Source organism: Eschrichtius robustus, chromosome X (assembly GCF_028021215.1).
Source record: "Eschrichtius robustus isolate mEscRob2 chromosome X, mEscRob2.pri, whole genome shotgun sequence".
In the NCBI taxonomy this organism is placed as follows: domain Eukaryota; kingdom Metazoa; phylum Chordata; class Mammalia; order Artiodactyla; family Eschrichtiidae; genus Eschrichtius; species Eschrichtius robustus.
This window is the reverse complement of record NC_090845.1, coordinates 59217784-59289872: the sequence shown is the minus strand read 5'-3', so window position 1 is coordinate 59289872 and position 72089 is coordinate 59217784.

Genomic DNA, 72089 nt, shown 5'->3' with positions numbered 1-72089 from the left:
GAATGTAAATTGGTTCAGCCACTACAGAAAACAGTATGAAGGTTCTTCAAATAAAAATACAAGTACCATATCACGCAGCAATCCCAATTCTTAGCATATATCCAAAGGAAAAAAAAACAGATATTAAAAGTATATCTGCACTCGAATGTTTATTGCACCTTTAGTCACAATAGCCAAGATATGGAAAAAACCTGTTTCCATCAATGGATGAATGGATAAAGAAGATGTGGTATTTATTTATACAATGAAATATTATTCATCTATGAGAAAGAAGGGATTCCTGCCATTTTGATGACATTTATGGAACTAAAGGGGATTATGTAAGTGAGATAAGTCAGAGAAAGACAAATACTGTGTAATATCACTTATATGTGGAATCTAAAAAAAAAAAAAAAAACCTTGTAAAGACAGAGAGTAAAATAATGCTTACCAAGGGCTGGAGAGTGAGCCAATTGGGTGGGAGATGTTACAAACTTACATTTAGAAGATGAATAAGTTCTGAAGATCTAATGCACAGCATAGTGTTTATAATCAACAATACTGTATTGTATACTTCAAAGTTGCTAAAAAACAACATCTTAAATGTTGTGACCACAAAAAAAGAAGATAATTATGTGATGTAATAGAGGTGTTAACTAATGCTACAGTGGTAATCATACTGCAATATATGAATGTATCAAATCAAAATATTGTATACCTAAACTTACACAATTATCAAATAAATAAATAAATAAATAAATAAACCTCCCAAACTCTAGCCTAGACCTACTGCCACTTGTATTTTTAAAACAGTTCTATTGAGCTATTATTGATATTTTAAAAACTGGACATTTTTAATATATACAACGTGACAAATTTGGAGATATGTATACTCCATGAAACCATCATCACAAAGCAATAAATATATCCTTAACCTCCAAAAATGTAAGAAATCAATTCAGTAAGAAATGCGAAAACTATAGAGAAAATCAGTGAAACAAAAAGGTGCTTCTCTGAAAAGATCAATAAAATTGACAAACATCTAGTGAAACTGACAAAGAAAAAAAGAAAGAAGACACAAGTTATGAATATCAAGAATGAAACAAGGCATATAACTACATATTGCTCTCATTAAAGTGAAAAAAAGGGAATACGAGAAAAACTCTATGCATATAAATTCAACAACTTAGATGAATGGGCCAATTTCTCATAATCCACAAGTTACCAATACTCATCCAATATGAAAGAGATAAGCTGAATAGTCCCCCTGAATTTGATTCCAAAATTTAAAAGAATGTGAAAAAAGTAGTCTTCAGGTTCAAATGGTTTCATTATATCAAACATTTAGAGAGGCATTTGTACCAATTCTACATGGAATGTGGAAGGCATTGTTTTTGCCTTCTTGGATTTTAGAGCAAATCATGGAAAATAAATAATAAACAAATAATTATAAGTATAATGAGTATTAGGAATTCTCTATACACTCCCATAATACCTTGTACTTCTAAATACTCATCCATAAGAAGGATCAAACCTTTTCTGGGTAGGTATGGGAGCATCATGGGACTAGGGAGTAAGTATAGGGAAGGTGTTCCTAAGGAATGACATGTAAATTGGTTTCTTAAGGATGAGTAGGAGTTAATCAGGTAAAAAACAATGATAGAATATTCAGATGATAAATAATGTCACATTTACAGCTGTGAGACAGAAGAGGGCATGGTATGTTCAGGGAATTGAGAGAGGTCTAATGTGGCTGGAATTGAAACAGGGAGAATGCAAGTAGATATAGATAAAGCTGGGAAGCTAAATTTGACCTTGTGGTCCAGTTAAGGATTTGGGGACATTAGCCAAGGTGCACTTGGAAGCCATTGAAGCAGGGAAGAGAAACAATCAAATGTTCATTTTAAAAAGATCACTTTACTAACGTGTGGAGAAGGATTACAGGGGCATGAGAACACTTATAAGGAGATTGGCTAAAAGATTATTTCATTAGGCCAGACTAGAGGTGATAATGGACTGGCCTAGATTCATAACTGAATGTATGGAGGGAGGAAGATGGAATAAAAATATTTTGGAGATAGAATAAGAGGATTTCCTGATAGACTTTCTGTAGAGGGTGATGGAGAAGGAGGAAGACAGGAAGACTTCTACATTCCTCTCTTTGCCTGAGAGGGTGGTGTTGCTATCAACTAGAACATTCCCAGTATATGTAAAATGCCTGACACAGCACCTGATATGTAGGAGGTGCTCTGGAAATGTGAGTTCCCTTATCCTTTAGTAATAACATAAACAAAACCAAACCTAAACCCTAGCTCTCTCATTCATTGGACAGCAATTGCTTCACTGAAGGGAACCTTGGGAGACAATCAGCCTCTGAGGCTTTCTCTTCATCCTACTTAATTTCCACTGGTCTTATGAGAACTACCCCTGAGTATACTGAATACTTGATCTGGGATGAGATCTGGGAGAGCCTTTCCATAGGAAGAGGGTTGTCCTGAAGCAGGTGGTAAGTTAACAACCATGCTATGATGAGACCTTTAGGGACTTATGGAATACTCTGACATTTGCATAACTTTAGACTTAGGTCAAAGGAAGAGGCCCCAGGACACAGTCTTGATTGTCCCTATGATCTCATCAGCAAGAAGGTCCCTATGCTTGGTGAGAGATATTTTGCCAGAGGCTTACTCTAAACTAGGGTAAACCACCATCCCTTTCCTCTTGGACTGCTGCCCCCACGCAGAGAGAGAAATGACTTGGAAGGGATCCAGAGTAGAGAAAGCTGAGGGAGGAATGCATGAAGAATGGCTGCCTGGAAAGAAAGATGAAATCAGGGAACACAGTGGCCTGCCCGAGAGGCAGAGAAGGAAGCTGGGTAACAGAATAAACAGACTTCAAGGAGAACAAGAGCGAGAGTAAACACAGATGGGGAAGAAAAATAACTTATCTCTAGAGATCATTATTGCCTGGTCTAAGTTGGAACCCTGAGAGGCAAAGCCAAAAGGGAGCTATGAATCCTACGGACAAGCATTTTCTTTTGTGTGAGAGATATATTCGTTATCTGCGTGACCTTGGAAACATTCCTTCCCCTCTCTAGACTTCAGGTTGCCCAACAATAACATGACAGATTGGAACTAGAATACTTCTGAACTGTGGAAGCATATGATGTTAGATAAAGAATCAAGTGGGCCATATAGGATAAATGAAGTGACTTAGTTATTAGAGAGTTGTCTCTGGCAGTGGAGAGAGTGAAGGGTAGATGGGTGCAGAAGACTGAGACTCCTTTCAAAGATACCATGCATAAAGCACATGCCAAATTCTGGCAAGTAAATGTAAGGCTTACTTGGGCACCCACCAGTAGATGCCTTGATTTCCTGAGTACAACCCAAGCCTGGAGTTTGACTCTGGCCATAGAGAGCCTGTCCTGATGCCTTGTAACACATTTATCATCTCTGTCTGGTTTGGAAGCTTTGTTTACTTAAATGATGGCTAATGTCCTCATTAGAAAGATACACACAAAAAAGATAATTTTGTAATTCTATGTATAAATTCTAGACAAACAAAATGGAAAACATAAGTCTAATACATCGCTTTAATGACTTTAATAACATCACTTAATTAGGAGAGGTACAGGATCTGTGGGTGGGAGCTTGATAAAATAGATTTGAGTTTAATATAAGAGAGAACAGTGTAGCTGCCTCTGGGTGAGGATGGGGACCATCACCACAGGTGACCACAGAATATTTTGGAAGGTAAACTTATACCTTTCATAGTACTTATTCTCTGTTCATGTTATATATATTAGGCAGTTTTAAGTTGTAATGAAAATGAGTACCTGGATTGGCTTAGGTCAGATCTTGTTATGTAGAGGTGCCTTGGGGGGATATGGAGGTCATGGTGAGATAGAAATGTGTGACCTCAGGGAGAATGAGAATACTGACACCATCATTCAAAATATAACCACAGTTCCAATGACTCAGATAACTGATCCCTCTAAAGAATATCACCATTTCTCCTTAGGGTCTTCTCTTTGTTAGACTTCCATCTTTAGACTTCCAAAGTGAGGAAGAGGCTCTGATTGGCTTGATTTGTCATCGGGAATCACATAGGATTTATCATATAGGTTTCTGAGTTCGTCAAACTGCATTTTTTTTGTTTGTTTTTTATTTTTATTGGAATATAGTTGATTTACAATGTTGTGTTAGTTTCAGGTGTACAGCAAAGCGAATCTGTTATATATATACATATACCCACTCTTTTTAAGATTCTTTTCCCATATAGGCCATTACAGAGCATTGAGTAGAGTTCCCTGTGCTATACAGTGGGTCCTTATTAGTTACCTATTTTATATATAGTAGTGTGTATATGTCAATCCCAATCTTCCAATTTATCCCTCCCCTCCCCCTTACCCCCTGGTAACCATAAGTTTGTTTTCTACATCCATGACTCTATTTCTGTTTTGTAGATAATTTCATCTGTACCTTTTTTTATTTAAAGATTCCACATATAAGCGATATCATATGGTATTTGTCTTTCTCTTTCTGACTTACTTCATACTCAGTATGACAATCTGTAGGTCCATCCATATTGCTGCAAATGGCATTATTTCATTCTTTTTTATGGCTGAGTAATATTCCATTGTATACATGTACCACTTCTTTATCCATTCCTCTGTTGATGGACATTTACGTTGCTTCCATGTCCTGGCATAAATAGTGCTGCAATGAATATTGGGGTGCATGTATCTTTTCAAATTATGGTTTTCTCTGGTTATATGTCCAGGAGTGAGATTGCTGGATCATATAGTAGCTCTATTTTTAGTTTTTTAAGGAATCTCCATACTGTTCTCCATGGTAGCTGTACCTAGTTACATTCCCACCAAGAGTGTAAGAGGGTTCCCTTTTCTCCACACCCTCTCCAGCATTTATTGTTTGTAGATTTTTTGATGATGGCCACTCTGACCCGTGTGAGGTGATACCTCCCTGTAGTTTTGATTTGCATTTGTCTAATAATTAGTGATGTTGAGCATCTTTTCATGTACTTTTTAACCATCTGTATGTCTTTTTTGGAGAAATGCCTATTTAAGTCTTCCACCCATTTTTTGATTGGGTTTTTGTTTTTTTGATATTGAGCTGCATGAGCTATTTGTATATTTTGGAGATTAATCCCTTGTCAGTTGTTTCATTTGCAAATATTTTCTCTAATTCTGAAGATTGTCTTTTCATTTTGTTTATGGTTTCCTTTACTGTACAAAAGCTTTTAAGTTTTTTAGGTCCCATTTGTTTATTTTTGTTTTAATTTTCATTATTCTAGGAGGTGGATCAAAAAAAGATCTTGCTGCGATTTACATCAAAGAACGTTTTGCCTATGTTTTTCTCTAAGAGTTTTATAGTATCCATTCTTACATTTAGGTCTTTAATCCATTTTGAGTTTATTTTTGTGTATGGTGTTAGGGAGTGTTCTAATTTCATTCTTTTACATGTAGCTGTCCAGTTTTCCCAGCACCACTTATGAAGAGACTGTCTTTTCTCCATTGTATATTCTTGCCTACTTTGTCATAGATTAGGTGACCATAGGTGTGTGGTTTTATATCTGGACTTTCTACCCTGTTCCATTGATCTATATTTTTGTTTTTGTATCAGTGTACGTCATACAGCATTTGGATCAGAGGGATATTGAGGCTCAAGGGTATCTCCAGGAGATCCACAGACTCCCTAAAATATTTGGTAAAGAATAATCAATGTGCAGTTTTCTCAGGAGGAAAGAATTTCATTATCCCCAATTGGTCAAGAAACCCTCTTTAAGATTTTTTTTGGATTTTGCATAGATCCCTGATTCAATTACTTGTGGCCATGATATCAGCATCCCATATCACATGGCATGACAGTTTTATACAGAAACAACTGCCTAAGGCTGCTTGTCCAGAAGGGGTCAGTGTAAGAAGCAAGCATGTAGAGCTTCCTATATTATACATCTGCTAAACAGGTTACTGTCGAATCTTCAAATTCTAAACTTATAAATCTTCATCATCATCATCATCATCATCAACAATAACAACAATATAACATCTTTATTGCTATTTATTGAGTATTTACTATGGAACAAAAACGCTGACACCTTCTGAAACAAGTGTTATTGATTTTCATTGTATGTGTAAGGAAACAGGCTTGAAGAAGTTAAATAAATTACTCAAGGTCACATAGCTAAGGCATTAGTAGAGCTAATTTTTGAATGTATGCAGTTTCTGACTTCAGAGCTAGGTCTGTTAACTGCTAAATTGTAAATGTCTACAATACATGATCGTTTATAGACATAACAGCTTCTGTTGAAAACAACACTATCAATCAAAATAACAGCTCATTAAATTGAAACGAGGTCTGCCCAAGAACCTGAGGTGAAATACTGGCCACCTTCTAACACCCAGGACAGCTCCCTGATGAAAGATAATCCAGTGGGTTCATTGTCTGGGAAAATACACCATTTTTATGAAGATCTTAAAATGTGTGCAACATTTGTTCAGCAAATATATTTCTAGGAATATTTTTAGGCAAGTATTAAGGATGGCCACAAGACTTGGCTGTGGTGGCCCTTCCTAAATTTATATTTTAAATTATTATTTTAAAAAAATTTGATACATTAAAATTTACTTTTTTGGTGTGTAGATCTATGAAACTTTGCAATCACTTGCACAATTGGGATGTTAAAGTTCTTTGAAAAAATTATTTTGCGTTGCAACTTTGTAGTTCAGCCTTCTGTTCGCCTCCAACCCAAGAAAACCATATCTACAGTTTTGCCTTTTCCAGAATGTTATATAAATGGAATTATACAATATGTAGTCTTTTGTGTATGACTCCTTTTGTTTAGCATAATTCATTTCAGATTAATCAACATTTTGAATGTTTTATTGCTGAGTATTGCCACATTTTATGAAATTACCAGTTTGTTTATCCATCATCACCAGGTAAATTGCATTTGGATTTTGTCAAGTTTTGGTGATTACAAATAAAACTACTATAAATATCGACTGTACAGTTATTTTGCAAATATAAGTTTTCATTTCTCTTAGGTACATGCATAAGAGTAGAATTACTGAGTTATATGGTGAGAATATGTTTAATATTATAAGAAACAACAGTTTCCCTAACAGTTGGCTCTAGCAATTTGCATTCCAACCAGCAATGTATGAGAGTTCCAATTGCTCTTACTTCTCCTCAGCACATAGTATTGTTGCTTTTAAAAAAAATCTTTCACCATTCTCATAGTTGTATAGTGGTGCCTCACTGTGATTTTAGTTGAATTTCTCTAATGAACAATGATGTTAATATCTTGTTTTTAACAGTGAAGAAATTCAGGTGTGAAACTGTAAACTTTAATATTGGCAGGTCTTTTGAACAGTTTTATTGACATATAATTCACATACAAAATACTGCACATATTTAAAGTATACAATTTAATGTGTGTGAACCTGTGAATATATAGATCTTTATCTTTCACCAACTTTAGGCAGATTTTGGACATAATTTCTTCAAAATTTTTTCCTGCACCAGTACCTTTTTCTCCCCTTCTGGAACTCAAGCAACCTGAATGCTATACCTTCGGATTTTATTCCATACACTTCTGAACCCCAGTTTACTTTTAAATGTTTTTCTCTCTGTTCTGCAGATTGGATAATTTTATTGACTGTTTCCTCTGCCATCTCTATAATGATATTGATCCCATCCAATGAATCATTTCATAAAGTTTGATACATTCATATATTGCAATATGATTGCCATTGTAAAGATAATTAGCATCTTTATCATAGTACATAATTATCTTTTCTTTGTATTTATTTTTATTGGAATATTGTTGCTTTACACTGCTGTGTCAGTTTCTGCTATACAGCAAAGGGAATCAGCTATATGTATATATATATCCCATAATTTTTGGATTTCCTTCCCATGTAGGTCACCACAGAGCACTGAGTAGAGTTCCTACTAATGAGTAGGTTCTCATTAATATCTATTTTATACATAGTAGCATATATATGTCAATCCCAATCTCCCAATTCATCCCACCTCCCCTTTCCCCCTTAGTATCCATACATTTGTTGTCTACGTCTATGTCTCTATTTCTGCTTTGCAAGTAAAATCATCTCTACCATTTTTCTAGATTCCACATATATGTGTTAATCTACGATATTTTTTTTCTCTTTCTGACTTGCTTCACTATGTATGACAGTCTCTAGGTCCATCCACGTCTCTGCAAATGGCACAATTTCGTTCCATTTTATGGCTAAGTAATAGTCCATTGTATATATGTACCACATCTTCTTTATCCGTTCTTCTGTTGATGGACATTTAGGTTGCTTCCATGTCATGGCTGTTATAAATAGTGCTGCAATGAACATTGGGGTGCATGTGCCTTTTTGAAGTATGCAATTCTTTGGGTATATGCCCAGTAGTGGGATTGCCGGGTCATATTGTAGTTCTTTTTTTAGTTTTTTAAGGAACCTCCATACTGTTCTCCATAGTGGATGTATCAATTTACATTCCCACCAACAGTACAAGAGGAATCCCTTTTCTCCACAACCTCTCCAGCATTTATTGTTTGTAGACTTTAATGATGGCCATTCTAACCGGTTTGAGGTGATACCTCCTTATAGTTTTGATTTGCATTACTCTAATAATTAGTGATGCTGAGCATCTTTTTATGTGCATTATGGCCATCTGTATGTCTTCTTTGGAGAAATGTCTACTTAGCTCTTCCACCCATTTTTTGATTGGGTTGTTTGGGGTTTTTTTGATATTGAGCTGCATGAGTTTTTTGTGTACTTTGAAGATTAATCCCTTGTTCGGTACAAATATTTTCTCCCATTCTGAGGATTGCCTTTTAATTTTGTTTATGGTTTCCTTTGCATTGCAAAAGCTTTTAAGTTTAATTAGGTCCCATTTGTTTATTTTTGTTTTTATTTTCATTACTTTAGGAGGTGGGTCAAAAAAGATCTTGCTGCAATTTATGTCATAGAGTGTTCTGCCTATGTTTTCCTCTAAGGGTTTTATAGTGTCTGGCCTTACGTTTAGGTCTTTAATTCATTTTGAGCTTATTTTTGTGTATGGTGTTAGGGAGTGTTCTAATTTCATTCTTTAATTGTAGCAGTCCAGTTTTCCCAGCACCACTTATTTAAGAGGCTGTCTTTTCTCCATCATATATTCTTGCCTCTTTGTCATAGATTAGGTGACCATAGGAGCATGGGTTTATCTCTGGGCCTTCTATCCTGTTACATTGATCTATATTTCTATTTTTGTGACTACTGTAGCTCTGTAGTATAGTCTTGATTACTGTAGCTTTGTCGTATAGTCTGAAATCAGGGAGTCTGATTCCTCCAACTCTATTTTTCGTTCTCAAGATTGCTTTGGCTATTCAGGGTCTTTTGTGTTTCCATATAAATTGTATGATTTTTTGTTCTAGTTCTGTGAAAAATGCCATTGGTAACTTTATAGGGATTGCATTTAATCTGTAGATTGCTTTTGGTAGTATAGTCATTTTCACAATATTGATTCTTCCTGTCCAAGAACATGGTATATCTCTCTGTCTGCTTGTGTCATCTTTGATTTCTTTCAACAGTATCTTATAGTTTTCTGCATACAGGTCTTTTGCCTCCTTAGGTAGGTTTATTCCTAGGTATTTTACTCTTTTAGCTTCAATGGTAAATGGAATTGTTTTCTTAATTTCTCTTTCTGATATTTTGTTGTTAGTGTATAGGAATGCAAGAGATTTCTGCGTATTTTGTATCCTGCAACTTTACTAAATTCAGTGATTAACTCTAGTAGTTTTCTGGTGGCATCTTTAGGATTTTCTATGTATAGTATCATGTCATCTGAAAACAGTGACAGTTTTACTTCTTCTTTTCCAAGTTGGATTCTTTTATTTCTTTTTCTTCTCTGATTGTGGTGTCTGGTAGTTTCAAAACTATATTGAATAATAGTGGTGAGAGTGGGCACCCTTGTCTTGTTCCTGATCTTAGAGGAAATGCTTTCAGTTTTTCAACATTGAGACTGATGTTTGCTGTGGGTTTGTCATATATGGCCTTTATTATGTTGAGGTAGGTTCTCTGTATGCCCACTTTATGGAGAGTTTTTATTATAAATTGGTGTTGAATTTTGTCAAAAGCTTTTTCTGCATCTATTGAGATGATCGTATGGTTTTCATTCCTCAGTTTGTTAATATGGTGTATCACATTGATTGATTTGTATATATTGAAGAATCCTTGCATCCCTGGGACAAATCCTACTTGATCATGGTGTATGATCATTTTAATATGTTGTTGGATTCAGTTTGCTATTATTTTGTTGAGGATTTTTGTGTCTATGTTCATCAGTGATATTGGCCTGTAATTTTCTTGTTTTGTGATATCAAGGGGGATGGTGGCCTCATAGAATGAGCTTGAGGGTGTTTCTTTCCCTGCAATTTTTTGGAAGAGTTTGAGAAGGATATGTGTTAGCTCTTTCCTACATATTTGATAGAATTTTCCTGTGAAGCCAGCTGGTCCTGGACTTTTGTTTGTTGGCAGATTTTTAATCACAGTTTAAATTTTATTACTTGAGATTGGTCTGTTCATATTTTCTATTTCTTCCTGGTTCAGTCTTGGAAGATTCTGCTTTTCTAAGAATTTGTCCATGTCCTCCAGGTTTTCCATTTTATTGGCATATAGTTCCTTGTGGTAGTCTCTTATGATCCTTTGTTTTCTATGGTGTCAGTTGTAACTTCTCCTTTTTCATTTCTAATTTTATTGATTTAAATCCTTTCCATTTTTTTCTTGATAAGTCTGGCTAAATGTTTATCAATCTTGTTTATCTTCTCAAAGAACCAGCTTTTAGTTTCATTGATCTTTGCTATTTCATTTATTTCTGCTCTGATCTGGATAATTTCTTTCATTCTACTAACTTTGGGTTTTGATTGTTCTTCTTTCTCTAGTAGTTTTGGGTATAAGATTAGGTTGTTTATTTGAGGTTTTTCTTCCTTCCTGAGGTAAGTTTGTATTACTATAAGCTTCCCTCTTAGAACTGCTTTTGCTGCATCCCATAGGTTTTCCGTCATTGTGTTTTCATGGTCATTTTTTTCTAGGTAGTTTTTGGTTTCCGCTTTGACTTCTTCAGTGATCTCTTGGATATTTAGTAGCATACAGTTTAGCCTTCATGTGTTTGTGTTTTTTAGTTTTGTTTTTTTCCTGTAACTGATTTCTTATCTCATAGCATTGTGGGCAGAAAAGATGCTTGGTATGATTTCAGTTTTCTTAAATTTACCGAGGCTTGTTCTGTGATCCAAGATGTGATCTAACCTTGGAATGTTCTGTGTGCACTGGAGAAGTGTATTCTGCTGTTTTCAGAGGAAATGTCCTATAAATATCCATGAAGTCCATCTTGTTTAATGTGTCATTTAAGGCTTGTGTTTCCTTATTAATATTCTGTCTGGATGATCTATCCATTGGTGTAAGTGGAGTGTTAAAGTCTCTCACTGTTATTGTGTTAGTGTCAATTTCCCCTATTATGGCTGTTAACATTTGCCTTATGTATTGAGTTGCTCCTATGTTGGGTGCATAAATATTTCTAAATGTTTTATCTTCTTCTTGGATTGACCCCTTGATCATTATGTAGTGTCCTTCCTTTTCTTTTGTAACAGTCTTTATTTTAAAGTCAATATTGACTGATATGAGTATTGCTACTCCAGCTTTCTTTTTTTGTTTATTTGCATGGAATATCTTTTTCCATCCCATCATTTTCAGTCTGTATGTGTCTCTAGGTCTGAAGTGGGTCTCTTGTTAACAACATATATACGGGTCTTGTTTTTGTATCAATTCAGCCAGTCTATGTCTTTTGGTTGGAGCATTTAATCTATTTACATTTAAGGTAATTATTGACATGTATGTTCCTATTGCTGTTTTCTTAATTCTGATCAGCTTGTTATTGTAGGTCTTTTTCTTCCCTTCCTCTTTTTTTCCTCTTCTCTATTGTTTCCTGCCTTTAGCATTTGTTGTAGAGCTGGTTTGGTGGTGCCTAATTCTCTTAGCTTTTGCTTGTGTGTAAAGCTTTTGATTTCTCCATGAAATCTGAATGAGATCCTGCTGGGTAGAGTAATCTTTGATTTAGATTTTTCCCTTCCATCACTTTAAGCATATCTTGCCACTCCCTTCTGACCTGCAGAATTTCTGCTGAAAAATCACCTTATAACATTATGGGATTCCCTTGTATGCTATTTGTTCCTTTTCCCTTGCTGCTTTTAATATTTTTTCTTTGCATTTAATTCTGTTAGTTTGATTAATATGTGTCTCTGCGTGTTTTTCCTCGAGTTTATCCTGTAAGGGACTCTCTGTGCTTCCTGGAATTGGGTGGCTATTTCCTTTCTCTTGTTTTGGAAGTTTTCAACTATAATCTCTTCAAATATTTTCTCGTACCTTTTCTCTTTCTCTTCTTCTTCTGGGACCCTATACTTTGAAATCTGGTGTGTTTACTGTTGTCCCAGAGGTCTCTGAGACTTTCCTCATTTCTTTTCAATCTTTTTTCTTTATTCTGCTCCATGGCACTTATTTCCACCATTCTATCTTCCATCTTACTTATCCGTTCTTCTGCCTCAGTTATTCTGCTCTTGATTACTTCTAGTGTATTTTTCATTGGAGTTATTTTGTTCATCACTGATTGTTTGTTCTTTAGTTCTTCTAGGTCCTTGTTAAACATTTCTTGTATCTTCTCAGTCTGTGCCTCCATTCTATTTCTGAAATGTTGTATCATCTTTACTATCATTACTCTGCATTCTTTTTCAGGTAGATTGCCTATTTCCTCTTCATTTATTTGGTCTTGTGGGTTTTTACCTTGCTGCTTTATCTCAAGCATATTTCTCTGTCATCTCATTTTGTCTAACTTGCTGTGTTTATGGTCTCCTTTCTGCAGGCTGCAGGGTCATAGTTCCTCTTGACTCTGATGTCTGCCCCCTGGTGGGTGAGGTTGGTCCAGAGGCTTGTGTAGGCTTCCTGGAGGGAGTGACTGGTACCTGTGCTCTGGTGGATGGAGCTGAGTCTTTTTTCTCTGATGGGCAGGGCAATGTCAAGTGGTGTGTTATGGGGTGTCTGAGAGCTTAGTATGAGTTTAGGTAGCCTTTCTCCTGATGGGTGGGTCTGTGTTCCTGCCTTGCTGTTTGTTTGACATGAGGTGTCCAGTACTGGAATCTGCAGCCAGTTGGGTGGAGATGGGTATGGGGGTCAAGATGGATACCTCTGTGAGAGCAAATGCTGATTAATATTCCCTGGGCCCAGGAATTCTCTGGTGGTCCAGCATTCTGGACTTGGTGCACCCACCCTTGATGCCAAGGCCCAACCCCTGGCCAGGGGACCAAGAGCCTACAAGCTGTGCAGCATGGCCAGAGAAAAGTAAGATAAGAAAAAAAGGGGAAAAAAAGAAGTAAAAGAAAAAAAAGGAAAAAAGAAAAAATAGAAGAAAGCAAACAAACAAAGCCCAAGACAAATAGCAAAAACAAAATCAAACAGCAGAACAACCACACCAAACACATTAAAAAATGAAAAAAGAAAACAAACAGACAAAGCAAACCCAAGACAAATGGTAAAAACAAAACCAAACAAACAGAAACAAAGAAACAGACAAAAAATACAAAAAACAAATGATCAAACAAAAGAATTCAAAAATGAAAACAATCAATAAAAACTAAATAAAAATAAACAAACAAAAAAAATAAGCAGAAAGTTCTTCTCTGGTGGTGCAGTGGTTAAGAATCTGCCTGCTAATGCAGGGGACAAGGTTTTCAGCCCAGGTCTGGGAAGATCCCACACGCCACGGAGCAACTAAGCCCATACGTCACAACTACTGAACCTGTGCTCTAGAGCCTGTGAGCCACAACTTCTGAGCCCACATGCCACAACTACTGAAGCCCACGTGCCTAGAGCCTATGCTCCGAACAAGAGAAGCCACCACAATGAGAAGTCTGTGCACCACAACAAAGAGTAGCCTCCACTCGCCGCAAATAGAGAAAGCACATGCACAGCAAAGAAGACCCAACACAGCAAAAAATATATAAATAAAATAAATTTATAAGAAAAATAAATAAATAAAAAATAAAGTTAGATAAAAAAATAAAGAGAAAGCAAACTAAAAGAGCAAAGAAATCATAAAACACACAAAGATGATCAAAGAAAAACCAAGAAAAAATTACAAAACAACAAAAAAGTAGAAAAATTAAGAAATATATAAAAAACAAAAAAATAATAAAACAAAAACAACAACAACTGAACAAAGTGTAACAAACTAATAGAGAATAATAGTAATAAGAGTATTTACCTGAGGTCTCTGCTGTCAGAGTCCTTGCTCCCACAGTGAGCCACAGGCAACCCCCATCTCCCCACAAGGCCCTCCAATATTTCTAGATAAGTTTGCGGACTCGCTTTTGGCACTGTAGGGCAGCTCAGACTCTCACCTGGCCCAATTTCCACGTGTACTTGCCTGCAAAGTCTACTGATGTTAAAGCTAGACTGGTCTCAGTTGTGGGAATACTTGTTGTCTATTCAGATATTCCACAGACGCAGGATTTACCAAGTGGATGGTGGGGATTTAATCCATGGTTTGTGCAGATGCATGGAGAGATTTCTGTTCCTCTTCCTTAGTTGGACTGCCCCTGGGGCTTAGCTTTGGTTTTGGCCCGACCTCTGAGTGTGCGCCACCATCAGGGGTCTGCTCCCCACCCAGGAAAGAGGGAGCAAAAGCAGCAGCTGATTGGAGCACACCTCCTCACTCAGGCTGTTTGTATATTTTGGAGATTAATCCCTTTGTCTGTTGTTTCATTTGCAAATATTTTCTCCCATTCTGACAGTTGTCTTTTCGTCTTGTTTATGGTTTCCTTTGCTGTGCAAAAGCTTTGAAGTTTCATTAGGTCTCATTTGTTTATTTTTCTTAAGTTATTTTTTATTTATTTATTTTAATCAGTCATCAATTTTATACACATCAGTGTATACATGTCAATCCCAATAGCCCAATTCAGCACACCACCATCCCCACCCCACCATGGTTTTCCCCCCTTGGTGTCAATACGTTTGTTCTCTACATCTGTGTCTCAACTTCTGCCCTGCAAACCGATTCATCTGTACCATTTGTCTAGGTTGCACATACATGCGTTAATATACGATATTTGTTTTTCTCTTTCTGACTTACTTTACTCTGTATGACAGTCTCTAGATCCATCCATGTCTCAACAAAAGACTCAATTTCCTTTCTTTTTATGGCTGAGTAATATTCCATTGTATATATGTACCACAGCTTCTTTATCCATTCATCTGTCGATGGGCATTTAGCTTGCTTCCATGACCTGGCTGTTGTTAATAGTGCTGCAATGAACATTGTGGTGCATGTGTCTTTTTGAATTACGGTTTTCTCTGGGTATATGCCCAGTAGTGGGATTGCTGGATCATATGATAATTCTATTTTTAGTTTTTTAAGGAACCTCCATATTATTCTCCATAGTGGTTGTTTCAATTTACATTACCACCAACAGTGGAAGAGGGTTCCCTTTTCTCCACACCATCTCCAGCATTTGTTGTTTGTAGATTTTCTTATGATGCCCATTCTAACTGGTGTGAGGTGATACCTAATTGTAGTTTTGATATGCATTTCTGTAATGATTAATGATGTTGAGCATCCTTTCATGTGTTAGTTGGCAATCTGTATATCTTCTTTGGATAAATGTCTATTTAGGTCTTCTGCACATTTTTGGATTAGGTTGTTTTTTTTTCTGATATTGAGCTGCTCGTAAATTTTGGAGATTAATCCTTTGTCAGTTGCTTCATCTGCAAATATTTTCTCCCATTCTGAGGGTTGTCTTTTCATCTTGTTTATGGTTTCCTTTGCTGTGCAAAAGCGTTTAAGTTTCATTAGGTCCCAGTTGTTTATTTTTGTTTTTATTTCTATGTCTCTAGGAGGTGGGTCAAAAAAGGATTTTGCTGTGATTTATGTCATAGAGTGTCCTGTCTATGTTTTCCTCTAAGAGTTTTATAGTGTCTGGCCATACATTTAGTTTTTTAATCTATTTTGAGTTTAGTTTTGTGTATGGTGTTAGGGAGTGTTCTAATTTCATTCTTTTACATGTAGCTGTCCAGTTTTCCCAGCTCCACTTATTGAAGAGCCTGTCTTTTCTCCATTGTATATTCTTGCCTCCTTTATCAAAGGTAAGGTGACCACAAGTGTGTGGGTTTATCTCTGGGCTTTCTATCCTGTTCCATTGATCTATATTTCTGTATTTGTGCCAGTGCCATACTGTCTTGATTACTGTAGCTTTGTAATATAGTCTGAAGTCAGGCAGCCTGATTCCTCCAGCTCCATTTTTCTTTCTCAAGATTGTTTTGGCTATTCGGGGTCTTTTGTGTTTCCATACAAATTGTGAAATTTTTTGTTCTTGTTCTGTGAAAAATGCCCTTGGTAGTTTGATAGGGATTGCATTGAATCTGTAGATTGCTTTGTGTAGTATAGTCATTTTCAAAATGTTGATTCTTCCAATCCAAGAACATGGTATATCTCTCCATCTGACTGTATCATCTTTAATTTCTTTCAGCAGTGTCTTATAGTTTTCTGCATACAGGACTTTTGTCTCCTTAGGTAGGTTTATTCCTAGATATTTTATTCTTTTTGTTGCAATGGTAAATGGGAGTGTTTTCTTAATTTCACTTTCAGATTTTTCATCATTAATCTATAGGAATGCAAGAGATTTCTGTGCATTAACTTTGTATCCTGCTACATTACCAAATTCATTGATTAGCTCTAGTAGTTTTCTGGTAGCATCTTTAGGATTCTCTATGTATAGTATCATGTCATCTGCAAAGAGTGACAGCTCTCCTTCTTCTTTTCAGATTTGGATTCCTTTTATTTCTTTTTGTTGTTGTTCTTCTTTCTCTAGTTCCTTTATGTGTAAGGTTAGCTTGTTTACTTGAGATTTTTCTTGTTTCTTGAGGTAGGCTTGTACAGCTATAAACTTACCTCTTAGAACTGCTTTTGCTGCATCCCATAGGTTTTGGATCGTCGTGTTTTCATTGTCATTTGTTTCTAGGTATTTTTTGATTTCTTCTTTGATTTCTTCAGTGATCTCTTGGTTATTTAGTAAAGTATTGTTTAGCCTCCATGTGTTTGTGTTTTTTACGTTTTTTTCCCTGTAATTCATTTCTAATCTCAGAGCGTTGTGGTCTGAAAAGATGCTTGATATGATTTCAATTTTCTTAAATTTACTGAGGCTTGATTTGTGACCCAAGATGTGATCGATCCTGGAGAATGTTCCGTGCGCACTTGAGAAGAAAGTGTAATCTGCTGTTTTTGGATGGACTGTCCTATAAATATCAATTAAATCTATCTGGTCTATTGTGTCATTTAAAGCTTCTGTGTCCTTATTTATTTTCATTTTGGATGATCTGTCCATTGGTGTAAGTGAGGTGTTAAAGTCCCCCACTATTATTGTGTTACTGTCGATTTCCTCTTTTATAGCTGTTAGCAGTTGCCTTATGTATTGAGGTGCCCCTATGTTGGGTGCATATATATTTATAATTGTTATATCTTCTTCTTGGATTGATCCCTGGATCATTATGAAGTGTCCTTCCTTGTCTCTTGTAACATTCTTTATTTTAAAGTCTATTTTATCTGATATGATTATAGCTACTCCAGCTTTCTTTTGATTTCCATTTGCATGGAATATCTTTTTCCATCCCCTCACTTTCAGTCTGTATGTGTCCCTAGTTCTGAAGTGGGTCTCTTGTAGACAGCATATTTGTGTGTCTTGTTTTTGTATCCATTCAGCAAGCCTGTGTCTTTTGGTAGGAGCATTTAATCCATTCACGTTTAAGGTAATTATCAATATGTATGTTCCTATGACCATTTTCTTAATTGTTTTGGGTTTGTTTTTGTAGGTCCTTTTCTTCTCTTGTGTTTCCCACTTAGAGAAGTTCCTTTAGCATTTGTTGTAGAGCTGCTTTGGTGGTGCTGAATTCTCTTAGCTTTTGCTTGTCTGTAAAGCTTTTGATTTCTCCATCGAATCTGAATGAGATCCTTGCTGGGTAGAGTAATCTTGGTTATAGGTTCTTCCCTTTCTTCACTTTAAGTATATCATGCCACTCTCTTCTGGCTTGTAGAGTTTCTGCTGAGAAATCAGCTGTTATCATTATGGGAGTTCCCTTGTATGTTATTTGTCGTTTTTCCCTTGCTGCTTTCAATAATTTTTCTTTGTCTTTAATTTTTGCCAATCTGATTACTATGTGTCTCAGCATGTTTCTCCTTGGGTTTATCCTGTGTGGGACTTGTTGGGCTTCCTGGATTTGGGTGGCTATTTCCTTTCCCATGTTAGGGAATTTTTCGACTATAACCTCTTCAAATATTTTCTCTGGTCCTTTCTCTCTCTCTTCTCCTTCTGGGACCCCTATAGTGCGAATGTTTTTGCGTTTAATGTTGTCCCAGTTGTCTCTTAGGCTGTCTTCATTTCTTTTCATTCTTTTTTCTTTAGTCTGTTCCGCAGCAGTGAATTCCACCATTCTGTCTTCCAGGTCACTTATCCGTTCTTCTGCCTCAGTTATTCTGCTATTGATTCCTTCTAGTGTTGTTTTCATTTCAGTTATTGTATTTTTCATCTCTGTTTGTTTGTACTTTAATTCTTCTAGGTCTTTGTTAAACATTTCTTGCATCTTCTCGATCTTTGCCTCCATTCTTATTCCGAGGTCCTGTATCATCTTCACCATCATTATTCTGAATCCTTTTTCTGGAAGGTTGCCTATCTCCACTTCATTTAGTTGTTTTTCTGGGGTTTTATCTTGTTCCTTCATCTGGTGTATAGCTCTCTGCCTTTTCATCTTGTCTGTCTTTCTCTGAATGTGGTTTTTGTTCCACAGGCTGCAGGATTGTAGTTTTTCTTGCTTCTGCTGTCTGCCCTCTGGTGGTTGAGGCTATCTAAGAGGCTTGATGGGAGGCCCTGATGGTGGGTAGAGCTGACTGTTGCTGTGGTGGTCAGAGCTCAGTAAAACTTTAATCCAGTTAACTGTTGATGGGTGGGTCTGGGTTCCCTCCCTTTTGGTTGTTTTGCCTGAGGCAACCCAACACTGGAGCCTACCTGGGCTCTTTGGTGGGGGTAATAACAGACTCTGAGAGGGCACACGCCAAGGAGTACTTCCCAGAACTTCTGCTGCCAGCGTCCCAGTCCCCATGGTGAAACAGAGCCACCCTCTGCCTCTGCAGGAGTCCCTCCAACACTAGCAGGTAGGTCTGGCCCAGTCTCCCCCAGGGTCACCGCTCCTTCCCCTGGGTCCTGATGCGCACACTATTTTGTGTGTGCCCTCCAAGAGTGGGGTCTCTGTTTCCCCCAGTTCGGTCAAAGCCCCGCAATCAATTCCCACTAGGCTTCAAAGTCTGATTCTCTATGAATTCCTCCTCCCGTTGCCAGGCTCCCAGGGTGGGAAGCCCGACTTGGTGCTCAGAACCTTCACTCCAGTGGGTGGACTTCTGTGGTATAAGTGTTCGCCAGTCTGTGAGTCACCCACCCACCAGTTATGGGATTTGATTTTACTCTGACTGTGCCCCTCCTACTGTCTCATTGTGGCTTCTCCTTTGTCTTTGGATGCGGGGTATCCTTTCTGGTGCATTCCAGTGTCTTCCTGTTGATGACCGTCCAGCAGCTAGTTGTGATTCCGGTGTTCTCGCAAGAGGGAGTGAGAGCACGTCCTTCTACTCCGCCATCTTGGTTCCTCCCATCTCCTTTTATTTCTTTTTCTTTTCTGATTGCTGTGGCTAAACCTTCCAAAACTATGTTGAATAATAGTGGTGAGAGTGGGCAACCTTGTCTTGTTCCTGATCTTAGTGGAAATGGTTTCAGTTTTTCACCATTTAGAACAATGTTGGCTGTGAGTTTGTTATATATGGCCTTTATTATATTGAGGTAAGTTCCCTCTATGTCTACTTTCTGGAGGGTTTTTATCATAAATGGGTGTTGAAATTTGTTGAAAGCTTTTTCTGCATCTATTGAGATGATCACATGGATTTTATCCTTCAGTTTGTGAATATGGTTTATCACATTGATTGATTTGCGTGTATTGAAGAATCCTTGCATTCCTGGGATAAACCCCACTTGATCATGGTGTATGATCCTTTTAATGTGCTGTTGGGTTCTGTTTGCTAGTGTTGTGTTGAGGAGTTTTGCATCTATGTTCATCAGTTGTATTGACCTGTAGTTTTCTTTCTTTGTGACATCTTTGTCTCTTTTGGGCATCAGTGTGATGGTAGCCTCATAGAATTTAGTTTGGGTGTGTTCCTCCATCTGCAATATTTTGGAAGAGTTTAAGAAGGATAGGTCTTAGCTTTTCTTTAAATGTTTGATAGAATTCGCCTGTGAAGCCATCTGGTCCTGGGCTTTTGTTTGTTGGAAGATTTTTAATCACAATTTCAATTTCAGTGCTTGTGAGTCATCTGTTTATATTTTCTTTTTCTTCCTGGTTCAGTCTCAGAAGGTTGTGGTGTTCGAAGAATTTGTCCATTTCTTCCAGGTTTTCCATTTTATTGGCATATAGTTGCTTGTAGTAATGTGTCATGATCCATTGTATTTCTGCAGTGTCAATTGTCAATTCTCCTTTTTCATTTCTAATTCTATTGATCTGGGTCTTCTCCCTTTTCTCTTGATGAGGCTGGCTAATGGTTTATCAATTTTGTTTATCTTCTCAAAGTACCAGCTTTTAGTTTTATTGATCTTGGCTATTGTTTCCTTCATTTTTTTTTCATTTATTTCTGATCTGATCTTTATGATTTCTTTCCTTCCCAAAAAACTTTGGGTTTTTTTTTTTTTGTTCTTCTTTCTCTAATTGCTTTAGGTGTAAGGTTAGGTTGTTTACTTGAGGTGTTTCTTGTTTCTTGAGGTAGGATTGTATTGCTATAAACTTCCCTCTTAGAGGTGTTTTGGCTGCATCCCATAGGTTTTGGGTAATTGTGTTTTCATTGTCATTTGTTTCTAGGTACTTTTTGATTTCCTCTTTGATTTCTTCAGTGATCTCTTGGTTATTAAGTATTGTATTGTTTAGCCTCCATGTGTTTGTATTTTTACAGATTTTTTCCTGTAATTGATATGTAGTCTCATAGCATTGAGGTCAGAATAAATGCTTGATACGATTTCAATTTTCTTATATTTCCCAAAGTTTTCATTTGTGACCCAAGATGTGCTGTATCCTGGAGAATGTTCCATGAGCACTTGATAAGAAAGTGTATTCTGTTGTTTTTGGTTGGAATGTCCTTTAAATATTAATTAAGTCCATCTTGTTTAATGTATCCTTTAAAGCTTGTGTTTCCTTATTTATTTTCATTTTTATTGATCTGTCCATTGGTGAAAGTGGGGTGTTAAAGTCCCCTACTATGATTGTGTTACTGTCAATTTCCCCTTTTATGGCTGTTAGTATTTGCCTTATGTACTGAGGTGCTCCTTGTTGGGTGCATAAATATTTACAATTGTTATATCTCCTTCTTGGATTGACCCCTTGATCATTATGTAGTGTCCTTCTTTGTCTATAGTAATAGTCTTTATTTTAAAATCTATTTTGTCTGATATGAGAATTGCTACTCCAGCTTTCTTTTGATTTCCATTTGCATGGAATATCTTTTTCATCTCCTCACTTTCAGTCTGTATGTGTCCCTAGGTCTGAAGTGGGTCTCTTATAGACAGCATATACACAGGCCTTGTTTTTGTATCCATGCAGTCATTCTATATCTTTTGGTTGGAGCATTTAAACCATTTACATTTAAGGTAGTTATCGATATGTATGTTCTTATTACCATTTTCTTAATTGTTTTGTGTTTGTTATTGTACGTCTTTTCCTTCTCTTGTGTTTCCTGCCTAGAAAAGTTCCTCTAGCATTTGTTGTGAAGCTAGTTTGGTGGTGCTGAATTCTCTTAGCTTCTGCTTGTCTGTATAGGATTTAATTTCTCTGTCGAATCTGAATGAAATCCTTGCTGGGTAGAGTAATCTTGGTTGTGGGTTGTTCTCCTTCATCACTTTAAATATGTCCTGCCACTCCCTTCTGGCTTGCAGAGTTTCTGCTGAAAGATTAGCTGTTAACCTTATGGGGATTCCCTTTTATGTTATTTATTGTTTTTCCATTGCTGCTTTTAATATTTTTTCTTTGTATTTAATTATTTTGAGTTTGATTAATATGTGTCTTGGCATGTTTCTCCTTGGATTTATCCTGTATGGGACTCTCTGTGCTTCCTGGACTTGATTGAATATTTCATTTCCCATATTAGGGAAGTTTTCCACGATAATCTCTTCAAATATTTTCTCAGTCCCTTTCTTTTTCTCTTCTTCTTCTGGGACCCCTAAAAGTCGAATGTTGGTGCATTTAATGTTGTCCCAGAGGTCTCTGAGAGTGTCCTCAATTCTTTTCATTCTGTTCCTTTATTCTGCTCTGTGTAGTTGTTTCCTCTGTTTTATCTTCCAGGACACTTATCCGTTCTTCTGCCTCAGTGTTTCTGCTATTGATTCCTTCTAGAGAATTTTTAATATCATTTATTGTGTTGTTCATCATGGTTTGTTTGCTCTTTAGTTCTTCTGGGTCCTTGTTAAATGTTTATTTTATTTTCTCCTTTCTATTTCCAAGATTTTGGATCAACTTTACTCTCATTATTCTGAATTTTTTTCCCGGTAGACTGCCTATTTCCTCGTCATTTGTTTGGTCTGGTGGGTTTTTACCTTGCTCCTTCATTTTGCTGTGTGTTTCTCTGTCTTCTCATTTTGCTTAACTTACTGTGTTTGAGGTCTCCTTTGCACAGGCTGCAGGTTCGTAGTTCCCTTTGTGTTTGTTTTTTGCCTCCAGTGGCTAAGGTTTGTTCAGTGGGTTGTGTAGGCTTCCTGTTGGAGGGGAGCTGGGTCTTAGCATTGAGATGAAGATCTCTGGGAGAGCTTTTGCCATTTGATATTACGTGGAGGTGGGAAGTCTCTGGTGGACCAATGTCCTGAGCTCGGCTCTCCCACCTCAGAGGCACAGGCCTGATACTGGCTGGAGCACCAAGACCCTGTCAGCCACACGGCTCAGAAGAAAAGCGAGAAAAAAAGAAAGAATGAAAAATAGTAAAGTTATTAAAATAAAAAATTAAAAAATTATTAAAAATAAAAGAAAATTAAAAAGAAGGAAAAAAAATAGAACAGACAGAACCCTGGGACAAATGGTAAAAGCAAAGCTATACAGACCATATAACACAAAGAAGCATACACATACACACTCACAAAAAGGGAAAAAGGAAAAAAAATTATATAAAAAGAAGAGAGCAACCAAATCAATAAACAAATCTACCAATGATATTAAATTCTTAGTACTAAACTAAGATAAAAATAAAACCAGAAACAAATTTTATGCAGAAAGCAAACGCCAAGTCTACAGTTGCTCCCAAAGTCAACTGCCTCAATTTTGGGATGATTCGTTGTCTATTCAGGTATTCCAGTGATGCAGGGTACATCAAGTTGATTGTGAAAATTTAATCCGCTGCTTCTGAGGCTGCTAGGAGAGATTTCCCTTTCTCTTCTTTGTTCGCACAGCTCCTGGAGTCAGCTTTGGATTTGTTCCCACCTCTGCATGTAGGTCTCCTGAGGGCTTCTGTTCTTCACTCAGACAGGACGGAGTTAAAGTAGCAGCTGATTAGGGGGTTCTGGCTCACCCAGGCCAGGGGTAGGAAGGGGTACGGAAAGCGGGGTGAGCCTGCGACGGCAGAGGCCAGCGTGATGTTGCAACAGCCTGGGGTCCGCCGTGTGTTCTCCTGGGAAAGTTATCCCTGGATCACAGGACCCTGCCAGTGGCGGGCTGCACAGGCTCCCCAGAGCGGAGGTGTGGATAGTGACCTGTGCTTGCTCACAGGCTTCTTGGTGGCTGCAGCAGCACCTTTAGCATTTCATGCCCATCTCTGGTGTCCATTCTGATAGCTGCAGCTCGCACCCATCTTTGGAGCTCGTTTAGGCGATGTTCTGAATCCCCTCTCCTCGTGCACCCCAAAACAGTTGTCTCTTGTCTCTTAGGCAGGTCCACAGTTTTTCCCGGATTCCCTCCTGGTTAGCTGTGGCACACTAGGCCCCTTCAGCCTGTCTTCACCCAGCCAACCCCAGTGCTCTCCGTGGGATCTGACCTTTGATGCCGGAGCCTCAGCTCTCAGCCCCCACCTGCCCCAGCGGGTGAGCAGACAATCCTCTCAGGCTGGTGAGTACTGGTCAGCAATGATCCTCTGTGTGGGAATCTCTCTGTTTTGATCTTTGCACCCCCTGTTGCTGTGCTCTCCTCCGTGGCTCTGAAGCTTCCCGTCCCCGCCAGCCCCTGGCTCCGCCAGTGAAGGGGCTTCCTAGTGTGTGGAAACTTTTCCTTCTTCACAGCTCCCTCCCAGAGGTGCAGGTCCCATCCCTATTCTTTTGTCTCTGTTTTTTTCTTTTGCCCTACCCAGGTAGGTGGGGAGTTTCTAGCCTTTTGGGAAGTCTGAGGTCTTCTGCCAGCATTCAATAGGTGTTCTGTAGGAATTGTTCCACATGTAGATGTATTTCTGATGTATTTGTGGGGAGGAAGGTGATCTCCACGTCTTACTCCTCTGCCATCTTGAAGGTCTCTCAGGTTTCTTCACTTTTAAAAGATCCTACTACTTTCGCCTCTTCTCACTGAATTATTTCTATATTTCTGTCTTCCAAGTCACTAATTCTTTCTTCCATCTGGTTTCTTCTATTACTGAATTGCTCTGTTACATTCTTCTCATTCATCAAATCCTTCTGTTCCAGAAATTCTGTTTGGTTTTTTTTATAATTTCAATCTTTTTCATAAGGAATTCCCTCTCTTCATCAATTTTATTCCTGAGTTCATTGAATTGTGTTCTGAGGTTTCTTGTACTTCACTGAATTTCTTCATAATAGCTATTTTGAATTTTTTATCCTGTTAGATCCAATATTCTGTGCCTTTGAGTTCAGTTGTTGGATAATTATCATTTTCTTTCTTTGGTACCATATTTTCTTTATGTTTTTAATGTTTGTAGGTATGCACTTTGGATTTAGCATTTGAAATAACAGTTAACTCCTTAATTACATTTTTGATACCTTCTTTTGTTCTTACAATTCAACAGCCTGCCTATTAGGAATCTTTCTTTTGTGTTCCAGAAGGTGGCATTATAGCTCATGTTTGTGATTTCTCTCTTGCCCATGGATCTTGCCTATTACCTGAGTTCTTCTGTGTCTACCAGAGCTTACACTCATGAGTGCACTCAGGAGCATTATAAGGGCCTGCACAGTGGGGAGAGGTGTGGATTTAGCTCTTGAGATTTTCATGGTGCCCATAGGCCTGGTGGAGGCATCCTTGAGTGGGGTACTCCCAGAGTTTTCTGAGCAGAGTTCCTGCTGAAGTCCTGAAACAAACGTCAAGAAACATATTCCTTTAATGCCCTTTGATATTTTTATCTGCTGCCTTCCCTTTCTCCTCACTCGCCCCAGTCATGGAGACCCCTCCTCAGCATCTCAACCAGCTTCTGGAGTGAAATGGGTTACTTCAGTTACAACCTGCACAACTGGGAGAGCTGGGCAGTCACTTACCATTTTCACTTTCCACCTCTTCCATGGGAGAGTTCACCACTTTCCACCTCCTCTGCCGAAGAGGTTGATGCTGATGTTGCCAAAAGCCCAGCCTCTTAAAGTGTCATCCTGGGGAAGGGGGCTGCCTCGGTGTGTTCCTCTCTCTCCCCTGCATCCAAACTTTTCTCTAACCCATTGTGGTAGTGTGCTGGAAACTCTCTTCAAGCAGGCTGGAATTCCACAAATTCTCTCTTGCCCATGGATAGCTGCTCAGTTTTGTACCCTCTAGGTTCTTTTATCCCCCCCCCCATACCCAATTGCCTTAAGTGAGAATGAGGCAGATATACGGACTCCCTTGGATTTACAGTCTAGTTATACTCTAGTTATTAAGATGGTCTTTCTTTCAGGGTTTTATCCACTCATGGCACCATACAGATATGTACATCTGAGGCCATCCTCAGAGGAAAACATTAAGAGAAAAAGATGTAACAAATAAAAGAAATTTGTATAGACATTCTTTGGACCACAGGGTCCCCTTTTCCTTTTTCTTCAACAAGGAAGATGAGTTTTCTCTTGTGGTTTTAGGTAACTGTACCACTGCTGCTGCAGTACAACTCCATGACTGAAGCTACTCTTGATTCAGGGCCTGGAGAGAAACAGAGAAAAAAAAATGAATAAAAACGAGGCTTACCGGAACACTATCTGGCTCAGGATGGTCTTCTTTCCCAATTCTATTGACAGCAAGACATGTTTCTTTCAGAGTTTTTGCTTTCCCTGCCTGCTGTGCAGTTCTGCACTAGGACTACCCTAAGGACAAAGCGAAGAAATGAAAAAGGGGAAAAGCCCCAGTAAACTCACTCCCATAGGGATCATTCTTCTGGGTTTGATTTCCTCATGAATCTGCCCACTATTGTTAACTTTTCAAAGTCTTCAGATAGTCGCTTTTTGTATTTTTGTCTAGAGATTATGGTTGAAATCGTAGGTGAGATAGACTGTTTTGGGCCCACCAGAAATTTTCTTAGGATGATTTTTAATTGAAATTTTCAATTAATTGTAGATTTACATGCAATTGTAAGAAACAATACAGAAAGATCCCTTGTGCACTTTGCCTAGTTTCCCCCAATGGTGACATTTTGCAAAACTAGATATATTGTTCTATAATATTAGAACAAGGATACTGGCATTGATACAATCTATAGATCTTATTCAAATTTCCCCAGATGTTCACTCATTTGTGTGTGTGTGTCTGAGTGTGTACATTAAGTTCTATAATATTATGTCAACTGTATAGATTCCTGTATCCATAGCACAGCCAAGTTACTGATCCAGTTCCAATTATTCATCACATTGCCCTTTTATAACCAGACCTACCATCCTCCTGCCTCCCTCCTCCATTCCAAACCCCTGGAAACTACTATTCTGTCCTACATTTCTAAAATTTTATTTCAAAAACATTATTTAAATGGAATCATACAGTATGTAACCTTTTCTGATTGACCTTTTTTCACTCAGCATAATTCCTTGGAGATTCATCCAAGTGATTGCATGTATAAATAATTTGTTCCAACTTATTGCTGAGTAGTACTACACAATACATATTTACCATGGATTCTTTAATCACTCACCAGTTGAGGCACATCTGGGCTGATTCCAGTTTTAGGTTATTACAGATAAATCTATGCTATGGTCATTAGTGTATAGGCTTCTGTGGGAACATAAGTTGACTTTTTATTTTCTGGTATAAATGCCTAGGCGTCCAATTGCTGGGTCAAGTGATGGTTGCATTTTAGTTTTTAAGAAACTGTCAAACTATTTTCCAGAGTGGCTGTAACACCTTACAGTCCAATCAAAATGGTATGAGTGGTTGACACATCTGTGTCTGCATTTGGTGTTGTAAATATTTTTTATTTTAGCCATTCTGGTGCATGTATGGTGATATGTCATTGTGGTTTTAATTTGCATTTCCCTGACTGAAAATGATATTGAACATCTTTTCATCTGCTTATTTGCCATCTGTATATCTTTGGTAAAATTTCTCTTCATATCTTTTCCCCATTTTCTAATTGGATGTCTTTTTCACTGTTCAGCTTTTTAAAAGAGTTTCTTTGAGATAATTCACATATCATACAATTTACCCACATAAAGTATGTAATTCAACGGGTTTTCTTATATTCACAGACATGTACAACCATCATCACATTCAAATTTAGAATATTTTCATCAATTAAGAAAAAAATCTTATATTCTTTAACTATTTCCTCCTATTCATCTTCCTATTCACCTGCCTTACCCCACTTAGCTCTAAGCAGACACTAATCTACTTTCTGAGATACTACCTTTCTTGCTTCATCGTAGCTTTAAAAAAAAAAATTTTTTTTTTTTGGCCGGCCTCGCTGCATGGTGAGGCGGCATGAGTGATTGTAGTTCTATTGAACTAAGTGCCCCTTGCAATGGAAGCATGGGGTCTTAACCGCCAGGGAAGTCCAATACTAATCTACTTTCTGTCTCTATATATTTCTCTATTGTGGAATTCCTATGAATGGAATTACGTAGTATGTGGTCTTTTGTGATTGACTTCTTTCTTTAAGGAAAATCTCTAGCAAAACTTTGTTTTAATGCCCGTTTGTCTGATATTAGTATATCCACTTCAGTTTTCCTGTTGTTGTGGTTTGCATGATATATATTTTTCAATCCTTTTAGTTTCCATCTATCTGTGTTTTTGAATCAAAAGTATGTCTCCTATAGACAACATATAGTTGGATCATGTTTTTATCTACCTTTTGGTTAAGACAGAGTGAATACTCATCCTTCTCAAGCTATTCCAAAAAATTGAAGAGGAGGGAACACTCCCAAATTTTTATTATGAGGCCACCATTACCCTGATACCAAAACCAGACAAAGACACTACCAAAAAAAAATTTGCAGACCAATATCCCTGATGAACATAGATGCAAAAATCTTCAACAAAATACTAGCAAACTAAATTTAACAATATATATTAAAAGGATCATAATCAAGTGGGATGTGTTCCAAGGATCAAGGATGGTTCAATATCCACAAATCAATCCATGTGATACACCACATCAACAAAAGGAAGAATAAATATCACATGATCACCTCAATAGAGGCAGAAAAGGCATTTGACAAAATTCAACATCCATTCATGATAATAACACTAAATAAAGTTGATATAGAGGGAACATATCTCATCATAACAAAGTCCATATATGACAAACCCATAGCTAACATCATACTCAATGGTGACAAGCTGAAAGCTTTTCCTCTAAAATCAGGAACAAGACAAAGATGTCCACTCTCACCACTTCTATTTAACATAGTACTTGAAGTTTTTAGCCACAGCAATCAGACAAAAAAAAGAAATGAAAGGTATCCAAATTGGAAGGGAAGAAGTAAAACTGTGTCACTATTGGCAGATGACATGATACTATATATAGAAAACCCTAAAATCTCGACTAAAAATCTATTAGAACTAATAAATGAATTCACTAAAGTTGAAGGATACAAAATTAATATATAGAAAGTTGCTTTTCTATACACTAATAATGAACTATCAGAAAGAGAATATGAAAAAACAAATCCATTCAAAATCCTACCCAAAAGAATAAAATACCTAGGAGTAAATTTAACAAAGGAGGTGAAAGACCTGTATTCTGAAAATAAGACATTGATGAAGGAAACTGAAAATGATACAAAGAAATGGAATAATGCCCCATGTTCATGGATTGCAAGAATGAAAATTGTTAAAATTTCCATACTAAACAAGCAATCTACATATGTAATGAAATCCTTATCAAAATACCCATGACATTTTTCACTGAACTAGAATAAATAATCCTAAAATTTATATGGAACCACAAAAGACCCTGAATTTCCAAAGCAATCTTGAGAAAAAGAACAAAGCTGGAGGTATCATACTCCCTGACTTCAGACTATATTACAAACCTATAGTAATCAAACCAGTATGGTACTGGAACAAAAACAGACTTATAGGTCAATGGAACAGAATACAAAGCCCAGAAATAAACCTACCCATTTATGGTCAATTAGTCTATGACAAAAGAGGCAGGAATATACATTGGGGAAAAGACAGTCTGTTTAATAAGTGGTTCTGGGAAAACTGGACAGCTACACATAGAAGAATGAAATTAGAACGTTTTCTCACACCATATGAAAAATAAATTCAAAATGGATTAAAGACCCAATTATAAAACTGCAAGTCATAAAACTCCTAGAGGAAAACATAGACAGAACACTCTTTGACTTAAATTGTAGCAATAATTTTTTAAGTCTCTCTCCTAAGGCAAAGGAAACCAAAGCAAAAATAAACAAATGGGACTTAATTTAAATTAAAAGTTTTTGCACAGCAAAGGAAACCTTAGACAAAACAATAAGACAATCTACTGACTGGGAGAAAATATCTACAAATTATATAACCTATAGGGGTTAATATATAAACAGCTCATAAAGCTCAATATCAAAAAACAAACAACACAATCAAAAAATGGACAAAAGATCTGAATAGACGTTTTTCCAAAGAAGACATACTGATGACCAACAGGCACATGAAAAGATGCTCAACATTGCTAATCATCAGGGAAATGCAAATCAAAACCACAATGACATATCACCTCACAATGGTCAGAATGGCTATCATCAAAATGTTCACGAATATCAAATCCTGGTGAGGACATAGAAAAAAGGGAACCCTAGTACACTGTTGGTGGGAATGTAAATTGGTTGAGCCACTATGGAAAACAGTATGGTTGTTCTTCAAAAAAGTAAAAATAGAACTACCATATCATCCAATTCCACTCCTAGGTACATAATCTAAAGAAAATGAAAACATTAATTTGAAAAGATGTGTGCACCCCAATGTTCATAGTAGCATTATTTACAATAACCAAGACATGGAAGCAACTAAAATATCCATCAACACATGAATGGATAAAGAAGGTGTGGCATATATATATATATATATATATATATATATATGAATATTACTCAGCAGTAAAAAAAAGAATACAATTTTGCCATTTACAACCTTGTGATGGAACTGGAAGGCATTATACCTAGTAAAATATGTCAGACAGAAAAAGACAAATACTGTGTTATCACTTATAAGTGTAATCTAAAAAATGGAACAAATGAGTAAATAAAACAAAAACAGTCTCACAGATATAGAGAACAAACTAGTAGTTATCAGCAGGGTGAGGGAAGGGTGGAGAGGCAAGATAGGGGTAGAGGATCAAGAGGTACAAACTACTCTATACAAAATACATAAGATACAGGGACTTCCCTGGTGGTGCAGTGGTTAAGAATCCACCTGCCAATGCAGGGGCCATGGGTTCAAGTTCTGGTCCGAGACGATCCCACATGCCACGGAGCAACAAAGCCCATGGACCACAACTACTGTGCCTGCACTTTAGAGCCTGCGAGCCACAACTACTGAGCCTGCGTGGCAGAACTACTGAAGCCCTCTTGCCTAGAGTGCATGTTCCACAGCAAGAGAAGCCACCACAATGAGAAGCCCGTGCACTGCAACCAAGAGTAGTCCGCACTCGCCGCAACTAGAGAAAGCCCACGCACAGCAATGAAGACCCAATGCAGCCCAAAATAAATAAATAAATAAATAAATTTATTAAATAAATAAGCTACAAAGATATATTGTATAGCACAGGGAATATAGCCAATATTTTATATTAACTTTAAATGGAGTATAATCTATAAAAGTATTGAATTACCTTCTTGTACACCTAAACTAATATAACATTGTAAATCAAGTATACTTCAATAAAAATGTATATAATTTATATATAATTTTATATAATACAATATATAATATACAGTATATAATTTTAGACAGCTATATATGTAACAACAACTACATATGATATATATATATATATATAATTTTAAACAATTGCTGTTTAAATGAATTAAGAGAAAAAATGAATAAAATATGCATTAATAGTGTCTGCTACAATTACATAAGTGCACCTACAGCCATCTTCTTTTGGTTCATTTAAATTTAAATCACCAAATTATCATCTGAGGTAATTTCTTTTCAGCCTGAAAAGTTTTTTAGTGTTTCTTGTAAGGCAAATCTAGCAATGAGTTTTCTCAATTTTTATTTATCTGTAAAGGCTTTCTTTTGCCTTAATTTTTTAATATTAATTTTGCTGTATGTAGGATTCTTGCTTGACAATGTTTTTCCTTGAGCAGTTTGAATATGTTATCCTACTGCCCTTTGGCCCCCACTGTTTATGCTGAGACAACAGCTCTTAATCTTATTGGGGATCCTTTGTAAAAGACATATCATTTTTCTTTTTCAGTTTTCAAGATTTCCTTATTGCTGATTTTCAGCATTTTACTATCATGTGTCTGTTTATGAGTCTCTTTGAATTTATCCTACTTGGACTTCATTGGGCTTCCTGGATATGTGTGTTACCATTTTAAAAATAAATTTGATGGATTGGGATATTGGGATTGACATATATACACTATTGATACTACGTATAAAATAGATAATTAATGAGAGCCTACTGTATAGCACAGGGAATTCTACTCAATGCTCTATGGTGACCTAAAAGGGAAGGAAGTCCAAAAAAGAGGGGATATATGTATATGTATAGCTGATTCACTTTGCTGTACAGTAGAAACTAACATAATATTGTAAAGCAACTATACTCTAATAATTTTTTTTTTTTAATTTGAGAAGTTTTCAGCTAGTATTCCTTTGGATAATTTTCTTCAACTTATTTCTCACTTCTCCTTCTGGTATCCCCATTATGTACATGTTAACGTTCTCAATGTTGTCTTACATTTCTTTGAAGCTCTGTTAGTTTCTTCATTCTTTTTTTTCTCTGTTCTTTAGCTTGCATAATCTCTGTCAGTTTGTGTTCAATGTGCTAATTCTTTATTCTGCCAGTCAAATCTGTTGTTGAGCCCCTCTAGTAAGAATTTTACTTCAGTTATTGTACTTTTCAAGTCCAAAATTTACCTTTGGTTCTTTCTATTTTTTCCTTTTTTCTTTAAAAGAAAAAAAATTTTTAATTGGAGTATAGTTGCTTTACAATGTTGTGTTAGTTTCTGCTGTATAGCAAAGTGAATCAGCTATACGTATGCATATATCCCCTCCTTTGTGGATTTCCTTCCCATTTAGGTCACCACAGAACACTGAGTCGAGTTCCCTGTGCTATACAGTAGGTTCTCATTAGTTACCTATTTTATACATAGTAGCTTATATATGTCAATCCCAAATTACCAATTCATCCTACCCACCTTTCCCCCCTCTATGTCCATATATTTGTTCCCTACGTCTGTGTCTCTATTTCTGCTTTGCAAATAGGTTCATCTCTACCATTTTTCTAGATTACACATATATGCATTAATATATTATATTGTTTTTCTCTTTCTGACTTACTTCACTCTGTATGACCGTCTATAGGTCCATCCATGTCTCTGCAAATGGCACAATTTCATTCCTTCTTACGGCTGAGTTATAATTCCATTGTATATATGTAACATTTGGTTTTTTGTAGAAATTTGGTTCTTTTTAAAACTTTTAAAAAATTCTTCTATCTATTTATGATCTTTTTATTGAAGTATAGTTGATTTACAATGTTGTGTTAATTTCTGCTGTACAGCAAATTGACTAGTTTTACACATATACACATTATTTTTAAAATATTCTTTTCCATTATGGTCTATCCCAGGAGATTGGATATAGTTCCCTGTGCCATACAGTAGGACCTTGTTGTTTACCCATTCTAATTGTAATACTTTGCATCTACCAACCCCAAATTCCCAGTCCAGCCCTCTCCCTCCCACACTCCCCTTTGGCAACCGCAAGTCTGATCTCTATGTCTGTGAGTCTGTTTGTTTTGTAGATAGGTTCATTTGTGCCATATTTTAGATTCCACATATAAGTGATATCATATGGTATTTATCTTTTTCTGACTTAATTCACTTAGTATGAAAATCTCTACTAGCATCCATGTTGCTGCAAATGGCATTATTTTGTTCTTTTTTATGGCTGAGTAGTATTCCATTCTATATATGTACCACATCCTCTTTATTCATTCATCTGTTGATGGACATTTAGGTTGTTTCCATGTTTTGGCTATTGTGAATAGTGCTGCTATGAACATAGAGGTGCACGTATCTTTTTGAATTATAGTTTTGTCCAGGTATATGTCCAGGAGTGGGGTTGCTGGATCATATGGTAATTCTATTTTTAGTTTTCTGAGGAACATCCATACTGTTTTCTATAGTGGCTGCACCAACTTACATTCCCACCAACAGTGTAGGAGCATTCCCTTTTTTCTGCACCCTCTCCAGCATTTTTTATTTGTAGATTTTATAATGATGGCCATTCTGACCAGTGTGAGGTTGTACCTCATTGTAGTTTTGATTTGCATTTCTCTAATAATTAGTGATGTTGAGCATCTTTTCATGTGCCTACTGGCCATCTGTATGACTTCTTTGGAGAAATGTCTATTAAGGTCTTCTGCCCATTTTTTGATTGGATTGTTCATTTTTTGTTGTTGTTGTTGAGTTGTATGAGCTGTTTGTATATTTTGGAGATTAAGCCTTTGTCGGTGGCATCATTTGCAAATATTTTCTCCCATTCTGTAGGTTGTCTTTTCATTTTGTTTATGGTTTCCTTTGCTGTGCAAAAGCTTGTAAGTTTGATTAGGTCCCATTTGTTTATTTTTGTTTTTATTTCTATTACCTTGGGAGACTGAACTAAGAAAACATTGGTACGATTTATGTCAGAGAATATTTTTTCCTCTGCTCTTTTCTAGGAGTTTTATGGTGTCATGTCTTATATTTAAGTCTTTAAGCCATTTTGAGTTTATTTTTGTGCATGTTGTGAAGGTGTGTTCTAACTTCATTGATTTACATGCAGCTGTCCAATTTCCCACAACCACTTTCTGAAAAGACTGTCTTTTCCCCATTTTATGTTCTTGCCTCCTTTGTTGAAGATTAATTGACTGTAGTTGTATGGATTTATTTCTGGGCTCTCTATTGTGTTCCATTGCTCTATATTTCTGTTTTTGGACAAATACTACACTGTTTTGATTACTGTAGCTTTGTAGAATTGTCTGAAGTCTGGGAGAGTTATGCTTCCTGCTTTGTTTTTGTTCCTCAGAATTGCTTTGGCAATTCTGGGTCTTTATGGTTCCATATAACTATTTGGATTATTTGTTCTAGTTCTGCAAAAAAATGTCTTGGATAATTTGATAGGAATTGCATTAGATCTGTAGATTGCTTTGGGTATTATTGCCATTTTAACATCATTAATTCTTACAATCCAAGAGCATGGGATATCTTTCCATTTCTTTTAATCCTCTTTAATTTCCTTTATTAATGTTTTATAGTTCTCAGCATATAAGTCGTTCACCTCCTTGGTCAGGTTTATTCCTAGGTTTTTTTTTTTTTTTGGTACAATTTTAAAAAATATTATTTTCTTTGTTTGTTTATTTGTTTTGTTTTTGTTTTTGACATCCCCTTTCTGATATTGTATTTTAGTGTAAAGAAATGTAAAGAAATCAATTTCTGAATGTTAATCTTGTATCCTGCTATTTTGCTGAATTCATTTATTAGATCTAGTAGTTTTTGTGTGTTGTCCTTAGGGTTTTCTCTATATAGTATCATGTCATCTGCATATAGTAACAATTTTACCTCTTCCCTTCCAATTTGGATACCTTTTATTTCTTTTTCTTGTCTGATTGCTGTGGTTAGAAATTCCAATACTATGTTGAATAGAAGTGGTGAGAGTGGGCACCTGTTTCTTGTTTCAGATTTTAGTGGAAAGGCTTTCAGCTTTTCACCATTGAGTATTATATTGGCCGTGGGTTTGTCATAATAGCTTTTATTATCTTGAGATATGTTCCCTCTATACCCACTTTGGTAAGAGATTTTATCATGAATGGATGTTGCATTTTGTCAAATGCTTTTTCTGCATCTACTGAGATGATCATGTGGATTTTTACTTTTCTTTTGTTAATGTGGTGCATTATATTGATTGATTTCCGTATGTTGAACCATCCTTGTGAGCTTAACATGAATCCCACTTGGTCATGGTGTATGATCTTTTTTATGTGTTTTTGGATTTGGCTTGCTAATATTTTGTTGAGAATTTTTGCATCTATTTTCATCAAAGATATTGGCCTGTAATTTTCTTTTTTGGTGGTATCTTTGTCTGATTTTAGTATCAGGTTAATGATGGCTTCATCAAATGTCCTTGGGAGTGTTCCCTCCTCTTCAATCTTTTGGAAGAGTTTGAGGAGAATTTGTATAAATTCTTCTTTTTATGAACTTAAAAAAAACCTGTAAAACCATCTGGTCCTGGACTTTTGTCTGTAGGGAGTTTTTTAAATTACAGATTCTATTTCACTTCTAGTGATTGGTTTGTTCAAATTATCTGTTTCTTCTTGATTCAATTTTGGTGGGCTGTATGTTTCTAGGAAGTTGTCCATTTCTTCTAGGTTGTCAAATTTGTTGGCATATAATTATTCATAGTATTATCTTATGTTTTTTTTTTTAATTTCTGCAGTATTTGTTGAGATTTCTCCTCTTTCAATTTTTATTTTGTTTATTTGGGTTCTCTCTCTTTTCTTCTTGGTGGGCCTGGCCAGAGGTTTGTCACCTTTGTTTACCCTTTCAAAGAACCAGCTCTGGGTTTTATTGATTTTTTCCTATGTTTTTTTAAATGTCTATTTTAGTTATTTCCTCCTTGATCTTTATTATTTCCTTCCTTCTGCTGACTTTAGGTTTTGTTTTTTCTCTTTTTTCTAATTTATTTTTTATCATTTTTATCAATATTTTCTCCATACCTTCCTCTACTTCTTTAATCAAACTTTTCTTTGTTTCTGTGAACACGTTTATAATGGCTACTTTAAAAATATTTTCTTCTTAAATCTTACATCTGGGCACTCTAACAGGTAGTTTCTGTTGCTTTCTTTTTCTCTGGTCACACTTTCCCATTTCTTTGTATTCTTTGTAATATTGTTTTGTTGGAAACTAGAAATTTTATATAATATATTGTAGCAATTCTGTGTACTGGTCCTCCTACCCATGGGGCTTGTTATTATTATTAACTTGTTTAGTGAGTGGCTGGGTTATTTTAGTGAAGTCTACTACCCTCCAACTTTTCACAGTTTTAAATCTCTGATATTCCTCAGTGAGATGAAACTTGAGTATATCCACAGTCACCAGGGGATGATAGTGGTAATGGTAGAGCTCTCTTCCACTCTTTCTCTGATAACATCCAGCAGTTAAGGTCCACTAATTGGTCCTTTATTGCTCTATTGTTTACATAATGTGGTGGAGCATAAAATTCATCTAGAAACTAATAATAAAATTGTGCTCCTTTTATGGAAAGGTTTCAGTGGTCATTATTTGATATTTGTTCTGACATCAGCAGAGCTCCTCCCAGATCTCTTATTTCCTAGTTTTCTCCTCCAAGTTAGCCAGTCTACATTTTAGATTGTATCTTCATTAGATATATGAATTTCCTCTCAATTCCCTTTACCACAACTTCACTGGGTTTGAGAATACTCTTAGATTTAAACTTTTCCATACTCTCATGAATGAAGTCAGCTACTTTAGGAAGGGATTAGGAGCTGTCAGTTTTATGTCCTGCTTCTACACCCAGGCAAAAACTCTGAGCTAGGACTCTAGAGCTCCCACAATGGCAAGCATCTCTATGAGTGACAATCCTATTCTAGGAGCTGAGTGGCCAGTGGTGGTGAGGAGGCTGGGCAGTAGCCTGAAGACCTCTCATCTTATTCCTCTTAGTGTTGAACCAACATCTCACATGCTGCAGTGAAAGCTATTGGTGCCTCAGTATACTCAACATGTCACACTCAACGTATAGACTCCATTTCACATGTAGAGGTTTGGCATAAGAAGGAACCCCCACCTCTAGACTGAACACCACTGGTATTTAGCCTCAACAACAATCATCTGGGGGCAATGTGAGAAATGCTGTTTCCTGAAGCCCTGTTCCTCCAGGGAAGAATGCCCTCCTACTGGTAGCTGAGGGAAGAAGGATCCCTGTGTTCTTAGCTGCAGCTGTTTGGGGTGGAGTCTTCACCTTATTAATCTGGTAGCAGGATGGGAATGGGAATGTGTGATCTTGGTTCAAACAGACTCTTGACTTTCGTATTTAATTTTTATATATCTTCTTGAATAGATATTGCTTCATCTGCTGTTTGCCCTTGAGACCATTTCCAGAGTCTTTAAATGGTTGTTTTTAAATAATGCTCACAAGTTTCTCTGGGGACTTGGTCAGTTCTGTCATGGCAAAAGTAATTCTATCGTTGAATATATATATATATATATATATATATATATATATATATATATATATATATATATATATGTCAAGTCAAAAAACTCATTGCTTAACTTTAGATTCCAAAGATTTTCTCCTATTTTTTCCTAAAATTTTTAATGTTTACGTTTTATATTTAAGTTGATGATAAAGTTTGATTAATTTTTGTATAAGGTGTGAGTTTAGGCCAAAGTTCCTTCTTTTTTGTCCATGAATATCCAACTGCTCCAGCACCACTTGTTGAAAGAGCTCTTCTTCTTCCATTGAATTGTTTTACACCTTTTAAAAAACTCAGTTGAACATATTTGTGGGGTCTATTTCTGGTCTCTTTATTATGTTCCACTGATCTTGTGTCTATCCCACATACAGTACCACAGTCTTGATTACTGTAGCTATATAGGAAGACTTCATATCTGATAAAATTATTACTCTCACTTTGTAACTCTTTTGCAAAATTGTTTTAGCTATTCTAGTTTCTTTGCCTTTTATCCACATTTTATAAAAACCTTTTCTGTATATACAGAAAATCTTGCTGGGATTTTTACAGGAATTGTATTAAACATGTATATCAATTTGGGGAGAACTGACATCTTTACTATGCTGTTTCTTCCAACCCATGAACATGGTTTTCTTTCCACTTATTTAGGTTTTCTTTGATTTCTTTTATCAGCATTTTGTAATTTTCAGAATATGGATCCTATAAACTGGAGAAGAAAGGAAACTGTTTAAATATCCAATAATAGGGAATTGTTTAAATAAATATGGGACATATTTACAATGAGATACCCTGTAGCCAGTTCAACTGACAATGTAGAAATGTAGTTGACATAGATATTCATTGTTAAATATCAGAATGCCATTCATCTTTTTTTGTTTCTCCAGATTTATGACAAATGGGAAACATACACAAAGATCACTAGCCAAATGGGAAATAAGTGCTCATTTTATTCATTTGGGCAAGATTATTATAACCCTCAATGTAGAGCTATGATTTAGGGAAAGTAGTGCAGGTTTGAATCTGAACTGTGACATTTTCCCTCTCTTGAATCTGCAAAAATTGGCTTGGGTACATTTACTCAGCCAGTTCTATGGATGAGGATGAAAGTCTGCCACATACTTCAATTGCAGGCAGAAAAGAGTTAGGAGGACAGCTAAACGGCAGGTTCTGGACTCTTACCTAGTGCCCTATCTTATAGAGACAGGATGTGGAGGAAGGTCAGAAGTACCTAGACACAGGAAATGAAAGGAAAGAGGGATAGTTTTTAAGTATGGTAACATTGCTGATGTATCATCTATCTATCTATCTATCTATCTATGTATCTATCTATCTATCTATCCCAATTTTTAAAATTAACAACTACTCTAATGGGAAGGAACAAACAGGGAGTTAGTGAGATTTTGAAGAAATGGGTAATAAGTCCCTCTCTAGCATGGACCTGTATGGTGAGAAAGAACAGAGGTCTCCTGCATTTTAAATCCGCAACATGAAAAGAGTGGCATATATTTTCCACCTCTGCACAACATTCACGATGCATTGTGAAGTGAAAGAAGTAGATTTCAAAATAGTCTGTGTGGCATGATTGTATTTTTTAAAAATTCAAGCACAATAAACATAGATAAATGTGCATAGAAAAATGTTCAGAAAGGTAGATAGCTCTCAATTTTAACAATAGTTATCTCTAAGCAGTGAAATTCTAATTGATTTTTTCTTTTATTTTTATGTTGTTTACATTGTCCTATTGTTGTACAGTGAACTTGTATAATTTTTAAAAATTAAATTGTTTCAAAATTCTTAAGTCTGTATGATGGTACAATGGAGGCCCAAAGGAATCTTTCAGAAATAGAAAGGCCCCTGGATACTAGCTAATCCACCTCTTTATGGTCTAATGTGGAAGCTAAGGCCCAAAGGGGAGAAGAGACATTTGAACCAATCCTGATCCTTCATGGCCCTGCACTGGAAGAATAGACAGTCTCTCCTCCTCCTCAGAGGCAACAGAGAGTTAAATTACTATCCAAAATTCACAAAGCTAGTGGGAGGCACATTCAGGATCTGAAACCAGCCAGAACACCCTCCTCCAGACATTTAGCTCTGAACAATCATGAGGCTTTCTAGCTTATGTATCAGGTAATGAGCTTGCCAAGACTAGGTTGTTCTTTATTTCACTTACAGAGTCACCTTATTAGAAATCTCTTCCTTTGGGTATCTGAGTGAGACACATTATCAATCACTTGTTATGAATTATTAAATAATATAAAAGTGATATAAAATAAGCCAGCCTGAAAACCAGCAGGAACTGCTTCCCTTCTGAGCATACTGGAAGCAGGAGCTTTCATCTTCTCTCATCATACATGCAGAGCAAACCAGTCATTTTCCCACTGCTCTCTACTTCCTCCTCACCAAGTTTCTCTTGGGAACTTGAAAGTTGAGCATCTTAGGCATTGACTCAAGGGAAGGAAGAAAGCGAAGGAGAACAGGAAGATTTCCTTTGAGGGCACCTAGCATGACAGCGTGGTACAGTGGTGAGAGTACCAGTTTTGGGGCACACAAACTGAGTTCAAATCCCACCACTGTCAGGTATTAGAGTAGAACCTCAACTAGGTCTTTCCATCTTTTAAGTCTCAGTGTTCCCTCATCTGGGAAAATGGTATATAGTGGGTTTCAATGATGCACTTTCTCACTTACTTCCATCTCGTTAGTTTCTGTTTTGAATACGTCTTCCTTGTCTTCTTCCAAGAATCTGGCACTGGAAATGTTGCCCTTTTCTTGGAGTGTGGGCCTACTCAAGCATTCTCATGCATCTTGAGCCCCAATCCAGTGCTTTGGGGTTTTCAAACAGCAAATGCAAAGCAGATTTCTGCTGCATACTCACATACTGCAGAGCTTTGCGTGACTCCAGCAGTTCAGACAGAATGCTCCTAATGGAGTGGACTGGAGGGTGGGGCTTGTCACCAATCACTGAAAGCTTCATCCACTGGAGACCAGATGGGCTCTAAGGCCGCCAGCTCCTTGGCCCTGGATATAGGGGCTTGTCAGGGGAAAGCTGATCCCACTGTGGGTGTAAGCTACCCTGATCCAGAGGCCCATGGCAGAGCAGAAAGAACATTAGAGTGGGAATTACATAGTTGTACAATGTGGCCTTGCACAAGTCATAACCCCTCTCTGGAACATAGTTTTTTCATTTTGAAAATGGGGATAATAGCCTCTGATCCGTTTATTTCACAGGGAAGGATTAAAATAAATCATAAGCATGCGTGCCTTAAAAACTTTACTGCTCTATTTACACATGTGTTATTATTATTATTGCTTAATCTACATACCCACCTCTGGAATTTCGAGTTAGTAGAGCCTAAGACCAGGAGAATCAGTTAAACCAGGGTCTAAGCCCTCCTGGGAAATATAGTGAAGGCGACTTTGTAACTGATAATAAACATTAGACTCTGGCACAAAAAGAGAGGACAACAAATGAGCCAATTTAGGCATGGGGGCAACAATTGCTCCAGGAGGGTAGAATGTCCATCCTGAGGAAGTACAAAAAATCAAACAAAGTACCTAATCTTAGAACCACGGGTTACTCATTTTGTGAAAGATGTTTGGGACATAACAAAGCATGCTGCCCTGTCTCTAAAGAGCTTATTTTGACAGGTTTCTGAAAAGAAAACTTGAATGCTTTTTGGGGGCCTCCAAATAACTGTGGTCTCATAAATAGGGACTTTGCCAAGGTTAGCCTTGTGAACTAAGTCCGTTCAGGGAAACGTCCTTCTGAGGAGCAGCTGAGCAGATTCTGTTTTTCAGAATCAGCCTTGGAGCTTGAAAACAGAATGAGAAAACAACATAAATAGGCCCCAAAGAATCTGAAGGAAGAAAACTTATAAAACAGCCTTATAGCAAGGACCCAAGAGTATATGACCCAGTTCAGAGAGATTTTGAGGAAATAAGAACATTTAGGTCATAGGCCAGAGTCCAGTAAAGGCAAGCCAGAGGCAGGGATGGGATGTTTAAACTCCTAGAAAACTGAACCAAACTTAGGCTAGAAACCTAGAGTCGTCTTTTCTTGTTTCCTTTCTCTTCTCCAAAGTCCCAGTATCACAGTTCTCTGACTCGACCTTCAGCCTTGCATTCCCCACAGGCCTTGTCTCCTGAAGGTTCCTGTAAGACAGTGCTGTTTAAATGCTCCTATCTAGGCTGAGCCAGCAACACTAGCAGTTTTCTCCTTCCCTTGCCTAATCCTCAGTTACCTTCCACAAAGCTTCTGTATGTACCCTCTCAGGCTCAGTTGATTTCTGAAGGCCACATTCCTGTACTCTATTTTTAATAGTTCTGCTTTTGTCTTGATCCCCATTTACCACCTCACTGCTTCATGTTCAGATTCTCCCTTTCTATCCAGTCCCAGAGTGACACATAGATAACATTTCATGGAAAATCAATTAGTTTTGACTGCTTGGAACACCATGTTGGGAAGTATTATGTGGCTCTATCTGGGCTTGGGGGGAGAGTACTATGACTGATTAATACAGTATATCATAAGAGAGTGGATTGATGGGGAATTGTTTATGACAGTATATGGTCTGTATATTTGTTGGCTGGGATGAGCCACTTTGGATAAATGTTTTGAGAGCACATTTGGCTTTAATTTTGGTTTATTTGAGATACTGACTTTTAGATCAATTCCAAGCTTCACCCTCAGCCTTACTTGTCCCACTCACTTTGGGACAGCCTGTAAGAAAGTATTCTTGAATACTGACTATGCTCTCAGGACTCCATGATGTAGTCAGTACTAGGACTTTGGGCTTCTGTCTAGGAGACAGAAGTTGGGAGAACAGGGAGGAAGTGCAGGATGCAGACAATAGGAAAGTTCAACTACTCTGTATTTTCTGGCTTGTGTGTGCCCAGTCCAGTGTCAGGACCTGACTGATAGGATAAAGAGAACACAAAGATGCTGCCTTATGCAAACTCTTGGTCTACATGCCTGGGCTCAAATACCTGTTGGGCCATTATCAGAGCTCATCATTCCAGCAATAAATTTTTTTTCTTTATCAGCATCTTAGAGGGAAGGAAACTCCTAAGAAATAATTTATTTTACATTTTTCACAATCAAGCCTGACAATCCCTCCCCAATTTTCAAATAAGCACTTCATATTCCTCAGGAAAATCCTTTTATTCCCCAAGTGTCCAGAAAAAGATATGGATTTCTTCTTGCCCTGTCCATTATGGCCCTCCCCAAGGAGCCCTGATAGTTATGTAAATTAAACATTGTATTTACCTGTGAATAACAGAAAACAGTGGTTTTTATTATGGGTTTTATTTTTCTCACATAGTGATAAGTCCATTGTAGGTGACTCCTTGATGTTCTGAGAAATCTAATATGCTTCCGGTCTTCCACTCAGCCTGGACTGCCACATTGGGTTGTGACAATTTTCACTCTCCACTGATGCCCAGTGAAGTGGTAAGTGAAAGCTGAAATTGACCCTGACTTTGTGTGGAGGTATTACCTTTTTCTCTTTCTCACAAACGTGCTATACGGTTTGGCTATGGTTAGCCATATCATCTCAAGACAATAAAATGGCTACTCTACTTCCTGTATCATATACATTTAAAGATAAGAAGACATGAAAAGGCAGAGAGTGAAAGAAGTATACAATATGAGTCATCCTGACTTAGCATTTCTAGAAGCCGGATCTGGAGCCTTGCATCTCAATGACCTGAACTCTATTACAAGCCCACTCTTAATTGCATACAAGGCTGGGAAATCTATGTCTTTTTTCAACTGGAATAACTATCACACAAGAACTCAGAGTGTTCTTACTAAGAAGGAAAGGTTGAATAATGCACAGATAGAATGTATTTTTCACAATAATCATGAGTCAATAATTTTAAAAAAATTGGGGAGAGTTACTATGTGCCAGATACTGTTCTACACAATGAGGATACAGCAGTGACTAGGACAAGAATGTTCTCTATTTTAGGCAACTCACTTAAGCTCTATGAACCTAACTTTTCTTACTTAAGAGTGATGATAATACCTAACTTGCATGATTGTTGTAAATATTAGAGATACAATAGACAAAAGGCCTAACACATAGCATATGCTCAACAAACTATAGTCATATATATGTATACATATATATAAACAATGAATAAATTGTCTTAGTACCATTTGTTCAGTAATCTATACATTCCCTATTGATATGGAAACTGCCTAATTCCACACTAAATCACAATATATTATCTTTTTTTCCCCAGTTTTATTGAGATGTAATTGACATATAACATTGCATTAAGTTTAAGGTGTACAACATAATGATTTGGTAAATGAATATATACCAAAATGATAACCACAATAACTTTGGTTAACATTTATTATCTCACATAGATAAATTTTTTTTCTTGTGATGAGAACTTTTAATATCTACTCTTAGAAATTTCCAAATATACAATGCAGCGTTGTTGACTATAGCCACCATGCTGCGTATATCCCTATAACTTTATCTCATAACTGTAATGTGTGCATTTTCACTTCCTTCAGCCATTTTCCTCACCCCCATCCCCAACTCTGGCAACCATCAATCGGTTCTCTGTTTCTATGCGTTTAGGTTTTTTAGTCCCATATATAAGTGAGATCATGCAAAATTTGTCTTTGTTTGACTTATTTCACTTAGCATAATGCCTTCAAGATTCCTCATGTTATCACAAGTGGCAAGATTTCCTTCTATTTATGGCTGAATAATCTTTCATTCTCTATATATACAACACATTTTCTTTATCCATTCATCTGTCAATGGACACTTAGGTTATTTCCATGTCTTGGCTACAGTAAATAATATGGCAATAAACATGGGGGTGCAAATATCTCAAGATAGTGATTTTATTTCCTTCAAATATATACCCAGAAGTGGAATTGCTGTATCATATGATAGCTCTATTTTTAATTTTTGAGAAACCTCTATATTTTTTTTCCACTGTGGATATACCAATTTATGGTCCTACCAACAGTGCCGTATAGTTTTTTCTGCATCCTCGCCAACACTTGTTATCTCTTGTTATTTTTGATAATAGCCATTCTAACAGGTGTGAGGTGATATTTCATTGTAGTTTTGATTTTCATTTTCCTGATACTTAGTGATGTTGAGTACATTTTCATGTACCTCTTGGCAATTTGAATACCTTATTTGGAGAAATGACTATTCAGGCCCTAGGCCCATTATTGAATAGATGATGATGATGATGATGATGATGATGATTTTGCTATTATATGAATTCCATATGAATTTTGGATATTAACCCCTATCACATATTTGGCTTGCAAATATTTCTCCCATTCCATAGGTTGCCTCCTCATTCTGTTGATTGTTTCTTTTGCTGTGCAAAAAAAAAAAAGAAAAAGCTTTTCACTTTGATGTAGCCATGCTTATTTATTTTTGCTTTTATTGCTTGTGCTTTAGGTGTCATATGCAAAAAATCACTGCCAAGACCAATGTCAAGGATATTTTCCCCTATTTTTTTCTAGGAGTTCTATAATTTAATGTTGTACATATAAGTCCTTAATCCATTTTGGGATAATTTTTGAGTGGTGTAAACTAGTTTCATTCATTCATGTTTAAATATCCAATTTTCTCTAGACCATTTATTGAAGAAGTCATCTTCTGCATTAAATATTATTGGATTCCTTGTCAAATATTAGTTGAACATATATGCATGGGTTTATTTCTGGGCTCTTGATTCTTTTCCATTGTTATATGTGCTTATGCCAATACTATATTTTTAAAATTACTATAGCTTTGTAATATAGTTTAAAATTAGGAAGCGTGATGCTTCCTGCTTTGTTCTTCTTTTCAGGATTGATTTGACTGTTCAGGATCTTCTGTGGTTCCATACAAATTGTAGGATTGTTTTTTCTATTTCTATAAATATTTCACTGGAATCTTGATAGGGATTCCATTGAATCTGTAGATGACTTTGGGTAACATAGATATTTTAACAACATTAATTCTCAAAGCCATGAATATGAGACATCTTTTGCTTCAGTTGTGTCTTATTCAATTTCTTTCATCAATGTCTTATAGTTTTCAGTGTAGAGATCTTTCACCTCCATGGTTAAATTTATTCCTAAATATGTTTATTGTTTTTGATGCTATTGCAAATGGGATTGTTTTCTTTATTTCTTTTTCTGATATTTCCTGTTAATGTAAAGAAACACTACTGATTTTTTATGTTGATTTTATGTCCTGCAACTTTACTGAAATTCATTGATTATATCTAAAAGTTTTTTGGTGGAATCTTTAAAATTTTCTGTATATAAAATAGTGTCATCTTCAAACAAAGACAATTTTACTTCTTCCTTTTTGATTCAGATGCCTCTTATTTCATTTTCTTGTCTAATTGCTCTGGCTAGGACATCCAGTACTATGTGGAATAGGAGTGGTGAGAGTAGGCACCCATGTCTTATTCCTGAACTTTTAAAAATAAAAGTTTTCAATCTTTCATCTTAAGTATGATGTTAACTTCGGGTTTGCATTATATGATCTTCATATGTTGAGGTAATTCCTTTTTTTAATAGAACTATAGTTGATTTACAATATTATGTTATTTCAGATGTAAAGAAAAATGATTCAGTTATATATATATATACATATATATTTTTCAGATTATTTTCCATTATAGGTTATTACAAGAAATTGAATATAATTCCCTGTGCTATACAGTAAAACTTTGTTGCATATCTATTTCATGTATAGTAGTTTGTATCTCTTAATCCCGTACTCCTCATTTGTCCCTCCCCCAATTCCCTTTCCCCTTGATAACCATAAGTTTTTTTCCTATGTTTGTGAGTCTGTTTTTGTTTTGCATATACATTCATATGTATTATTTTTTAGATACCATATATAAGAGATATCATATATTTCTCTTTCTCTGTCTGACTTACTTCATTAAGTATAATATTGTCTATGTCAATCCACGATGCTGAAAATGGCAATATTTCATTCTTTTTTATGGTTGAGTAATATTCCATTGTTTATATATACCACATGTTAAACCAATCATCTCTTGATGGGCACTTGGATTGTTTCCTTGTCTTGGCTATTGTAAATAGTGCTGCTATGAATATTGGGGTGCATGTATCTTTTCATTTAGAGATTTTATTTTCTTTCCAAATATATACCCAGGAATGGGATTGCTCAATCATATAGTAGCTCTATTTTTAGTTTTAAGGAACCTCCATACCTTTTTCAAAAGTAGCTGCACCAATTTACATTTCCAGCAACAGTGGACAAAGGCTCCCTTTACAACATCTCCAGCATTTATTAGTTGTAGATTTTCTGATGATAGCCATTCTGACAGGTGTGAAGTGATACCTCATTGTGGTTTTGAGTTCCATTTCTCTAATAATTAGCAATTCTGAGCATGTTTTCCTGTGCTTGTTGGCCATCTGTATGTCTTCTTCGGAAAAATGTCTATGTAGGTCTTCTGCACATTTTTTGATTGGGTTGATCTCTTTTCTTTGATAATGAGTTGTATGAGCTGTTTATATATTTTTGATATTAATTTCTTGTCAATAGCATAAATTGCAAATATTTTCTCCCATTCCAGAGGTTGTCTTTTCATTTTGTTGATGGTTTCCTTTGCTGTGCAAAAGCTTGTAAGTTTGATTAGGTCCCATTTGTTTATTTTTGCTTTTATTTCTTTTGCCTTGGGAGATTGAACTAAGAAAATGTTGCTGTGATTTATGTCAGAAAATATTTTGCCTATGTTCTCTTTTGGAAGTTTTATGGTGTCATGTCTTATATTTAGGTCTTTAAACCATTTTGAGGTTATTTTTGTATATGGTGTGAAGGAGTGTTCTAATTTCATTGATATACATGTAGCTGTCCAGCTTTCCCAACACCACTTGTTGAAGAGAACTATCTTTTCTCCATTGTATATTCTTGCCTCCTTTGTCATAGATTAATTGACCATGAGTGTGTGGATTTGTTTCTGGGCTCCCTATTGTGTTTCATTGATCTATACGTCTGTTTTTGTGCCAATACCATGCTGTTTTGATTACTGTAGCACTGTAGTATTGTCTGAAGTCTGGGAGGGGAGGGTTATGCCTCCAGCTTTGTTCTTTTCCCTCAGAAGAGCTTAGGCAATTCTGGGTCTTTTGTTGTTCCATATAAATTTTAGGATTATCTTTTCTAGTTTTGTGAAAAATGTCATGGGAAATTGATAGGGATTGCATTAAATCTGTAGGTTGCTTTGTATGGTATTGCCATTATAACAATACTAATTCTTACAACCCAAGAACATGGGATATCTTTTCATTTCTTTAAATCATCTTCACTTTCCTTGATCCATGTTTATAGCTTTCAGTGGATAGGTCTTTCATCTCCTTGGTTAAGTTTATTCCTAGGTATTTTATTTTTTTGTCATGATCTTAAACAGGATATTTTCTTTCCTTTCTGATATTTCATTTTTAATGTGAAGAAATGCAGCATATTTCTGTGTATTAATCTTGTATCCTGTTACCTTGTCGAATTCACTTATTAGTTCTAATAATTTTGTGTGGATCCTTAGGGTTCTCTGTATAGTATATCATATCATCTTCAAATGGTGACAGTTTTAATTCTTTCTTTCCAATGTGGATACATTTTATTCCTTTTTCTTGTTTGCCTGCTGTGGCTAGGACTTCCAATACTATGTTGAATAGACGTGGTGAGACTTGGCATCCTTGTCTTGTTCCTGAATTTAGCAGAAAGGCTTTCATCTTTTCACCATTGAGTATTATGTTGGCTGTGGGTTTGTCATATGTGACCTTTATTATGTTGAGATATGTTCCCTCTATACCCACTTTGGTGAGAGTTTTTGTAATAAATGGATGCTGAATTGTGTCAAATGCATTCCTGCATCTATTGAAATGATCGTGTGATTTTCGTCTTTCCTCTTATTAATGTGGTGTACCACATTGATTGATTTGCATATGTTGAATCATCTTTATGACACTGGAGTGAATCCCACTTGATCATGGTGTATGATCCTTATTACGTATTGTTGAATTCAGCTTGCTGGTATTTTTGCATCTATATTAATCAAAGATATTGGCCTGTAATTTTCTTTTTTTGCAGTGTCTTTGTCTGGTTTTGGTATCAGGTTGATGGTGGCTTCACAGAATGAACTTGAGAGTGTTCTCATCTCTTCAATTTTTGAATAGTTTGAACAGGATAGGTATAAGTTCTTTTTTGTGTGTTTGGTTGAATTCCCCAGTGAAGTTATCTTGTCCTGGACTTTTGTTTGGAGGGAGTTTTAAAATTACAGACTCTATTTTGCTTCTAGTAATTGATCTGTTTCAATTATCTGTTTCTTATTTACTCAGTCTTGATAGGTTGTATATTTCTAGAAACTTGTCCATTTCTTCTAGGTTGTCCAATTTGTTGGCATATAACCGTTTATAGTATTCTCTTATGATTTTTTGTATTCTGTGGTATCGGTTGGTTGTTATTTCTCCTCTTTCATTTCTTATTTTATTTATTTGGGTCTTCTCACTTTTCTTCTTGGTGAGCCTAGCTAGAGGTTTGCCAATTTTGTTTATCTTTTCAAAAACCCAGCTCTTCTTTATATTGATCTTTACTGTTTTATCTCTATTTTATTTATTTCCTCTCTGATCTTTATTATTTCCTTCCTTCTGATGACTTTGGGTTTTGTTTGTTCTACTTTTCCGTATTTCTTTAGGTAGTAGGTTAGGTTGTTTATTTGAGATTTTTCTTCTTTTTGAGGTAGGTCTGTATGGCTATAAACTTTTATCTTAGAACTGCTTATGCTGTATCCCATAGATTTTATAAGGTTGTGTTTTCATTTTCGTTTGTGTTGAGATATTTTCTGATTTCTTCTTTGATTTCATCATTGACCCATTGCTTTCTAATAGTATGCTGTTTTGTCTCCATGTGTTCATTCTTTTCCCGTTTTTCTTTCTGTGGCTTATTTCTAGTTTCATACCATTGTGTCCAGAAAAAATGCTTGAAGTAATTTCTGTCCTCTTAAATTTGTTAAGGCTTTTTTTTGTGTGACCTAGTTTGTGGTCTATCTTGAAGAACATCCCATGTGCTCTTGCAAACATTGTGTATTCTGGGTTTTTTTCAGATATACTGTCCGGTAGGTATCAATGAAGTCAAACTGGTCTATTGAGTCAGTTAGGACCTCTGTTGCCTTATTGATTTTCTGTCTGCATGATCTTTTCATTGATGTCAGCGGATTGTTAAAATCTCCAGATATTATTGTCCATTTCTCCCTTTAGATCTGTTAGTGTTTGTTTTATACATTTAGGTGTTCCTATTTTGGGTGTATTATTTGGGTATTAATGAGTGTAATATCTTCTCCTTGTATTGATCTATTTACCATTATATAATGCCTGTCTTTTTCTTCCTTTATGGCATTTGTTTTAAAGTCTATTTTGTCTGATATGAGTATTGCTACCTCCACTTTTTTGTCCATTCTATTTGCATGAAATACCTTTTTCCATTCCCTCACTTTCAGTCTGTGTGTGTCTTTCTCCTTGAAGCGAGTCTCTTGTAAGCAGCATATTGTAGATTCTTTTTTTTTTTTTATCCAATCTGCCACTCTGTATCTTTTGATCAGAGCAGTTAGTTCATTGACATTTCAAGTAACTATTGATAGGTATGTACTTATTGCCATTTTAATCTTTGTTTTCTAGTTGTTTTTGTAGTTCTTCTTTGTTCATTTCTTCTTCTTTTTGTTTTTCCCTGTATGGTTTGTTGATTTTCTTTTGTAGTATGCTTGAGTTCCTTTCTTTTTGATTTTTGTGAATCTATTTTATGTCTGTGATTCATGGTTACCATGGAGTTCAAGTATATTAACCCATAACTATATCTACTTGCTTTAAACTGATAGTCATACAAATTTAAACACATTCTAAATGATCTATATTTTTATACTCTGCTCTCTCATATTTTGTGATCTTGATGCCATATTTCATTTTCATGCTTATCTTTTGCTGTTAATTGTAATTATAATCACTTTTACAATTTTTTTATTTTTTTAAGTCTATGTACTGACTTTTAAAGTGATCTTCAATCCTTTTATATATTTGCCTTTCCTATTGTGATTTTCCCTTTCCTATAGATTCCTGCTTCTTTTCTATTTAGAGAAGACCCTTCAATATTTCTTGTAGAGTAGGTTTAGTATTGCCGAATTCTTTTAGTTTTTGCTTGTCTGAAAAATTCTTTATCTCTCCTTCTATTCTAAATTATAATCTTGCTGGGTAGAGTATCCTAGGTTGCAGGTTTTTCCCTTTAATGATTTGAATATATCATGCCACTCCCTTCTGGACTGAAAATTTTTCACAGAGAAATCAGCTGATAGCCTATGGGAATTCCCTCGTAACTGACTCTTTTTGTTTTTCTCTTGCTGCCTTTAGAATCCTCTCTTTAACTTTTGCCATTTTAATTATGATATATCTTGGTGTAGGTCTCTTTTGCTTCATCTTGTTTGGTACCCTCTGTGCTTCCTGTACCTGGATATCTGTTTCCCACTTTAGGTTTTTGAAGTTTTCAGCCATAATGTCTTCAAATACATTTTGATCCCCTTCTCTCTCTCTTATCCTCCTGTAAACCCTATTATGCATAGGTTGGTATGCTTTATATTATCCCATAGATCTCATATGCTGCTTTCATTTTTTTTTTTTTCATTTGTCTTTCTGTCTACTGTTCTGGTTGGGTGATTTCCATTTTTCTGTCTTTCAGACCACTTATTCATTCTGTGCCATTAATCTGCTATTCAGTGTTTCTAGATTGGTTTTTATCTCAGCAATTGAATTGTCTATTTTTTATTGGTTCATCTTTATAATTTCTAATTCCTTGTTACAGTAATCTATATTTCTATCAATAATCATTCTTAATTAAGTTAACATTTTTAATACCTCATTTTTGAACTCAGAGTCTAGGAGAATGGTGAGGTCTGTTTCATTATTTTTTTCTTTCAGGGGATTTCTTTTGTCCTTGTAATTGGGAGTAGTTCCTCTGCCTTTTCCATTTTACTTAAATTTCTCTGTCTCTATGATTTTACGAACAACAGTTATCTACTGTGGTCTTAAAGGGGTGTTTTTGTGTTAGGGTGTCCCTGTGTATACTGTGTATGTCCAATGTTTTTGGCTTGAGATCTTGCTCTGATATGGATGTCAACCATGTCTTTCCTCAGAGTGTGCTGGCAGTTATCCCATTGATAGGGAGTGTGGTTTGTGTTGTAGTATCTAGACCTGTACTGGATATGAGGTGGGGCTGCTTCTTTGTTCCATGACTGTCACCAACATGTCAGGGGTGGGTCTGCTCCCAAGTTGTTGGAGTAGAAGTCTTGAAGGTCGTGTTTGATCAGGCTTCATTGCCCTTGAGTGTGTGCCCTGCCCCAAAGATGTGATTGCTGAAGCAAGTGAGGCCTGTGGGGTCACAACAAACCTACACACCACCTGTGTAGGAGTCCACATTTCTGCTCAGAAGCAGCTCAAGGTTATATCCTTTTCTCTCTTTTATTCTTCCCAGATCTAGTGCAAGGCTGTGGTGTGGAGTAGGCTGGGGCTGGGAGTCAGGGTATTGTACCTGCAGGAATTGAGGTGGCTGTGTTTCTGTCTGAGATCTGGGCTGCCTCTTGGCAGACTTCTCCCAGGACCTGTCTGTCCCAGATCTAGCACTATGCTGCAGTGTAGAGTGGGCAGAGTTGGGGCACTCTCGCTGGGAAATGGACCACTGCATATGCCTGGCTGAGGGCTGTCTGCCCAAGATTTAGCATTTAGATTCCACGTGTTCTTGTAGTGCTGCCTGCTGTGAGTGTTAACATTATCTCCTGTGGCTAAACCCTCTGCCACCATGTGTGTGCTGGCAATGGGCACTGCAACTCCACCTGGATCACACCCCAGGCCTTCTGGACTGTCCTGCATAGATAGATCAAGTTCTCTCCTATGGCCTGTCTGCCTGATATTCAGCTCGTAGCCTCTGCATATTCTTGTGGCGCCACCCAGTGCACACAGTGACAATGGTTTATGCAGCTCCTTCTGGATCACACCCCAGGTGACCCAGTCTGTCTCTGTGTAGCTAGACAGAACCTTTACCCTGATCTCATGTCAGGCTGTGGTGTGGAATGAGCGGGTCCAGGATGTTAGTCTCTTCATATTGGGAAGTGCAGCAAGGCAGAAGGTGTCAGTGCAAGGCTCTCTCTGTCCTGATTGTTAGCATGTCAGCATGCGTGTACTCTTCAAGAGTAGATTCTAGGCTTCTTCAGCCCTTATCTCTGTCTCAGCAGATTTTCCAGCAGGCTAAGGGGCATGTCTCCTCCATGCAGGACCCCAGGATTGGAATTTCCAGATTATGAGTTGATCTGCTCACTCCCCAGGGTGAGGCTCCACCTGTGTGGACCTTCTCTCCCTTACAGATACCTCCCAGGGGCACAGGTCCTGACTGATGCCTTTTTGTCCGTCTTACCCTGTTATGTGGCGATCTTTTTTGCAGTGTTGGTTGTATAGGAGCTCTTCTGCCAGTTTCCACTTAGTTTTCTGTGAGAATTTTCCATAAGTAGATGTATTTTTGATGTGTTTGTGGGGGGAGGTGAGCTCCACATTCCCCTACTCTACCATCTTGATCCCCCCTAAGGTAATTATTTTTAAACCGAGTTTGTTGAGAGATTTTTTTAAAATTATGAATGAATGTTGAATTTTGTCAAATGGTCTTTCTGCATCTATTGAAATGATAATTTGATTTTTATCTTTTATTCTATAAATGTGATCTATCACATTTATTGCTTTGGTTATGTTGAACCATCTTTGTATCCTAGGTATGAATACCACTTGATCAAGCAGTATGACCCTTTTAATGTGCTGTTGAATTCAGTTTATTAGTATTTTGTTGTTGATTTTTTACATCTATATTATCAGGGATATTAGCATACCTTTCTCATATTGTCTTATCTGCTTTGGTATAAGGGTAATGCTGGCCTTGTAAAATGAGTTTTGGAGAATTTTCTCATTTTCAATATTTTGGAAGAGTTTAAGAAGAACTGGCATTAACTTTTATTTAAATGTCTGTTAAAATTCACAAGTGAAACTACCTGTTCCTGAGGTTTTCTATGTTGGGAGGTTTTTGTTTACTGATTCAATATTATTACTCTTTGTTGGCCTGTTTAGAGTTTTAATCTCCTTACTCATTACTGTTCTGTTCAGAGATTTTATTTCTTCACTAATCAGTTTTGGAATCTTGCATGTTTCCAGGAATTTATCCATTTCTTCTAGGTTTTCCATTTTGCTGGCATATAATTTTCCAAAGTAATTTCTTATGATTCTTTGAATTTCTGTGTTTTCAGTTGTAATAACTCCTCTTTCATTTCTGCTTTTATTTATTAAATTGCTCTCTTTTTCTTAGTCTAGCTAAAGGTTTTCAAATTCGTTTATCTCTTCAAAAAAAAAAAGCCTTTACTTTTGGTGATGTTTAGTATTGTTTTCCTTCTCTATTTTATTTACTTCTGCCCTAATTTTGTTATTTTATTACTTCTGCTAGCTCTGGGCTAAGTTCCTTATTTTTCTAGTTCTTGAAGGTAAGTTAGATTGTTTATTTGAAATCTTTCTTTTTTCTTGATGTATGCAATTATTGCTATAAAATTTCCTCTTCCAGTATCTCCTGGAGGCGAGCTTGTACACACCTCTTGTGCCTTGTTTTTTATACCTGATGCTCTGGTTTTTGTGTCTGCCACCTAATGGAAGTCCCCTGTTTGCTGCTCTGGTGACCAGCAGGGTTAGTTTGTGGGTCCCATGGGAATACAGCAAATGGAGAGGCAGTTCTTGTCTGGCTACCACCCACAGGGCACAACACAAACAGCAGAGTGAAACACAACATTGTTTTTCTGTGAAAGAGACATATTTGCTGGCCCTGGAGTTTTGACCTGAAGGGAAGGCTACTGGTTTGGCATACATCTAGGGACCTACTAAGGTGCTTTCTGGGGACAGAGGCCAGTGGATGCCATCTTTGCTTATCTCTCTTCCTTGCTTCAAGTCACTGGTATCTTCCAGAAAGGAACTTCTAAATTTATCTGCCACCCCAATTTTTGCAGCTCCTGCCCAGGGGACAACTCTATATCTTCTGGATCTGGTGACCAGCAGGGATTATGCTCACAGTCCCACAGCACTGTGCATATTTCCGTACTTTAAAAGCAGCTGCCTGGGGGTCTGGATTCCAGTCTGCCTGAATCTCAGTGCTGACTCAGATCCTCCCTATTGGGACATTGACTGGTCTTGGCACACCCTAAACTACTGACAGCCACTAAAAATAAAGTAGTCTGCTTGTATAATCATGAAGGTTTGAGGGACAACGCAAGGCTTGGGCAGGGTTGAACAATAACGTTCATCTCCAACATGAAGCCACTCCTTCAAGACTGGGAGCAGTGGCTGTTTTATTCAATTCATGGAAACCAAGACAGAAGGTCAAGGAAAAAGGAGAAACAGATGGATGTGTTCCAAACTAAAAATAAATATAAAACCTCAGAAAAATAACTTGATGAAAGATAGGTAATTTACCTGACTAAGAGTTTAAAATAATGGTCATAAAGATGTTACTGAGCTCAGGAAGAAAAATGGATGAACAAAGTGAGAATTTCATCAGAGATAGAAGATATAAGAAAATACCAAGTAGAAGTCACAGAGCTGAAGAATATAATAACTGAACTTAAAAATACAATAGAGGGGTTCAACAGCTGACCAGATGAAGCAGAAGAAAGAATCAGTTAACTCCAAGACAGGGCAGTACTCACCCAATCAGAGTAGCAAAAAGAAGCAAGAATGAATAGAGCTTAAGGGGCTTGTGGGACAACATCAAGTGGACCAACATTCCCATTATATGGGTCCTAGAATGAGAAGAGAGAGAGAAAGAGGCAGAAAACTTATTTGGAGAAATAATGGCTGAAAACTTTCTTAACATGAGGAAAGAAACAGATATACAGATCCAGGAAGCCCAGAGAGTTCCAAATAAGATGAAAACAGAGACCGCCACACATATTATAATTAAAGTGTCAAAAGTTAAAGACAAGGAGATAATCTTAAAAGCAGCAAGAGAAAAACAACTTGTTATGTACCAGTGAACTCCCATAAGACTATCAGCAGATTTTTCAACAGAAACTTTACAGTCCAGAAGAGAGTGTCACAATATATTCAAAGTGCTGAAAGAAAAAAAAAAACAAAACTACCAATAAAGAATATTCAACTTGGCAAAGTTGACATTCAAAATTGAAGGAGAGATGAAAAGTTTTCCAGACAAGCAAAAGGTAATTGAGTTTATTATTACTTATGAGCTGGCCTTAAAGGAAATTTTAAAGGGACTTCTTTAAGCTGTAAAGAAAGGGCATTAATTAGTAGCAGGAAAACATATGAAAGTATAAATCTTACTTGTAAATGTAAATACATAGTAAAATTCAGAATAATCTAATGTAAAGGTGGTGGGTTAATCACTTATAAAAGTAGTATAAAGATTAAAAGAAAAAAGTAGTAAAAATAACTGTAAGTACAATAATTTTTAAGCAATACACAAGATAAAAATATGTAAACTGTGATATCAAAAACATGACATTGGGGGAAGTAAAAATGTAGATTTAAAAAATGAATTTAAACTCAAATTGATATCAACTGTGAAAAAAATTATATAAATATAAGTTGTTGTATGTAAACCTCATTGTAATCACAAAGCAAAAACCTATAGTATCTATAACAAAGAGAAAGGAATCTAAGAATTGCCACTACAGAAAATCATCAAATCACAAAGGAAGAGAACAAGAGAAGAAGAAATGAACAGAGGAACTACAAACAAGCCAGAAAACAATTAATAAAATTAAAATAAGTACATAACTATCAATAATTACTTTAAATATAAATGGACTAAATTCTCCAATCAAAAGACAAAGAGTGGCTTAATGGACTTAAAAAATTAAACCCATCTGTATAATGCTTACAAGAGACTCACTTCACTTATAAGGACATAAACATGCTGAAAGTGAAGGGATGGAAAAAGATATTCCATGCAAATGAAAACTAAAGAAAGCTGGCATAGTTATACTTAGAGGAAATAGACTTTAAGATAAAGACTGTAATGAGAGACAAAGAAGGTCATTACATAGTGATTAAGAGGTCAATTCAACAAGAAGATATATCATTTCCAAATATTTACACACTCAACATAGGAGCTCCTAAATATATAAAGCAGATATTAACATACATAAAGGGAGAAGTAGACAACAAAACAGTAAGAGTAAGGAACATTAATACCCCACTAAAGAAAACATCAATAAAATAAAAAGACAACCTACTGAATGGGAGAAATTATTTGCAAATCATATATCTGATAAGGGGTTATTATCAAAATATAAAAAGAGCTCAGTTCAATAGCAAACAAACTGATTAAAAATTGGGCATAGGATCTGAATAGATTCAAAGAAGACATACAGATGGCCAACAGGTACATGAAAAGGTAAACAACATCACTAATCATCAGGGAAATGTAAATCAAAAGCACAATGAAATATCCCCTCATAACTGTTGGAATAGCTATTATTCACTTTATTGTACAACATAAACTAACACAGTATTGTGAAGCAATTATACTCAAATAAAGATCTATTTAAAAAAAAAGACAGGAAGTAAGTATTGGTGAGGCTGTGGAGAATATGGAATCCTTATGCACTGTTGATGGAAATTTAATTAGTGTATTCACTATGGAAAATAGTATGGAGATTTCTCAGAAAAATTAGAAATAGTACTATTATATGATTGAAAAGATATATACAGCCCCATGTTCACTGAAGCATTACTTACAATGGCAAAGACATGGAAGCAACCTCAGTGTCCACTGATGGATGAAAGGATACTGAAAATGGGGAATATATATATATATATATATAAAATCAGCCTTTAAAATGAAGGAAATCTTGCCCTTTATGAAGATCCTTGAGGGCATTATGCTAATGCTAAGTGAAATAAGTCAGAGAAAGAGAGAAATACCATATGATCTCACTTACATGTGAAATCTTAAAAAAAAAACATCTCACAGATACAGAGAAAAAATTGGTGGGGTTGCCAAAGATGGGGGATCAGAGGTGGGGGAAATGGGTGAAGGTGGTGAAAAGGTACAAACTTTCACTTATAAAATAAATAAGTCATGGTTATGTAATGTGCTGCATGGGGATTATAGTTAATAATACTGAATTGTATATGTGAAGGTTGCTAAAATTGTGAATCTTAAAAGTTCTCATCACAAGAAAAAATTGTAACTATGCATGGTGATGGATGTTAACTATACTTATTGTGGTGAACAATTTGCAATATATACAAATATTGAATCATTATGTTGTATACCTGGAACTAATGTAATGTTATGTGTCAAATGTATATCAATAACAAAAAAGTAAATAGAAATAAAACCCACTTCCTGTTAGAACTGCTTTTGCTGTATACCATAAGTTGTGGCATGTTTTGTTTCCATTTTCATTTCATTCAAGATATTTTAAAATTTCCCTTTTGATTTATTTGATCCATTGGTTAGTTTGGATGTGTTTAATTTCCTCATATTTGAGAATTTTCCTGCTTTTTTCCTGTTACTGTTTCTAGTTTAATACTACTGTAGTCAGAAAAGATTCTTGGTATGATTCCAATCTTGTTAAATTTGCTCAGTATTGTTTTGTGGCCTAATATATGATCCATCATAAAAAATGTTCTACGTGCACTTGAGAAGAATGTGTATTCTGGTGTTTTTGGGGTGGACTATTCTGTATGTCTGTTGGGTTCATTTGCTCTATAATGTTGTTGAAATCCGTTGTTTTCTTATTGATTCACTGTCTAGATTATCTATTCATTGCTGAGAGTGGGGTATTAAAGTATTGTATTTCTTCTTATTTCTATTTATAGTTCTTTTAATATTTGCTTTATATATTTATGTGCTGTGATGTTGGATGCATAGATATTTCCAACATATTTTCTTATTGATAATTGACCTCTTTATCATTATATAATGACCTTCCCTTTTGACCATTTTTAGCTTAAAGACTATTTTATCTGATATAAATATAGCTACCCCTGCTTTCTTTTGGTTGCTATTTGCATGTAATATCTTTTCCCATTCCTTCAATCTCAGTCTATATGTGTCTTTAAAACTAAAATGTCTCTTGGTAGGCAATATATCATTGGCTACTGGGTTTTTTAAAAAGCAATTCAGCCATCCCATGTCTTTTAATTTGATATATTAATCCATTTAATTTAAACTAATTATTGATAGGTAATGACTTACTATTGCCATGTTATTTATTGCTTTCTGACTCTTTGTAGATCCTTTATTCCTTCTTTCCTACCTTCTTTTTTTTTTAATGATCAATACCTTTATTGATGGAATGAACAGTTCATTGTATACTTAAAATATGATTCAATAATCACAACTTTTCAGTACATGTATAATGCATTTAGGAAGACAAGACTACACGGTACAGTTAGAGTAAAAAGAAGAAAGCAAGCTTCTAGTTGTGGCCAGTGTCTGATGTTAGATGAGCCTCAGGCCAGCAGGAAAGGTCCAGAGTTGGTGAAAGAGAGGTGCCAAAGAAAATATGAGCTGTGAGGTGTAAGTAAGACTTCATTGCTTTGTTTTACAGCATGGTTGGGCTGGAAGGTAAAGGCGGTGCATGTATGTCTCAGTATCTTAGACAAAATAATCTATTATAGTGCCCTTGTTGATTAATGAAGAGCTGTTGGGTAGATACAGGGCAGGTTAGATTGATTTTCAGCTAGTCAAACAATCATTTCTCCAAAGCCTTGGTAATGGGTAAATTCCAACATTTTTAAAATTAACTTTTATTGGAGTATAGGTGCTTTACAATGTTGTGTTAGTTTCTTGCTGTATGGCAAAGTGAATCTGTCATACGTAAACATATATCCACTCTTTTTTATTTTTAAAATACATTTATTTATTTATTTTTGGCTGCATTGCATCTTTGTTGCTGCACGCAAGCTTTCTCTAGTTGTGGTGAGCAGGGGCTACTCTTTGCTGTGGTGCACAGGCTTCTCATTGCAGTGGCTTCTCTTGTTGCTGAGCATGGGCTCTAGGTGCCTGGGTTTCAGTAGTTGTGGCACACGGGCCCAGTAGTTGTGGCTCGTGAGCTCTAGAGCACAGGCTCTGTAGTTGTGGCACACGGGCTTAGCTGCTCCACGGCATGTGGGATCTTCCCAGACCAGGGCTCGAACCCGTGTCCCTTGCATTGGCAGGCAGATTCTTAACTACAGTGCCACCAGGGAAGTCCTATCCATTCTTTTTTAGATTTCCTTCTGATTTAGGTCACCACAGAGCATTGAGTAGAGTTCCCTGTGCTATACAGTAGGTTCTCATTAGTTATCTGTTTTATACATAGTAGTGTATATATGTCAGTCCCAATCTCCCAATTCATCCCATCCCCCCTTTTCCCCTTGGTCACCATAAGTTTATTTTCTACATCTGTGACTCTATTTCTGCTTTGCAAATAAGTTCATCTCTACCATTTTTCCAGAATCCACGTATAAGCAATATTATACAACATTTGTTTTTCTCTTTCTGACTTACTTCACTATGAATGACAGTTTCTAGGTTTATCCACATCTTGGCAAATGACACAGTTTTGTTCCTTTTTATGGCTAATATTACATTATATATATGTACCACATCTTCTTTATCCTTTCCTCTGTTGATGGATATTTAGGTTGTTTGCATATCCTGGTTATTGTAAATAGTGCTGAAATGAATATTGGGGTGCATGCATCCTTTTGAATTATGGTTTTCTCCTGATATATGCCTAGGAGTGGGATTACTGGGTCATATAGTAACTCTATCATTAGTTTTTTAGGAACCTCCATACTGTTCTCCATAGTGGCTGTACCAAATTACATTCCCACCAACAGTGTAGGAGGGTTCCCTTTTCTCCACACCCTCACCAGAATTTATTATTTGTAGAATTTTTGATGATGGCCATTCTGACTGGTGTGAGGTGATACCTCACTGTAGTTTTGATTTGCGTTTCTCTAAAAATTAGTGATGTTGACCATCTTTTCATGTTTTTGTTGGCAATCTGTATATCTTCTTTGGAGAAATGTCTATTTAGGTCTTCTGCCCATTTTCTGATTGGGTTGTTCATTTTTTTGATATTGAGCTGCATGTGCTGTTTGTATATTTTGGAGATTAATCCTTTGTTGGTTTCTTCATTTGCATATATTTTCTCCCATTCTGTGAGTTGTCTTTTCATTTTGTTTATGGTTTCCTTTGATGTGAAAAAGCTTTAAAGTTTAATTAGGTCCCTTTCGTTTATCTTTGTTTTTATTTTCATTACTCTAAGAGGTGAGTGAAAAAAGATTTTGCTGTGATTTATGTCAAGGAGTGTTCTTCCTATGTTTTCCTGTCAGAGTTTTATAGAGTCTGGTCTTAGATTTTGGTATTTAATCCATTTTGAGTTTATTTTCATATATGGTGTTAGAAAGTGTTCTAATTTCATTCTTTTATATGTAATTGTCCAGTTTTCCCAGCACCACTTACTGAAAAGACAGTCTTTCCTCCTTTGTATATTCTTGCCTACTATGTCATAGATTAGGTGGACATAGGTGCGTGGGTTTATCTCTGCACTCTCTAGTTCGATTGATCTGCATTTGTGTTTTTGTGCCAGTATCATACTGTTTTTTATTACTGTAACTTTGTAGTATAGTCTGAATTCAGGGATCCTGATTCCTATAGCTCCTTTCCTCTTTCTTAAGATTGCTTTTGCTATTCAGGGTCTTTTGTGTTTCCACACAAATTGTAAAATGTTTTGTTCTAATTCTGTGCAAAATGCCCTTAGTAATTTTATAGGGATTGCAGTGAATCTGTATGTTGCTTTGGGTAATATAGTCATTTTCACAGTATTGATACTTCCAATCCAAGAACACAGTATATCTCTCCAATTGTTGGTGTTATTTTTGATTTCTTTCATCAGTGTCCTATAGTTTTCTGAGAAAAGGTCTTTTGACTCCTTAGGTACGTTTATTCTTAGGTATTTTATTCTTTTTGATGTGATAGTAAATGGGATTGTTTCCTTCATCTCTCTTTTTGATCTTTCATTTTTAGTGTATAGGAAAGCAAGAGATTTCTGTGTATTAATTTTGTATCCTGCAAGTTTACCAAATTCATTGATGAGCTCTAGTAGTTTTCTCATAACATCCTTAGGATTCTCTATGTATATAATCATGTCATCTGCAAACAATGACAGTTTTACTTATCTTTTCCAATTTGGTTTCTTTTTATTTATTTTTCTTCTCTGATAGCCATGGCTAGGACTTCCAAAACTATTTTGAATAAAGTGGCGAGAGTGGACATCCTTGTCTTGCTCCTGGTCTTAGAAGAAATGCTTTCAGGTTTTCAACATTTAGTATGCTGTTACCTGTAGGTTTGTCATATATGGCCTTATTATGTTGAGGTAGTTTCCCTCTAAGCCCATTTTCTGGAGAGTTTTTATCATAAATTGGTGTTGAACTTTGTCAAATGCTTTTTCTGCATCTACTGAGATGATCATATGGTTTTTATTCTTCAATTTGTTAATGTGGTGTATCACATTGATTGATTTGCATATATTGAAGAATCCTTGCATCTCTGGGATAAATCCCACATGATCATGTTGTATGATCCTTTTAAAGTTTTGTTGGATTCGGGTTGCTGTGTTGAGGATTTTTGCATCTATGTTCATCAATGATATTGGCCTGTAATTTTATTTTTTGTGATATCTTTGATTTTGATGTCAGGCTGATGGTGGCTTCCTAGAATGAGCTGGAGAGCGTTTTTTCCTCTACAGTTTTTTGGGAAGAGTTTCAGAAATGTAGGTGTAAACACTTCTCTAAATGTTTGATAGAATTTGCCTGTGAAGTCATCTGGTCCTGGACTTTTGTTTGTTGGAAGATTTTTCATCACAGTTTCAATCTCATTACTTGTGATTGGTATGTTCATATTTTCTACTTTTTCCTGGTTCAGTCTTGGAAGGTTGTATATTTCTAAGAATTTGTCCATTTCATCTAGGTTATATATTTTATTGGCATATAGTTGCTTGTAGTTATCTCTTATGATCCTTTGCATTTCTGTGGTGTCAATTGTAACTTCTTTTTCATTTCTAATTTTATTGATTTGAATCTTTTCCCCTTTTATCTTGAAGAGGCTGGCTAAAAGTTTATCAATTTTGTTTATCTTCTCAAAGAACCAGCTTTTAATTTTATTGATCTTTGCTATTTTTTTCTTCATCTCTATTTCATTTATTTCTGCTCTGATCTTTATGATTTCTTTACTTCTACTAACTTTGGGTTTTGACTTTTCTTCTTTCTCTAGTTGCTTTAGGTGCAAGGATAGGTTATTTATTTGATATTTCTCTTGTTTCTTGAGGTAGGATCGTATTGATATAAACTTCCCTCTTAGAACTGCTTTTGCTGCATCCCATCACTTTTTGATTATTGTGTTTGTTGTCATTTGTCTCTAGGTATTCTTTGATTTCCTCTTTGATTTCTTCAGGATCCATTGGTTGTTTAGTAGCATATTGTTTAGGCTCCACAGGTCTGTGTTTTTTATAGTTTTTTTCTTGTAATAATTGATTTCTAATCTCATAGCTTGTGGTCGGAAAAGATGCTTGATATAATTTCAATTTTCTTCAGTTTACTGGGGCTTGATTTGTGACCCAAGATGTGATGTATCCTGGAGAATGTTCTGTGTGCACTTGACAAGAAAGTGTAATCTGCTGTTTTTGGATGGAATGTCCTATAAACATCAATGAAGTCCATTGTGTTTAATGTATCATTTAAAGCTTGTGTTTCCTTTTTTATTTTCATTTTGGATGATCTGTCCATTGGTGGAAGTGGGGTGTTAAAGTCCCCTACTATGATTGTGTTCTGATGTCGGCCCCCTAGTGGGTGAGGTTGGTCCAGGGGCTTGTGTAAGCTTCCTGGTGGGAGGGACTGGTGCCTTCCCTCTGGTAGATGGAGCTGAGTCTTGTCCTTCTGATGGGCAGGGCCACAACATGCAGTGTGTTTTCAGGTGTCTCTGAGCTTAATATGACTAGTCAGCCTGTTGGCTGATGGGTGGGGCTGTATTCCTGTCTTGCTGTGTGTTTGACCTGAGGCATTTAGCACTGGAGTTTTCAGGCAGTTGCATGGAGCTGAGACTTCGTGCTGAGATGGTGACCTCCAGGTGAGCTCACACTGATTAATATTCCCTGGGGCTTAGTCAGCACTCTCACCCTGGTGGCTCACATTCAACCCCCTGCCAGGGAACCAAGACCACACAAGCCATGCAGCATGGCCAAAAAAAAGAAGATAGGAAAAGAAAATAAACAAACAAAACTCAAGACAAATAACAAAAAGTATCAAACAAAACAAACAAACAATACCCAAGATAAATAATAAAAACAAAACCAAACAAAACCAAAAACAAACTAAAAACACACAAACAACAACAAAACAAATGAATAAAAATCAAATTAAGTAAGAAAACATCCAAACAAACAGAATAACCCCCAAACCAAAACAAACAATAAAAGCAAAGCAAAAACCAAAAACACAAAATAAAAGAAATACAGAAAGCAAGCTGAAAAGAAAAGCAAAGAAACAAAAAAAAACACACAAAATTGACCAAAAAAGATGAAGACAAAACAAAACAGAAGAAAACCAAAATAAGCAAAAGAAAAAACAAACAAAAAAAAGAAGAAAAGAAAAATTATCGAAAAACAAAAGCAGAAACCAAGCAGACAAGCAAAAAAATCCCCAGAACAATAAAAAGTAAAATAAAATAAAAAAATGGAAAAATAAAAATTAAAAAAATTAAAAAAATTAAATAAGAAATTAAAAAAAAAATTCCTGGGGCCTCCTTTATCAGGTTCCTTGCCCCCATGGTGAGTCACAGCCAATCCCTGCCTCCTCTGGAGGTTCTCCACTACCTCTAGGTATGTTTCTGGACCCACTGTGGGCACTGTGGTGGCAGTTCAGACTCTGTCCTGGCCCAATTCCCACATATACTTGCCACCAAAGTACACAGCTGCTAAAGCTAGACCAGTCTCAGTTGTGGGATCACTCATTGTCCTTTCAGGTATTCTGCAGTTGCTTGGTTTCCAAGTGATAGGGGGTGAAGGCAGGGCTGACTGTGTCACGCTTGCTCACTTAGGTGGGAGAGGCAAGCAGCAGCAACAGACTCAGGGGCACATGCTCACTCAGGCAGGGGAGGGACAAGGCTTTCGTGGCTGGGTCACACATGTTCGCTCTGATGGGATCCCCCTATAGTGCCCATGGTGGCAGAGGCTGTCAGGAGTTTGCAACAGACTGGGGCACGCTTGCTTTGGTAGGAGTCCCTCCCAGTGCCCACGGAGGCAGGGGCTGGCGTGTGGGGAGAGAGTCTGTGATGGCAGCCCTGTGTGCCACTCCACAATGGCACCTCGTTTCTGAGGCAGACCATGCTTCTTCTAGGAGTATTCCATCTGTGGAGCTTCTCACTCCCGTCCCCTCAGGCCATCTCCACATACCCAACAGCAGTCCTCTCCCTGGGTCTGCTCTTCTAGTGCCACACTTTATCACCCAGCCCCACCAGCATTGGTAGAACCCCCAGGAGGCCCTGGCAGAGGTGGTGCACAGGACTGCTGGTGTCTGTGCAGCCAAAGGAGGCCTTGGCTTGAGGGGGGTGGCGAGCCTGCTCAGATGGGCTCCCATCCCAGTGCCCATGGAAGCAGGGGCCAGTGTGTAGGGAAGGGGGTTGCAATGGTGGTCCCACCCCTTATGCGTCACTCAACAATTGCTCCTGGCTTCGATGGTGGCCCGGGCTTCCTCCACAATCTTTCCCAATTGTGGAGCTCCCACTCTCTTCCCTTCAGGCTGTCTCCTCACAGCCAATAGCTGGCCCCTCCCTGGATCCACTCTCCAAACTCCACTTTCCAGCACCCAGTCCCCCTCCACACCAGGAGACACACAACTCAGGCTGGGGTGCGAAGGGCTGTGGCACAGGCCATGTACGTAGGTCTTACTCTGTCTTGCCTTTCACAGACTTGTTACTGTGTTCCTTTCTGATTCCCTGAAGGTCCCTCTCAGTCCCAGCTGATCTCCCCACTGTGAGCAGGCGTCTTTGAGTGCGGGAACCTCTTCTATCCTTCAACTCCATCCCCAGGGGTGATGGTCCTTCCCGTTTCCTCTTTTCTTTTTTTCTTTCATCATCCTACCTGGTTGCATGGGGATTTTTCTTGTCCATATAGGTGTCCAAGATCCTCCACTAGTGTTCAGCAGGTGCTCTGTGAGAACTGTTCCATTTGTAGATGTATTCTTGATGTACTTGTGAGGGGAGGCAAACTCCACATCCTCCTATTCTGCCATCTTGACCCCTCCTCTTGTTACTTCTTTGTTATTTGATGACAATTACTAGCAGGATGCTTTGATTCCTTTATCATAATCTTTTGTATATCCTCTACACATTTTTCCATTTTGGTTACCATGAGGCTTACATAAAATATATTGGTAACATCCTGGTAACTGATAACTTCAGTTGCACCCAGAAACTTTGTACTATAACTTCTCTCCCTTAACATTTTGTTATTAACATCACTATTTATATACTTTCTATATTGTGTATCCACTATCAAATTACTGTCTTTATAGTTATTTTTAATACATTTGCTTTTTTAACTTTAAATCTAGAGTTGTAAGTGAATTATGCACTACCTTTGACATATTAGACAATCTGAATTTGTATATTTACTATCATCAGTGAGTTTTATACATATACTTATATGTTTTTTATGGTATTAATTATAATCCTTTTATTTTCCTTTGAAGAATTCCCTTTAGCATTTCTTGATAAGTTAGATCTAGTGGTGATGAACTCCCTCAGCTTTTGGGTTATTTTTGGCTGGGGGGCATTTTTATCTTTCCTTCATGTCTGAAGGACAGTTTTGCTAAGTATAGTAATCATCAATGACAGGTATTTTCCCTTTAATATTTTGAATATATAATTCCCCACTCTCCTTGCCTGCAAAGTTTCTGTTGATGAATTCCCTTATAGTTTTATGGGAGGTTTCTTATATGTGTTGAGTCAATTTTCTCTTGCTGCTTTCAATATTCTCTTTTTTTTCTTTTATTATGGAAAATTTAATTATGTTTATCAGTATATCCCTTTTCAGGTTCAACCTATTTGGGGTCCTCTGGGTCTCATGAATCTGATCCACTTCTCTGCCCATGTGTGGGAACTTTTTAACCATTATTGCTTTAAATATATTTTCTGTTCCTCTCTGTCTTTCTTCTCCTTCTAGGATTCTATAATGCTTATATTTTTTTCTTTTGATCATGCTTTATGAATACTGCAGGCTTTTTTCACTCTCTTTCATTTTTTAATTTCATTTTTCCAATTTCAAATGACATATCTTCTGGTTCATTGAATTTTTTTTTTACTTGGTTGAGTCTGCTCTTGAAGCTCTCTAATTCTTCAGTTCAGTTATTGTATTCTACACCTCTAGGATTTGTTTCTTTCTGATGGTTTCCATTTCTTTGTTCATTAATTTTTTCCTAATTTTGTTTAGTTGTCTATATGTTCTTGTAGTTCACTAAACTCTTTTTTTTTAATTAATTAATTTATTAATTTATTTATTTTTGGCTGTGTTGGGTCTTGGTTTCTGTGTGAGGGCTTTCTCCAGTTGCGGCAAGCAGGGGCCACTCTTCATCGCGGTGCATGGGCCTCTCACTCTCACAGGCTCTCCCGTTGTGGAGCACAGGCTCCAGATGCACAGGCTCAGTAGTTGTGGCTCACGGGCTTAGTTGCTCCACGGCATGTGGGATCTTCCCAGACCAGGGCTCGAACCCGTGACCCCTGCATTGCCAGGCAGATTCTTAACCACTGCGCCATCAGGGAAGCCCACTACACTCTTTTTAGAGGATTTTTTCTGAATTCTTTGTCAGATATTACATGGATTTTATTTATTTAGTGTCAGTTATTGGTGCTTTATCAGTTTTCTTTGGTGGTGTTGTGTTTACCTGATTTTTTGTGATACTTCATTTCTTGCATCAATATCTGTGCATGTGAGTAAACAATCTCTTCTTCAAGACATTACTTTGGCAGTGACTCTCCTTCATCAGTCAGTTCACCTTAGGGTTCTGGATAATTCAGCTGGTAGCATCTTTGGGTAGGTGGGGCTTGGCTTTGTCTCTATTTTAGCAAGACCACTGCCTGAGCTCTGAGGTCAGGGAGGTGCTACTGGCTGGGAACATTTGGATAGGACTACTGCCTTGGTTCCCTGCTCAAACATTGTTGTAAAATGGGCTCCATAGTTGCCTGGATTCTCTGGTCAAGCTTCTCAGTTAGGAGGCAATTGATGCTATACTCAGCAGTTAAGCAGGGATATAAATTTGCTTCCTTTCCTGGCAGTGTGGTAGAACTGGTTCCACAGCTATTATGGCTCAATGGCTGGATTCCATACTCCCTGTCCAGATGGACCTATCAGCTCAGCTCTGCAGATGGGCAATGCCACTATTTGGGGTCTCTGCCCAGGTTCCATTTAACTGTAGGATGGGCTACACAGCTTCCTAGGTGTTCTGGTTTGACTTCCTGGTTAGGCAGGGCTATAAGCTATATTTACCCATAGGTAGCACTTCAAATTTGCTCCCCAGCTTGGGTATGGTCATAGGACAAGTTACACGGCTGGTATAACTTGTTGGATGGGGATATGAATCATGCAGAACTTCTTGCTCAGTTCCCTGGACAGTAACAGGCCACTGATCTGGCTGTGCAGGTGAACAGAGCTGCCAGCTGGGCTCTCTACTTGGACACTGCCATAAGCAGGGCTGGAGCATGGGCCACACAGCCTCTCTGGTGCTCTAACTAGGCCGCCTGGCTAAGCTGGATTGTAGGCTATATTCAGCTGTAGATGGGACTTTCAATTCACTTCCTTGCTGGGGCAAGGCCACAGAACAGGCTCCCCAGTCAGTGTGACTCATTGGTTGGTGATCTGAATCAGGCAGAACTGTCACCAAGCTCCCTGGCCACGCAGGGCCACTGGCTTGTCTCTGCAGATAGGCAGAACCACTGGCTAGGGTTCCTATTTAAGCATCTTGGTAAGTGGGGCTATAGGATAGGCTATGAAGGTTCCCATATGGTTTGATTAGGCTTCTTGTTTGGGCAGGGCTAAAGGTAGTATTCAGCAATAGGCAGGGCTATGAATTTGCTACCCATGTCTGGCAGGGCAGTAGAGCAAGCTCCAAGGCCTGTAGGGCTTATTGGATGGGGACCTGAATTAAGCAGAATTGTACACTGAACTCTTTAGCCAGATGGGTTCATCAGTGGGTCTCTGCAGATAGAAAGACTGATGGCTGGGATCTCCATTCTGGTCCCCCTCTGAGTAAGAATGTTGTCTGCCAAAATCCAAGCACTGGTTGATGTAAATCCTGAAGCCCTTCTCTATCCCAGTTGGATCTCCACTAGTCAAGTTCTACAGATGCCCCCTGATCCCTGTGAAGTGAGACCCAAGTGGGCCTCCTGGGAAGCATCCCACAATACTGTGGGAGCTAGAGGTCAACCTGAGGCTCTTTTATCCCACTGGAGAAATTGTAGGCCTGTGGGGTGCTGTCAGTGTGGTGTTGTCCTGGCTTAGGCGAGGAATATTGTGGTTAAAGTGTAGCTATTTGTCTTACTATTTTAATGTGGTATTTCTCAGTCTCTGTGGTCCAGGGAGAGTTCTTCTTCTTCACCCTCATGCTCTGGGATTTTCACAATGATGTCTTGTCTATGAATGGTTGCTAGTTATTCTTCTTGTGAAAAGGACTGAAGTTGGCAATGATCTATGTTGTCATGATGATGACATCACTCTTTAACAATATATTCTTTAATTTTACCTTGGGTTTTTATTCTACCCCTTTGAGATTGTACTAGTACCATACAATCTTAATACATCACATTACAATATGTTTTAATATCTGAAACTACAGTAATCAAAATACTATGAGACTGGCACAGAAACCAGACACATAGATCAATGCAACAGAATAGAGACCACAGAAATAAACCAACACACATATGGTCAATTACTCTATGATAAAGAAGGCAAGAAAATACAATGGGGAAAAAATAGTTTCTTCAATAAGTGGTGCTGGAAAACTGGACAGCTACATGTAAAAGAATGAAATTAGAACATTCTCTAACACCATACACAAAAATAAACTCAAAATGGATCAAAGACATAAATGTAAGGCTGGACACTATAAAACTCTTAAAGGAAAACATAGGCAGTATATTCTTTGTCATAGTTCTTAAAAATATCTTTTTGGATCTGTCTCCTCAGGCAAGGGACACAAAAGCAAAAATAAACAATTTGGAACTAATCAAACTTAAAAACTTTTGCACAGCAAATGAAACCATCAATAAAATTAAAAGGCAATCTTTTGAAGGGAAGAAGATATTTACAAATGATATTCCTGATATGGAGTTAATATCCAAAATATTCAAAGAACTCATACAACTCTATATTAAACAAACAACCTAATTTAAAAATAGGCTGAGGACCTGAATAGGTATTTTTCCAGAGAATACATGCAGATGGCCAGCAGGCACAGGAACTGATGAGCAACATCACTAATCATCAGGGAGATGCAAATCAAGAGCACAATGAGGTATCACCTCACACCTTTCAGAATGGCTATTGATAAAAAGACAAGAAATAACATGTGTTGCTGAGGATGTGGAGAAAGGGGACCCTAGTACACTGTTGGTTGCAATGTAAATTGGTGTATCCACTATGGGATACATTATGGGGGTTTCTCAAAAAATGAAAAATAGAGCTACCATATGATCCAAAAGTTTGACTTCTGGATATATATACAAAGAAACTGAAAACACTAATTCCAAAAGATATATGCACCTCAGTGTTCATAGCAGCACTATTTACAATAGCCAAGATGTGGAAGCGATCTATTTGCCCATCAACAGACAAGTGGATATATATACAATGGACTATTACTTAGCCATAAAAAAAGAACGAAATGTTTTTAGCAACAACATATATGGACCTGGAGAGTATTATCCTTAGTGAATTAAGTCAGACATAGAAAGGCAAATGCTGTATGTTTTCATTTATATGTGGAATCTAAAAAATAAAACAAATGAACCAATATAACAAAAAGGGAACTAACAGATACAGAGAACAAACTAGAGTTTACCTGTGGGGAGAGGGATGGGGGAAAGGGCAGGACAAGGAAGGGAATATAGAGGCACAAACTACTAGGTATAAAATAAATAAGATACAAGGATGTATTCTACAGCACAAGGAATATAAACAATTTTTATAATAACTATATAAAATATCTTTAAAATATCGAGTCACTATGTTGTACAACTGAAACAAATATAACATTGTAAGTCAACTATACTTTATTAAAAATTAAAAATAAGTAAAGTGATAAGTAGTAGGAACACTATTTTCATTTTCTTAAAAGCAGTTTTGCTATTAAATATAATTTTACTATCATTTTTAGTTTAAGGTTTTGTTTTAGGTATTGGTGTTTTTAGTATTTTTATACCCATTTATCAGATTATGTAAATTTGTTCCTAATCCTAGTCTACAAATACATTTTCTTTTGTTTTATTATTTTATGAGTGAGACTTGAACTTTATACAAAGCTTTTCCTACAGCTAAATTGTTTCTAGACTTTATTGAGATGCTATTTAATTTTTTTTTCTAATCTGTTAATGTGGCAAATACTACTAACTGATATCTAACAATAAATCAACCCTCTTCTCCCAGATAAATCTAAACTGATCATTATGATCGTTTCTTACACTTTGCTGAATTTGATTTGCAAATATTTTGTTTAGTATTTTTGCATGTATACTCATTAGTGATATTGGCCTGCAATTTTATTTTGCATACCATCTTTTTCATGTTTTGGAATTGCGGCCATCCAAACCATAATATTATTAGAGAGATATGAAGTGCTATTTCTACTCACAACAACACTTCTCACCCCAAATGTATGGGTTTTCTGCATTAATCAATTATCCAGTTCTCAGCAGATAAAAACGGAGTGTCCTACAAGTCAATTAAATTCTGATATTAACTTGTAGTTAGTGCAGATTCCACAGTTTAAGGGTTCAGTTCCACAAGACTGTGTCCATACCATACGCCCCAAGCTTCAGATTCCAATTGCAAGTA